General features: G+C 37.9%; 2 protein-coding genes across 2 annotated transcripts; both read left to right on the top strand.

Moving 5' to 3' along the window:
- The first annotated feature begins 5,637 nt into the window (after positions 1 to 5,637).
- Positions 5,638 to 25,843, top strand: mmp2 (matrix metallopeptidase 2). Its single transcript, XM_088333910.1, has 13 exons — positions 5,638 to 5,987; positions 6,083 to 6,309; positions 9,256 to 9,404; positions 10,378 to 10,506; positions 11,840 to 12,013; positions 13,038 to 13,211; positions 15,116 to 15,289; positions 15,375 to 15,530; positions 15,610 to 15,736; positions 18,867 to 19,003; positions 20,065 to 20,224; positions 21,511 to 21,620; positions 25,047 to 25,843. Exons 1-13 carry the CDS (start codon positions 5,853 to 5,855, stop codon positions 25,148 to 25,150), a joined length of 1,956 nt encoding a protein of 651 aa, XP_088190036.1. The 5' UTR covers positions 5,638 to 5,852; the 3' UTR covers positions 25,151 to 25,843.
- A 4,987-nt stretch (positions 25,844 to 30,830) lies between these two features.
- lpcat2 (lysophosphatidylcholine acyltransferase 2) lies at positions 30,831 to 50,790 on the top strand. The gene is made up of 14 exons (XM_088333909.1): positions 30,831 to 31,121; positions 31,349 to 31,491; positions 37,742 to 37,959; positions 39,389 to 39,501; positions 39,605 to 39,665; positions 39,848 to 39,906; positions 40,058 to 40,092; positions 40,208 to 40,262; positions 42,846 to 42,928; positions 43,344 to 43,469; positions 43,530 to 43,683; positions 44,835 to 44,933; positions 48,151 to 48,292; positions 48,923 to 50,790. The coding sequence occupies exons 1-14, from the start codon at positions 31,011 to 31,013 to the stop codon at positions 49,090 to 49,092; spliced, it is 1,569 nt and encodes a 522-aa protein (XP_088190035.1). The 5' UTR covers positions 30,831 to 31,010; the 3' UTR covers positions 49,093 to 50,790.
- The last annotated feature ends 21,299 nt before the right edge of the window (positions 50,791 to 72,089 follow it).

The raw sequence follows: 72,089 nt of genomic DNA, 5'->3' as shown, positions 1-72,089 counted from the left end.
AAAAAAAAAAAATACAATGGAGGGCTAACTTGGACCAATCAAAGAAAGTCGACCGCAGCCTTGACGGAAAAAGACCATGCATAAGGAATATTTTGAAGTATATTTGTATAATTGCAGGGAGGAAAACTGCATGTTCTGTGTCTAATTTAAAAAAAGATCTTTATTTGGAAGACTTCACTTGGTAAAATTGATCTTTGACGTCTAAGGCAATCAGTGGCATGTGTTGATAAAACAGGCTGAGCTTTTTTATGAAGATACAAAGTTGGAATCAGATGTACCAAGTGGCAAAATTGAGGATTACACTGCCTCATAAGATACCGTTAAAAGTAATATTAATAAAAATAACATGGTATTATTATAGGGAACACTTTCTGTTGTCCTGTCTCTGGTAGGTCTTTGATGCCATATGCTCATTAAGGGTCATCCAGCACATCAGCAACTCAAGTCATTAATAATGAGAAAGGAGTGTCCTGTTCCAGGAACGCCACCACGGTCTCCTCATCTCGTGGCCACTCAACTCACCAGACTCTGGCTGGCTGGATATCTTTGGGTCTTCCTCTTTGACCCAAGGCCAGCTGAACAGACCTCAGGCCTGGATGTCAGATCCCATCCTCCTAGCTTGGCTCACTGCAGTCCTTTGGCTACTGCGAGAACTGGGACTGATTCTTTGATGGGTTCATCAAACCTGTTCTGATCATTCCATATGGCGGAGTGACCGATATGGGGGAAATGTCAGCGTTGATGATTAGGCATGAAAATAAAGCAGTTGTCAAACTTTTGTGACTGAGGTCCACCCTTAAAGCATGTATTTGGAATACATAACTCAATAAAATAGTAATTCATTTTTAATTGTCTTGTAGATGTCACTGAATCTCATTTAGAATACACATACCTGTCAACCTATACGTATTCCCTGTATTTGATACGTGTAGTGTCATAAACAACTTAAGAAGGACCGTGACGATTGATATTGAAGCTTTTTTTTTTCTTCTCGGGATAGTGAATTTTGCAACAATAAAATACTATGCATTGAGACCACGTGCCAATATGTCTGCAAAAATAAAGTGAATAAAGTTTATATTTGTCCAAGCTATTAAAAGATATGGTTGTTTACACATCATACAAATAATCTTAGAATCTCCCAACATTGTATTGTTAATTCTTTAACATGGATGGAGATTAATTGGAAATGCAACTGCCATGTAAGCCGTTATGTGAGTTGTTGCGTACTTCGAGCGCGCAAAATCGGAAGCGATGCAGGGATTCTGTTGTTATTATTTTCTTTTAACCTAAAGCTCCGAAAAACATGGAATAGGACACTTGTTCATATACTTTTACCTTTTTAGCATAGTGCTATATTTTGAACACAGCTATTTTTTTAAATTAAAGAATAGCAATTGCTTTATAGACATCACACATTTTTTTTTGATCATTTCAAATTGTGTATGCACCAGATGATTAAAAAAATAACAACAACATGTGCGTGTTTTAACTGGGAGTGGCAAACTTTTACAAAAACGCAAATCTAATGGGATGGTCAAGCTTTTTATTCACCCACAAACTTAGTCTTCCTTCACAATAAAGCAGCTATAGAATAAACACTAGTCTTAAGTCAAGATTTTGTTGTTTGAATTTAAAAAAAGGAAAATTTCAAAAATAAAATAAAAAAAAATCTACAGATGTTTTTAGAGGAGAAAAGCCCTAAGTGTGACATTGTTACGCTACTCTAGCAAATATTTTCCATTAAGCATTTACACTGTATTTGGTTTAGAAAAATAAACTTCTTCAAACAACTGTCTCGTCCAGAACAAAGGGGAGACCAAATCGCGTAACGTTTCTCACAAGTTTATAGAGATAGAGAGAGGAAGGGCTGCGCCCGCGATCCGGTGCCTGCTAGACGTGGGAAGCAAGTTGTTCTCGCAATCGGATTGTGACCCGAATACGGAAGTGGATCTTCCGTAGCGGGCAATGACGCTGTCCGGGATGGAAAAATGGGTCGATAGCCGGGACAGGAGAGCAAAAACCTGGTCGGATCAAAAACAGGTCGTAAGCCGGGACGGGAGAGCAGACGTGGTTGGGATCATATAGCTGGAGACAAACAGGGAGATCAGGGACGGACAGGTGGAAAAAAAGGGTGCAAAAACGGGACAGGCAGGAATCAGGGTCAAAAAAGCTTGCTTTGAAACAACAGAGGTTCGCAGACGGACTGACAAAGGAGAATGACAGGCCTGGGCTTGAAAAGGGACAGGGAGGCATTCAGAGCAGGCGCCAAACAAGCGGGCACAGGTGGAATAACGAGTAATCATGACAACAACTTATCTTTATTTTTTATTCTAAATATGCTTTTTTGCTGTCAGTAAATAGGTGCTGCTTAAAAAGAGAAATTGCAATCAATAAAGCAAGCAATTGGCTGAGGTTGTGACAAACATATGCTCATTTTAATATTGTATACCAATTGTATAGGAGAAAACATAGGATGCCAGTTCCTTATTTTGGCTATCATTGCCCACTGTTTTTTTGTTGTTTCGACTCTTAGATCGTCGCTATTGGCCGAATCATATTGCTGTTATTTAATTACCACACCCTTGGGGTTGATCTGTTTCTGTAACATTGAAGATTTAATTAAAAGAGGTGGCTCAGGAGAGGACTTTAGGACAAGATGGAATTCTCTTAGTTGAAAGCTCCTCTGTCAGTTCTCTTTGCAAGTTAAAAATGCAGTTACGGTGTCTATTTTGTTCAGTAGAGAATCTCAGTTAACTGAGGTTTGTTTCACTTATCTGCCTTTAGTGCATAAATAAAAAGAATATCATATAAAGGTAAATGTAAAACCAAATATTGACCAGATATCTCAATTCTGTATTTTTTGTCATTTATGTTGTCATTTTGTCTTGTATTTTTTTTATTTATTTCGGTATTTATTTATATTGAATTTTGTTGTGCATTTTGTCAAGTATCTCGGTGTCCTGTGTCATTTATTTTGTCATTTTGTCGTGTATCGTTTTCGTGGATGAGTTAACGGGAGAGACGCACAATTTCAGTGGCCTGAATTTGTAAGGGGCAATGCAGATTTTAGCCACTAGAGGACAGTAAGTCGCGCCAGAAAATGTTTCTCTCTGAGAGGATACAGTACTTTTAACGTTTTAATTTTCATTACATCCGGCAATAATTATAGTTTTTTTTTTTTACAATAGTGTACTTTGTGGGCGTGTACAACTGTTATAAAATAATGTGAATATTTATGGGGAGTGGATGTGTATGTGAATGCATTTTCTATATTGAGGATGCAAATTCCTAATAAGAAAATTCAGCAAAGACCAAGTTAAATTTCTCAATAAATAGCAATGAGCTCAATGAACAGTTCTTTTACTAAAAAATGAGGAGTAAATCATGATTTTAGCGGTGTATTTGTTTTTTGTTTTTTAGTCAGCAGTGGTAAAGTAAAGGCTAATGCACACATATTATTACTACTGCTTCTACTACAGTTTACAATAACAATAGTAGGAAAAGAGCAAAATATGTAAATCACGGGGACGAGTTTACACGTATGCTTCTCACTCTCTTGGCCACGAGAGGTCCCCATTTGAACATTTAACACAGTTGCATGTTTATACCGCTAGATGTCAGCGTTGCTTAGATAGCGGGTGTCGCTTGTTTGGGGGACTACAGATTTGATGCAGCTCAGTTTGGATGAATAAATATTTACATCGGGAATACTTGATGTTAAAAATCTCTTTGTTTTTCTACAGTTGAAAGGACATTAACTACGCTCGTGCACATAAGCTTCAATATTCGTTAAATGGTAAGGATTTTTTCATGAATGCTGTTTACATTTAAAGTTTTATTATGAAATTGAACAGGGAAATGTTATCAAAAGGAAAATACAATATATGAATGCAGTGTTAAAAAAAACTCATCAATATTACATGGTATAAACCTTATCTAATGTGCATAGTTGGGAGTCCAGAGCGGAAGTCTCCAAAATTTTTGAGTAGCATTAGTTTGAAAAAAAATGCAGAGGGGCTGGGTTGGAGATGTATTCATTGTTTTTATATAAGGATGGTCTTAAATCGGATACCTCAGCCACATAACACATAACATAAGCCAATCCCTTTTTTTCATGTCTGCATTTACCTGCACAAGTTATGTTTCATGGTATATTTGTTTATGAAGGGACCACACACAAATTATACAGATAAATATATTCATTTATAAATGAAAACTTTAATTAAGAGTGATAGAAAAGTATAGCTCCCTTTTAAGCAGTAAATTTGATCATTTGCATTGGAAAACTCAATGCAATAGGGCTACTTAAGAAGTGTTTTATTGGATGATATTTAATATATTGATCAATAAAATTAAGGTGAAAATATTTACAGAAAAATGTAGCTAACATTTTGAATATTGTCCGTGGGCACGGTGCAAAATATAGTTTTTCTGGGGGCACAGAAAGATACAGGCTAAGAAATCCAGGTGAGTGCAGTTGAATTCCCTTTTAAACAAAGACTTTTATTTTAAATCAGATAACATCTGGGTGTTTGTACAAATGTCTCTGTGTGGTGCGATTCATATTTGTCACGGTTGCCATGGCACCCAATTGGCCCCGCCCGTGTGGCGCCCTTGCGGCTCTTTGACAGATTGGCTTTCTGTCTATTTAAGCTCAGGGCTCTCACTCTTCTTTTGTCAGTCCGTCAACAAACCTGTGCCCTGCAAGATGTGGGCTTTGACTCGGTCCTGTTTCCTGTTGGTATTTCCTGTCCGGTAATGTTCCCGTTTATTTTGTCCATTTTAATATCGGTCTCCAGTTTCGTTCCCGTCTTGTTTGTCCTGTTTAATTTTGATATCCTGTTTTGATATCAATCATCTCTGTCCCGTTGTTTAATATCAGTTTCCAGTTTCGTTCCCATCGAGTTAGTCCTTTTTATTTTCAATATCCTGTTTCTATGTCAATCCTGTCTGTCCCGTCCTGTCTGGTATCGACCCCATCTGTCTGATATCTGCTCGGGCAATTGGTATTGATCTCGTCAGCCTCTGGCTTCCTATCATTCCACGCCAGACTGCTGCCTAACGTGCATGACCCCCGATTTCCCGTAAAATAAAAGGCTTGTGTGAGTAACGCCACGCATTTGGGTCCTGATCCTGTTCCGGTTCATGACAATATGATACAGTGTGATAATCTAACTTCTGGAACAAAACAGTTTATCCCCAGTGATTTAGGACACCACTGCCCGTCAATGCCGAGGTCCGGCTCTGAAAAACAGGATTACGCTGTCGTGATAACGAAAAACAACGGCAATCAGATGATGAAGGTGACCCTGGCAGTTAAGAGATCCGTGAGCTGAGAGTCAGCATATAAAGGTACAATGGGTTGAGGGGCGACATCCAGCTCTTATATCAAAAACTGCAGCGGCTTGTATTTTTTTCTCATGCTTCCCTCAGCATCATCTTGCGAACCTGATTAAATCCGATGGTGGACCTGAAAGAGCTTGTGAGCCGTAGTTTGGTGACCCCTGGTCACATCCATTTGTATCAAATTGTTAACCGAATTCCAAGGAAAAAATGTTCAGTAGGATTTGTCAGACTCATTGTGATCTAAATGGGAAGGTTCAAAAAACACCCTGGACTGTATGTGGCACATTTATTCAACCCCTGAGCCTCCCACTTTCCACTCTGCTTTCGTCACCGCAAAAGAAAGAAGAGAAAAAAAGTGCTTGTGTCAGCAAAAACTGGGAAAGTTGTGGGAGCTTGAGGTGAAAGGAAAAAGAAAGAAAAGCTGCAGAAGGGCAGAAGCAGAACACAGAGGAGGAGCGCTGCGAGGCTTAAGCAACATTTAAGAAAGCACTAAGGCTTGCAAAATGGGATTTTTGTCCATTTTTGTGAGTGTGTTTTTGCTCCACTTCCTCTACTTCAAAACAACAACTTCTGCCCCTTCTCCTATCATCAAATTTCCTGGAGATGACACTCCCAGGACAGACAAAGAAGTCGCACTGGTAAGTTTTTTCAATCTTCTTTTTCAATAACAAGTCAATTTACTTTCACTAATTTGCAATTGTTTCACGCATAATTTTCCCACTTTTCTGTTCAGCGCTACTTGAACACATTCTATGGGTGTCCGCAAGACAGATGCAACCTGATGGTGCTCAAAGACACCTTGAAGAAAATGCAAAAGTTCTTCTCCCTGCAAGAGACCGGGGAGATTGACGCTAAGACTGTGGAAATCATGAAGAAACCCCGCTGTGGTGTGCCAGATGTGGCCAACTACAACTTCTTCCACAGGAAACCCTTGTGGCAGAAGAAAGATATCACATACAGGTCAGACCATGGCCTTTTTAGTGACTTATGAGATCTAAACTTGAATGTAACACTGACAAATTTCTCATTCCTAAATTCTGTATTGGTATTCAAAAAAACTGCACATTTTTTAATGTGATCAGCTTTGTTTGTTCACCATGTTGGAGATGTAGTTGAGGAGAACGGCTTAAAAAGTGACTAAATAATGTGGATATTTGTCACGGACCAGGAACGGAAACGGGACCCAATTGCGTTCGTTTTGCTCAGCTTTATTTAGAAGGAGGAAAAGGCTTGCACCCACAATCCGGTGATCGGCGGTCACGGGTAGCAGATCGCTGGGATCGTGGAAGTGGCACTTCCGTGTCGAGCGAAGGAAATGTCGAGAGCGAGGAAAAAAAACAGTACAATGGCCGGGACGGAGGAGCAAAACGTAAACGGGAATCAGACGGAAAACGGGGCAGGATAGAGTCAGGAGTCAGAAGAGCTTGCCTTGCGTGTAGCTAAGGCTCACAGATGATCTGACAAATGTTGACAGGAAGGCGGGGGTTTAAAAAGAGTACAACAGCCAATCGGGGTCCGCGGATGTTAGCGCCAAGGGAGCAGACTCAGGTGCCCCGCATCATTAATCATGACATATTTTGTCCATTTTTCATTTTATATTTTTTCATTTTCTTTGTTTTGCTCAATACGCTAAGATCGAGTAAAAGGCTAACGAGGTGATAGAATTACTAATTTTGCAGGTATGAAACAGAAAAAGCTATTGTCATATGAAAAAAATATGACCAATAAGCAAATCAAACAACTCTTCCTAACACATTTAGAGCAAAGACAAAATTGAAAATTAAACTCCCATTTGGTTTGTTGTTGGAGTGAAAGAATTCTTCAAACCTTTGGATTACAGTGGAACCTCGGTTCTCGACCATAATCCGTTCCAGAACCCTGTTCGAAAACCGATTTGTTCAATCACCGAAATCATTTTTCCCATTAAAAATAATGTAGATCGTTTTAATCCGTTCCAACACCCTGAATGTTTACCTTGAATGTTTAACGTAAACATGAAGCTAACCCGGGCTAATCGTACGTTCGCGTTATCGTAATCTTCCGTACGAAAGATTACGCTAACATGAACGTGTAAAAATAAAAAAATCAGGTCGTTTACAAGTCATTTAGCACCCGGGTCTCCACAACAAGTGGTGAGCGGTTCATTGGAAACGGGGCTCCGTTCCAACACCCTGAATGTAGGGCTCCGTTCCAACACTCTGAATGTTTAACATAAACATGAAGCTAACCCAGGCTAATCGTACGTTCGCGTTATCGTAATCTTCCGTACGAAAGATTACGCTAACATGAATGTGTAAAAATAAAAAAAGGATAAAGAAAAGAATTATGAAAAGCACGTCCGCACGCGATAACAGTTGGTCACAAAAAGAGCAATCTACACCCATACGCCGCTGAGCATCGCATCCTAGCGTACGCACTCATGCATTACCGGCGTTCGATCTCCGATTTTTTGACCGAACAGCGAAGCAACAATTTCTCAAAATTTTTGTTTGGACTCCGATTTGTTCGAATTGAGAGGCGTTCGAAAACCGAGGTTCCACTGTATATGTTTTCAATAACATAATAGTATACACTTACTTCATATTTTATTTAATAGTAGACCAAAATGTTTATTTGGGAAACGATAAAGTCCAAAAATTCAGTGTGAATAATTTTATTTTTGTTTGTTTGTTTGTTTGTTTTTCTACCAAGTGCTTAGGGGACATTGTGTTTTATTTGGAGCCTCCTAGTGGTAAAAAAAAAATCATTCAAAAAGAACAAAACAATACAGATTTGAATAATAAGCAAAAATAAATGGGCTATCATGTAAATGTGCAGTTATAAAACAATCTTAGTTCAAGAAAGGTGTATCAATATTACATAACATGAGCCTTACCTAGAGGGACCTGATGCTATTGTTCGCCATCTTGCTGCCAAGGAAACCGCCAAAAGACAAAAAGCTTTTTAAAGGCTGGGCAAAACAAAAATGAGAAAAAAAAACGGGGTTTGGTCACTTTTGAGTCTCTGTAGGTTTTATTCTTCCTTATGTTTGTAGCACTCGTTTTCGGGTTGCACTACACAAAAGACATACATCTAAGGGTCGGATGTTGCACTGTGTTCCTTTAAAGCTTACCTTCGATTATGTTTTAAGACCAAAAACAGATTGGCTGTGTTTGTTACAAGAAAAAATGTATTTGACATCATTTTGTTCGTTTGTTTTCTCTGGTTTGTTTCACAAATACAATTGGAAAAATCTCCCTTAAATTAAGCAAAATAATTCCATATATTTATGGTAGATCATATTGCTCATTTTAAGAAAAATAGATCGTACCAAGATTAGAAAGAACTAATTAAAATGAGCACAACGAATTATCATCAGCTGGATATTTTACTAAGACGTTTTCTTATTTTACAAGTTCAAATGTTTTAACAATGTAAAACTGAATCTTGAAAACATCAACCAGCCATTTTTTCTTCCCCAGTCTGGCTCCTATGCAATTTTTTTCATGCCACCGCGGACCACAACTTAAAAACTTTGCCCAACACTGATTTAAATCCTTGCATGTGAGACTCAAAAAAATTGCCATTCCTGACGTTGTTCACAAACTCAAGCAAACCTTTTCTTGGCCTTGGTTCAGCTTCAACCCCCACTCACCCTTTAACAGCACCTCCCTTAGCATTCCCAAACGCATACACACACTCCACTTAGTTTTTCTTACTAAAACCAGAATTTTTGAGCAATATTGTAGGAAATTGTTAACACTACATAAAACGTTTCTCCAGATCTGTGCGTCAACTGCATGTCCCGGTTTGTCCTTAAATGCTGACTGCTGGCCGAGTTTTTGGATAGCACCCATTTGCAAACAACATTTTTAATATGAATTGCATTCATGTTCCTAAAACCTTAACTGCATTGTCCCTTTGCAGAATCCTGGGTTACTCTCCAGATCTGGACGAGGAAGTCATCAACGACGCTTTCTTCAGGGCCTTCAAAGTGTGGAGTGACGTCACGCCACTCTCATTCACTCGTCTTATGGACGGAGAGGCGGACATTATGATCAATTTTGGCCGCAACGGTATGCCCATTTGCTGGATCACAATAACATTCACAGTTGTACTTGTTACCATGAAGAAATTAATATTACTGGTACTACTAGTACGACAAACACAGCAGCTGGAATATATATTTGCTCATTTTAAGTATATTTTCCTAATTTGACTAAAAGTACAGTAATTTCCTAATTAACCTCAAATTAATAGAAATACTATTTAAAATTCGCACAATAATATATGTGAAGCGCAATACAATTTACTCAAAAACACATTTACTTTACTCATTGTACAACGTTTTATAACGTGTTTTATTCAATTTTCTCACTGGACACAGCAGCGCAGCATTTTTTAAGCTGGAGTTTATATTCAATCATTAATCATTCAATAAATTAAATTCAATTTTATTGTGAATTTTAAAAAAAAACGATTTTAAAATAAATCTAAAAAAATAAGAAAACCATATTAAAAGATATAATATACAGTACAGTAAAACAGAAATTCTTACCCCATTAACAGAAAACTGATTTTCAGTTTAATTTTTCTTATTTTCAGACGTTTCATTGTATTTTTCTAGTAGAATAAGAGCATGTATAATTTAAATAGGCAACATTTTCTATCGTTATGCTCATTTTAATATGCAGTTTTAATTAGCGTTGATTTTCAAGTGAAATATGAATTAATTAATATAAGGAGAGTTGTTTAAAACGGTTTATCGTTTTGTTCATTATAAGTAATATTTAGTGAAATCTTATTGGGATACTTAATTGCACCTGCTGGATCGGATAGGTTTTTTTTGTCGTTTGGAGAAAGATTTTTCTTATTTTTAAAGAAAAACAAGATATAAAAACAGTTAAAGAAGAAAATCAAACCTAAATGGAGCTTTATTTTTTATAAAAGCAGTAAGAATATATTTTTCTGTAGTGTAATGCTCATGATCAGCAATATAGCAACATCTAATTCTGAAGTATTACATTCTAAAGTGTGTGTGATCAACAGAGCATGGTGATGGTTACCCATTTGATGGCAAAGACGGCCTCTTGGCTCACGCGTTTGCCCCTGGCCCGGGAATTGGTGGCGACTCTCACTTTGATGATGACGAGCAGTGGACTCTGGGAGAAGGCCAAGGTAAAACTTATGACACCACCCATTAAACACCAATAAACATTTCTTAGTTTCCAGACTATACGGCGCACCCGAAAACCCCAAATTGACCAGAAATTTAAACGTGTGACCTATGCGTTAGTATTTATTAGTTATCGCTTACCACAATTGTGGCAACTGGTAATGGATAGTAATGGTAAAAGAGCATCCAATTCTACCCACCAGGCCGCTAGGGACATGATTTGTGTTTCACAATGGCATAACAAGGATACAGATGTTCGATGATAAGGTCTTAGGTCTAAACTCAATATAACTCTATTTTTAGTCATGATAGACATGTTACATTAGAGAGAATGTTGTTTCACTTTTTCCCAGCTCGAAGTAAGCATTGTAAGTAACAAATATGTTGAATACCTGAGGCAATGCATTTAATTATGTTTCAGAATAATTGAATGACTTCCCACAATGACTTTCTCGCAATTCAGTTCAGAATCTCCCTTTGCAAGTCCGCTGTACCAAAGACTGATCAAATGTTTGACAAATTTCTTGCAGCCCGGTCCAATGGTAACATCAACAATTTGGTACTATGACTTAGAATTGTGTGATGACGAGACAAGACCTAATGCCTTTTTTAACGTGTCGTCTGTATCCCTAGTGGACGGAATCTGGTGCACTCACGATGCGATCTGGGTTTGATACCTATTACGCAATTGTAATCGGTGATATATAAATATAGGGGCAGCACGGCGGCGCAGTGGTTAGCGCATGTGCGGCACAGTTCATGTCTTGGGAACCTCCTGCGTGGGTTCAAATCCAGCTCCAGACTTCCTGTGCGGAGTTTGTATGTTCTCCCAGTGCTTGCGTTGGTGTCCTCCGGGCACTCCGGTTTCCTCCCACATTCCAAAAACATGCATTTCAGGTGAATTGGCCGGTCCAAATTGTCCCTAGGTGTGAATGAGCGAGTGAGTTGTCTGTCCCCTTGTGCCCTGCGATTGGCTGGCAACCAGTTCAGGGTGTCCCCTGCCCACTGCCCAATGATTGCTGGGATGGGCTCCAGCACCCCAGCGACCCTACTGAGGATAAGCGGTGCAGCTAATGAGATGAGATGAGGAGATATATAAATATAGCACATTTTTACATTTCGCGCTACCCTAGCCTTTACAGTGGTTTAAGGTCCATGCGCCCTTTAGTCCGATGTGCCTTGTATATGAAAAAAATAACACAAAGGGAGTGCGCTTTATTGTGCAGAACATCATTTGCAGATCCATCACCAGAAGACATTGCAAGAATTCCGTCCAGTAAAGTTAAAAAAGATGAGCGTCAACCTTTTGAAACTTCTCGCTTCTCTGTCTTAAAGTGGTCAAGGTGAAATTTGGCAACGCGGACGGAGAGTTCTGCAAATTCCCCTTCCTGTTCCAGGGAACCGAATACAACAGCTGCACTTCCCAGGGTCGCGATGATGGCTTCCTCTGGTGCTCCACCACGTATCACTTTGACGATGACGGCAAATACGGCTTCTGTCCTCACGAATGTAAGTGTGGCAACGGAAAGAAGGCTGAGAAATATTGCCAGGAGAATTTTTTTTTTTCCTGTCATTGTTGAAATGGAATCTTCCTCTCCAAAGTTTTTGCCCCGCTTAAGGAAATTGGACTTTGTCAATCAAGGTCACAGAAAAGAAAAGGGTTGTTACCTCATTTTCAGAAAATGCAAACTTCAGCAAAAAAATCTAGTCCAGTAATCCCTTGCTGTATCAAAGTTTGCTTATCGTGGTTTTGCTACTTAGCGAATTTTCATCGTGCATTTTTTTTTTGCATTACAGTTGGCTAGACAGTCACCCTGCCCTTTTCTGCTTGTGTCAATGAAGTTGTGGCTTGAGTTGTACACATACATAAAAACGCTTGACGAACTTATAATATGTATGCGCAAATCCTTAGCAACTTTTAATTTCTGTAAAAGTCATTAAGTCAACCTAGGCCAACAAGAGTATCAAAAAAGTTGGACTCAAACCGCTAAACTTGCCCTGGAGCCACATAATGCTCTTTGGCACTCCCCAGTTTCTCCCTGGTACTCTTTCAAAAATGTTTGATAATGGAAGAATGTAGGGTGTCTGCATAAGGGCAGACAAAACACATTCATAACTTGTTCCAATAAGAATAGATAAATACAGTATGTAATTCCTTACTTCTAGGACTTATATAAGGATTTTAATGTTTTGCGGCTCCAGACAATAGGGCTATTCGCATGTTTTGACTAACAACGGACCTTTCCGGAACAGACCTTTTCCCCAGCGAAAAACGAGAGATTACAGTAATGTAAATGTTGAAATGGTTTACCATTTGCAATTATATATCCCGATTTTCCAAGCAGTTTGCCAATGGCATTGATGGCGATCTAAGCGAACTTGTATTGAGCGTGGGCATGACAGGAAAATCTTTGAAGACAAGTCTGAGATTTCAATCGACTAGAAATAAATGAAATATGCTTGAATTTATCCGAATGGCAGGTTCAAATTCACGCTGCATTTGACTCTTGTTGTTTCAATATCTTCATTGTAGTGCTCTTTACTCTGGGTGGAAACGCGGAGGGAGCTCCCTGCAAATTCCCTTTCACCTTCCAGGGTGATAAGTATGATGGCTGCACCACCACAGGCAGAGACGACGGCTATCGTTGGTGCGCCACAACCGAGAACTACGACCAGGACAAAACCTATGGCTTTTGCCCCGAAACCGGTCAGTTATCTCTCCTTTTGGGTTTTATCGATTGTGTTTACAGAACTTTGAAATGTCGCCCGCCCTCAAGGGTGTCCTTCTCCTCAAAGGAAGTTTAGTTTGGGGTTTTCCGGTCATGGGTAATGATCTGTCCAGGGCATGTGAAAGTATTTTAATGTTCTTGTTTCCCGCTCAGTCGAGTATGTTTTCGAGTTGGAAGAAATAAAGGTAATGGGCAGTAAAGCATGCCCAGAGATGTTTCTATGCAGTTAGCACTTTTAAATTGTGGCAAAAAGCTTTTGGAAAACTTGCTTAAACTATGAATAAGATTTCCGCAAAGTAAATTCGATTGGGTTCAGTTATTAGTTTCAACTGGGGGAAACACTTATTCAAAGGTGAGAAGTACTTCTTGGCTACCAGTTCAACATTAAAATCTCGAATAAAAAAGCTGCTCAAATCATCTTTAGTTATATGCAACCCCAGTTCACAACCTTACTCAGTACAGTAATACTCAACCTTTCATTGTATTGGTGTGTCCTCAGTTTTGAATGTATTTAAAAATGTGTTTTTCAATTTGCAACATTTAAACAGGTTGTTGTGGTAAAATCAAACTGTATTTTTATTAATTTACAAAAAATACAGTTGTATCCCTTATTTAAGTGTTTTCTAATAAAAGACTTTAAATGTTGAAGGAAAATAGTTAATAGTAAATGGACTGCATTTTATTTAGAACCTGCAACCTCTTACAAAATGTAAATTTTCCCTCATTTATTATTTTTATCAAATGTTTTAGCATTACTGTCTTTGTGTGTGTATTCTAACTGAAGAGCAAAAAACACGAATTTTATGCCTTTTTTCCAAATTTTAATGTTTTAAAAACTGTTTATCTACTATTTCAGTGTTTTCTTGTTTTTCATTTTTATCTTCAAACAAAGCAATTATTTTCAGTAATATTTACTACGTGTTGTGATTGCTCATTCTTTGAGCAGATTTGCTCATGTAAAGTCGAGTCAAGTCTTGACTTAAATATGACATTTGCTCATGAAAATAGTTTTGTGGTGAAAAAGGTCAAGTCTAGTCATGTTTATTTGTAAAGCCCTGCACAGACCACAGATTATTATTACACCATCCTCTGATCTAAAACCTACATGAGGGCAAGAAAAAAACTCTAAAACTCAGCATGAGGAAAATGAAGGAACCTTGAGAAGGTACCAAACTTGACGTAATCCCACTTCCAGGATGACCAGGCAGCAGTGGATGTTGCAAGGGCGTTAACAAACAGTACACAGACATTGTCAACATCTAACATAGATCATTCATAAGCTATAGCGGGGGTGGCTAACCCGGTCCTGGAGAGCCGCATGTCCTGCATGTTTTGGAGGTTTCTCTGCTCCAATACAGGTGATTCTAATCACCTGGATCATTATCAAGCTCTCACAAAGCTTGCTAACAAGCTGAAAATTGGCATCACCTGTGTTGGAGCAGAGAAAACTTCAAAACATGCAGGACGTGCGGCTCTCCAGGACTGGGTTAGCCGCCCCTGAGCTATAGAATATAATTGTGTTTAAAACCTAGATTCAGAGATTTAGAGTAAAGGTCCTAAGCAGAATGATAGGGGTAAAATAAATCAGAAAGATATGAGGGGTTAAGTCCATGCAAAATTCTGTATAATACCAACAGAACCTTAAAATCACATCTTAAACTGACAGGGAGCCAATGCAACAAATTTCATAAATATGCAGTAGTTTGGGGAAACTATCTCTTGAAAAAAGCATTTGTTTAGGTGACAGTTTGTTTTTGAAATATTTTTTCCAGATACATATTTAAATTCCTGAACCGCCTTTCAGCATACCCAGTGATACATGTACGGCCATTTAAAAATCACTGGTCTAATCAGTGGTTCTCATTCAAGTTTTCTCTTTTAGCCATGTCAACCGTGGGAGGAAACGGTGAAGGCGGGCCTTGTGTCTTTCCTTTTACTTTCCTGGGAGACACCTACGACTCCTGCACCACGTCTGGCCGTAGCGATGGCAAGAAGTGGTGTGGTACTACCAAGAGTTACGATGACGACCGCAAGTGGGGTTTCTGCCCAGATCAAGGTAGAAAGGAAATTTTTTGGTTGCCATCACTCAAACCTTTATGCAAAGGGCGTACCACTAAAGTCATCCCATTGATGGCTTTCAGGCTACAGTTTATTTCTTGTGGCTGCTCACGAATTTGGCCATGCCCTTGGCTTGGAGCACTCAGATGATCCTGGCGCACTGATGGCCCCTATTTACACCTTTACCAAGGACTTCAGACTCGGAAGCGATGATATCAAGGGCATCCAGGAGCTCTACGGTGGGAAGGATAAAACGAACCATCATATTTGAGCTTTCTGACAGGCTTGGAGACTGAAGACGGGATTTCGGTTTTTCAGGTGTTCCCACTGACAAACCCCTACCTCCAACCGAGGGACCTGTTACCCCCATGGACCTCTGTAAGGAGCCTGTTCATTTTGACGCTGTTGCCCAAATTAGAGGAGAGACCTTCTTCTTTAAGGACAGGTAAAATAACCCAATGTCTAATCAGACTGGTTTAATCCACAATGCATTCGTACCCAGGTGGCAGGATATTTAGCTCAGTTTTAGTGTATTTTTCAGTTTTAAGTTATTCTCACTTCTTTATATACTTAAAATGAGCAATGGTATCTGATCCAGCACATGGTAGATCGTTTTGGTTCTGCTAAGCAGAGGTAGATGGCCAGCACAATAGAAGATTGAATTGGGCTCAGTGGAGTGGTGGGTTGTTCCGATCTGCAATACCCAATTTTGCCTCCAAGGGGCGCTTGAGACCCCACAAAAGCAGACCACATGAAAGCAGACGTTTATCGATTTTGTTGGTATTTATTTGGGGTTCCATGGCACAAAACCTCACTTTGAGCGCTTCTAGAGCAAAAGACACTCGCTAAGGCCTAAAATACAAGTGTGCACATTTTCACGAAAAGTAGTTCAGCCATTTGAGATCCTATAAGTTACGTATAATCACACACGAGCACAAACAAATCAGGATTTATAATGTATTTCAGATAGATAGATTTGTTTATATTTCGTGCTGGTAAATACTGTTTATCTCATAATAGTAAAAATGATCAACCATGTGTGGCATACATAATTTTGCATATTTTTGGGAGTTTTTTTTAATCATATTCAAGAGACAAACGTAAAACTTTTTAAAATAAGAAATATTTTCCTAAAATTGAGCAAACTTTTCTGTCAATTTGCTGTATATATATTATTTTCTAGTGCAGTGACAACACATGCCAGGGAATTTGTTCTTTTACATGTCATTGGACCGTTTTTTAGTATTTATTAGATTTTAATTGTACATTTGTATTTATTTTAGAAGCACGGCGGCGCAGTGGTTAGCACGTGTGTGGGACATTTCTGGGGTCATGAGATTGAACCTCCTGTGTGGAGTTTGTATGTTCTCCCCGTGTTTGCGTGGGTTTCTTTCGGCACTCCGGTTTCCTCCACATTCCAGAAACATGCATGTCAATTGGCCGGTCCAAATTGTTTCTAGGTGTGAATGAGCGAGTGAGTTGTCTGTCTTTGTGTGCCCTGTGACTGGCTGGCAACCAGTTCAAGGTTCAACAATGACAGGAAAAATGCACGATGAAAATTCGCTAAGTAGCAAAACCACGATGGATTGTATTTATTTTTATAATATACTGTTTGTGGTAGGATGGATGGATGGATGGCTGTATGGATGATTGCTTACTGCTAAACAGCTCTTTGTTTCTTGTAATGTAGAGACGATTACTGTTCTACAAGAGGATATGACCTGCATGGATGAATCAACACCTTGTTTTTTTTTTCAATGGCTTACTAGAACTGGATTGTGCAACCACTTAAAACCATGAAAACCAACCCCCAACACAAATAACTACTAGCTGTAAGCGCTGTGTACATTGCTTCACACTCACTGATGCCGTCGCAATTATTCATGGAGCAGTTAAATGCTTCGTTTGTACATCAGCCTAGCAAGCGGCCGCACATTTCGCTGACTAAGATTTATGTTTAGTACGCAAAAGTACACACGCTTTGCTACTTCAATCAACCAAATTAAATAGGACTGCCTAAACAAGGAATGATACATTTCTCCGGGACAAGTTCGAGTTTAAATCAAACTAAAATCTAACTCGCAAAATATGTTTGTTTTTCACTAGATTTCCTGGAATCCGATTCAACGTAGACCTCAAATACTTTGGCTCATAGTTTGGAAATCTTGCTGTGCTGCAACTTGACTCCCTATGACTCCGAATATGACTTGAGTTGTCAGTTGAAGCCGATATTTAAAGTTAACTGGTTTGATAGTCGAACCGCATTTCTGCTCTTAAGTGCACATATTATGTGTTAGTATTTTAACTCAGAGAAATCCACAGTGGCAGTAGACATATTAATATTTTAACTATTGACAATCATCCTTGAGAGTGGAGCTAACTGACTTTACTTGGCAACTTAACCCATATTTACACATTCTGTGGTGTAACTTTACCTCTAGTTTTATGATTGTTCCTTGTTATTTGTGAAATGATTTATATTTCCTGCATGTTCCTAGATGTATTTATAATATTTACTTTGTTTTCTTTTGGGGTTTTAAAGTTATGTGAAGACAAATTATACTATAATAAGAAAATCACCACCACTAGAATGAAATATGAATATTAAAAAAAATCACAACACACCAATGAATAATATTGGTAAAAATAAATTTAATTTTACTCTGAGTTTATACACCATTGGTGGAACTGTTATTATTTTATTTTAACTATGATCTTTCTTATTTTAAAATCTTTATGTAATAAAATAAGAAAACATATTCTTAATCCTGCAAATTTATCTTATAATTCATATCATTTTGTTCTTTTCAAGAAATTTTTTTCACCAAGTTCAGGGAAGAATGCTATCCCATAATGATCTAAGATCTACGAGTTTTAATTGCTTCAAATTGGACTGTACCATACCTAGATAAGTTTCAATCGGGTTTGTTTTTTGTTGGAGGGATGTGTCCTAGAAGGTTAAAATATATTTCAGATGATTACAAAAAAAGTAACTCTGTCCTAGGCTTGCAAATGAGTTGGGCAGTATTAAACTATGATTTCGCTGAGTCCAATGGAATCGTTCCCCTTTGCAATCGAATCGACTTAAATTGCTTCAAGCCCGAAGTATCATAAACTTTATTGAATAAATTCTCAAGATTTACAACTTTAACTGAAAGCTGTCTAAATAAATAATGAATTTGCGTTATGCAACTCTCTGTAAATCCAACTGAGATCATCAGAAACTAGCATTGAGAAACCAACAAAAGTAGACCAGCTCAGAAGCAAAACAAAAACGGTTGAGTTCCTCAATGTAATTATACACTGGCCCAGCATCTTTTTTCTCTTGAAAACTGGGTCAGTGGAAAAGAATTTGGGAAGCTATTCGTCGTCGTGACCACATAGCTGTTTTGCCAATCCGAGCAAGATGGTTCATGTTCCACTGGCGTGGCCTCAGGTCCAAACGAGAAGCAGATGCTTGTGAATCATGCCTTTGTTGGCCGGCTTGGCCAGCTGATGAGTAAAACAGGCCTCCGGCCCCGCCTCCTCTTGAACTCCAACCTCCAAAATGTGCCTCTCTTCTGTCTCTGTGCCAGGTTCTTGTTCAGGTCAGTAAACTTCAGGAGCAAGCCTAAAGGACCCATGCTGGTGGCTACGTACTGGCCAGACCTGCCCAGCAAGATAGACGCCGTCTATGAAAACCCATTAGAAGAGAAAACAGTCTTCTTTGCAGGTTTGATGAATAATTGTGCCAACTGTTTGGGTATTTATTTCCTTTCAAAAATGTTTTTTGTCATTCAACCAGTGTTAACGAGGTTACTGAAAAAAGCGATTAGTTGCAATTACAAGTTACTTTTTTTAAAAAGTAATTGTGTTACCTTCCAGATTACTGGCACCCAAAAGTGGTTCATTATATTGAAGCCAACCCCCATATATTGCTTAAAACAGCCACATAATAAAAGGAATAGAAGAAAATGTGTACACCAACCTTTGGAAACAGTGAAGCCTCCATGGCTTGTGCAATCATGAGAGCTTGCAAACTGACAGAGCCAAGGATCTCCATTTGAAAATCGAATTCTCAATTTTGACGTTTTATATTTTTATCCATGCATGGTGTATTGCAAAAATAATTATACAAATAATACGAACAAAATTCAGCGCTCTTTAGATGAAAATCACTTGCTCATGTTTGCTAGATTGATCTCATTGTTCCTTTATAATGATGCTTTATGAGTAAAGGAGAAATCCTCAAAGAACAGGAGATGATGAAACTGATGATTTGCATTTAAAATGTAGCAGGCTAACACATCATGTTCTGGCGACAAATTTGTTACAAAAATATATTAAAAACACATTACTGTACTCGTTGCAGAGAAAAGTAATTGTGTTCCAGGAATGCGTTCCTTTTTAACATGTTACTCCCAACATTGGAATTACCACTTCCTTTTAATGGTCAGCCATTGGAATTTTCTGGAACTGGTTGTAGGGGTTATTCCAAATTCCGAAACACACATATTAGTGGTTCTTCAAACATTTTTTAAGCTTTACTAAAAATAAAAGGATGACGTTCCTGGACCAAGATTCTCAAATAGTCATCAGCTTAAAAAAAAAAAGCCTAGTTTGGTCACGGCAATCAACCTAATGCTTATTTTTAGTACATGCAATCTCAATAAGAAAGGTCTTTGAGAAGCTACTTTTGTCAGGGATATAACTTTCTAACTACTCTTTGCGTGTTAGTTGATCTGGAAAAATGCCTTCTGGCGTTATAATTCTGTCTATCCATAATGTTTTCAGGCAAAGAGATGTGGGTGTATAAAGCCGACGAGTTGGAGAGTGGTTACCCCAAGAGGCTCGACAGCCTCGGACTGCCGAGCGACCTGGAACAAATCGACGCCGCTTTCAGCTTTAGGAAGAACAGGAAGACCTACCTCTTTGCCGGGGAGCAATTCTGGAGGCAGGGAACACATTTTTATATCTTTCACGTTACCTTGATCTTGTATATTCTGTATAAATAAAGGCTGCCCGGCGGCGCAGTGGTTAGCGCGTGTGCAGCACAATTCTGAAGTCACGAGATCGAACCCTACTGTGTGGAGTTTGCATGTTTTCCCCGTGATTGCATGGAATTCCTCCTACTTTCCCAAAACATGCATGTTAGATTAATGGGCCGGTCCAAATTGTCCCTAGTTGTGAATGAGCGAGCAAATTGTCTGTCCCTGTGTGCCTTGTGATTGGCTGGCAACCAGTTAAGGGTGTCCCCCGCCCACTGCCCGAGGATGGCTGGGATGGACTCCAGCACCCCTGTGACCCTACTGAGGATAAGTAATGCAGATGATGGATGGATGGATGTATAAATACACTATCGTTCAAAAGTTTGCGGTCGCTCGGAAATGTCCTTATTTTTAAGGGAAAAACATTATTTTTTTTCAACGAAGAAAACATGAAACCAATCAGAAATGCCCCTCTACATTGTTAACATGGTAAATTACTATTTTAGCTGCAGATGTCTTGTTTTTATTGCCGTATCTACATAGGTGTACCATGTACAGAGGCCCATTTGCAGCAACGGCACTCCAGTGTTCTAATAGTACATTGTGTTTGCTAAATGTGTTAAAGGGCTAGTGGATGAATAAAAAGAACCTGTGCATTGATGTTAGCTGAAAACAGTTTAGCCGGTTAAAGAAGCTATAAAACTGACCTTCCTTGGAGCTAGTTGAGTATCTTGAGTGTCACATTTGTTGGTGTGATTAAACTGTCAGAGTGGCCCAAAAAAGAGAACACGTATGTAAAACTCGACAGTCCATCATTGAATTAAGAAATTAAGGCAAATCCATGCAATAAATTGCCAAAATCCCCGTCAATGGTGTGTATTAATTCCTACAGAGAGCAGCACATACATAATCTAACCAGAGTCAAAAGGGAAGTGGCAAGATGATACGTACATTCGAGTCTTTAGTTTAAGTCCTTTACTAGCAGCTTGGTTAAAACATAAGTGTCAACATTTATAGTGAAGAGGCAACTCCGAGATATTGGCTTTCAAGGCTGAGTGGCAAAGCAAAAGCCATATCTGAGACAGGCCAACAATGGGAGCGATTGATATGGGCAAAAGAACATAGAAATTGTACTCATTTGCTCTAATATAGGTGGACTTTTTCATGGAAAACACAAAATTGTTTGGGTGAAACTAACCATTTAAACAATGATTTTTTTATGCTAAATTACTTTTCCATTTTTGATTGACAGATATGATGAAACTACAAAAGCAATGGACAGTGGTTTCCCCAAACTCACCGCCGAAGCCTGGAATGGAATCCCGGATGATGTTGACGCTGCCTTCAGTCTCAGCGGCATTGGTAACTCTGCATTTTGTTACACATTAAGTAACTGGTACATTTGATCAACACAAAAGATGTATCACATAGGGACATGGCTGAGAAGTTAGCTCTGGTGAACTGAAGTCCAGTGAAGACAAATGGAGATCGAAATGTATTGCATTGATCTTTCTGACAGGTCTTGTAAACATGTTTCCAGTTTCTCAATTGCTAAGATAGTTAATTATAGTGACTAAATAATCACATTGACATACTACATTACTTGTGAGAATGTCATCATGCTAACCACTTCAACCAAGGACAACATACAAATCATCTCACTACATCTAACGTTAATTTTGCTGAGGCCACAATGAAAAATGAAGACAGGCAGTAAGATTTTTATGAAACGCAGTACAGGCCTCTCTCTGAAGAATGTGAATATTTTCCCAACGGCATGTGCTCAAGGTGCTTTTCCATCTCTGCTCAGCAAACATGCATCTCATCATCTCTGAGTTGTCGTCTTTAAACAAAGTAAGCTTGTGCAGATAGACAGACCAGCCCCTGTTTGGAGCGAGAGATTTGGGAAGAATGTTGCAACAGAGGCGTTTGCACTAAATTCTATTTTATATACATCGCAACAGGGTTTCTCAACCTTTTTTATTCAATGAACATATATAAGTCACACTGACTGTCGAGAATGTATTTTGTAAAAGAAAGTAATTCTTGACCCTGGGCAATAATGTAACATAAGTTGACAATTTCCATTTCTTCTAATCATTTATCTTCCATAGCATTTGGTTTTGTTGCGGCTTTAGCTCAGGAGATAGGATGAGGAAATAATTTTATTTTTGTTATAATTTTTAACTTAATTTCCTTTTTTTTAGTTTTATCATATTTTCGACTTTGTTGGATCTGGTTGAATAAGAAAAAATTATATACAAAAATGAGAACTATTTTCTGCCAGTGGGACTGTTTTAGAACATATTTTTAGTGTTTTACACCCTAAAGAAAATGGTAATGAAAAAAATACTTTAAACAGGACAAAGTTCGGGAAGTGATGTAAACTCAGACATCATCTGCAAACAATAAGTTTCCAAAACACCCACCACCTCCTCATCAGATTATTATAAAAACAGTGCCGGTAATCGGCTACTGTCTGCTAGGTCAGCAAACAAGTTGCTTTGGAGCCACATGTGGCCCTTTATTGCTTCCTAGCTGCTCCCTGGCCCTTTTTCAAAAATGTTTGTTCATGCAAAATGTTTTGGTTTCTGTAGGGGGACAAACATGACCTAAACATTTTTAAAGTTTTCCAATAAATTTGGATATACACACTACTGATTAAGCTTGAATAAAGCTTTTAATTTTTTCTCAGCTACACTTTTTTTGTTTTTTTTGAGGGGGTCCAACGTGGCTCGTCCAACATTTTGGGTTGGCAATCCCTGTACTAGATACGGAAAAATATTGGAAAAATATTGGCCTTCTAATGACCGGAGGACCAGTGTCTTTTTGGCAAAACAGTCGACCCCTGGGATATAACGTTAATTCATTCCCGGGTAGGGATTAAAGAGTGAAATTGCCATATTGCCGGGAATAGAAACCTATAGTTATGTGTAGTTATTGCGTTCCAAACTCCCGGTACACCAGATAAAAACATTAAAAAGGGTTGTACGGTGCTTATGTGTAATCTATGTGTATTTTAATAAATAGCATTATAAATAAATATAAAAATAAACAATTATGCTTTTTTACCTTTGTTTGGACGTGTCTTAAGTTGGTAGAGTGGAACTGATGAAATCCATGGATGAAGAGATGGGCAGAAAACAGTGGATAACAGATTCAATTTTAAAGCTTCCACTTGTGAGGATTGTTATGCTCTTAGAAATGTTTCGTCCTTTGAGGGCCTTCTTATTTTTAATATTTTGGCTAGTTACATCCATGCAACTACCAAGGGTATCGATTAGTGTGCCAAAATATCCGAACTTCGTTTCCATGCTTATCATGGTTTTTGCTTTCCCCTTAGTTTCACCTCGAGCCTTCAGACCCATGAGTGGGTGAGTGGTTGGTTCCTTTAACCACTAGGGTTGTAGTGATATTATTTCCTGTGGTGTGTCTTGGTACAGCCTCGTGGCGCCCGTCCCTCTCCAGGCCAACATAAGTTTCCATACCGGATAAAGAACACTGTATTGTTTTGCGATGTTATGTTGATGCGATGCAAATCGAAAGAACAACAGCCTCTTATATGATGTCGACCAGTAGAAGACAGGCACCTTAGAGACATAACTTTACATACGCACAAACACCACGCTGTTTGAATATTTACACTCTTGGGAACACCGAATAACTTCTTGATGTTGTATGTTGGGCAAAATTCTGTAAAGAGGGAGGGGGGTTAAGGTTTATTGTTCTATCTTCTTTATTCATTATTCATTATCCGTTATCGGTCAGTTCATAATACGCTACAAAGCCTAGGAGCAGGGACTCTTACTCTCAGCCAAAAGGCCAAGCTATGGTCCTAGGGGCCAAAAAAACATATTTTTCCAGATTGTGAAGTAGAAACGACATAAGGCGGTCTACAGTAATTATGAATCTCTCACTAAAAAGTTGGTTCACGGATCCCTTAACCAACAGAGTCATAGGGGCATTACTTCCTGGTTTGTGTCTTGGGCTGTTAATTTGAGTAGGGTGTACTGGTGTCTATGGTTACCAGTAGCAGAATAAGGCTCATAATCTGACTCAGAATCAGCACCATCATCATCTGGTCACCTTTGTTTTTTGTGTAAAGTATGGTCCAGCTCTTCAGAGATCATTGACAAGCAGCGGCATGTGCGTGACAATACTGACACCAGATCCTAAATCACTGAAGAAAAACTATTTTGTTCCAGAATTTAGAGTAGTCTGTTTTCACACTGTACAATACGCAGTGTACCACTTGTGGCTTTCTTATTTGTCTTGAATAACAAACCTTGTGGCGAGGACATTATGTCCTTTGCTTAAGTTTAGTGGCATATAAAAGGCTCCAAGGCTCTTTTTCCGGAAAAAGACTTTGCGTTTAAAATATTTTTCTATCTGAATTCAAATGATAACATATTCAATACATAATTTTAACCATGGCTGGACGTATTCAACAACAGTTTTCACTTACAATACTTAGTTTGAGCTGAGAATTTTTTTTTTTTTTTTTTTTTTTTACCAATTTATAAACAAAGAATAGGGTTGAGTGTTATACACGATTCCGTGTTACACACGACTAAATACAGTAATTAGAAAGTAATTTAAAGTGTTATTGTCTTTTTAACAAAGACATGTTTGTGACACCAAGATAAACAACAAACCAAGTTTAAGTGTTTTAACTAGCAAGTGCCAGATTATAAAAACTGTGAACAGAACGAAAGTTACAAGCATGCAGGGCTATTACTAAGAGGACAATTTTCAAATTAACTAAAAATTGTTCCTTTTCTTTCACAGACTACAGCTACTTCTTGAAAGGCAATCACTATTTCAAACTGGAGGACAGCAGCTTGAAGATTGTCAAGCTGGGCGAAATCACCAAGGACTGGCTTGGCTGTTGAGCCCTTGTGGCAAACGCTATCATTTATGTCTGTGTTTGAACCTCCCTAGGACTTCTTACACAACTTTGTGATGTTTTGTATGTCACACCTATGCACATGTTCTATATTGTGTAGTGTTTTATTTTGTATTGTTCCCTGGTTTTTCTCTAGTTTCTATCAAAGACATCAGGTATGTCCACAATGCATTAGATGCAGTGCTTTAAATCTGTAAAATACATTTATACAAAAATCTGTTTAGTTGTTTTGCTCATGGTTGTACAATACATTTGAAAAAAATGACTTTTGCACAATCTCTATGACCGAATATGGTGCTTCAGAAACTTTCTCAAGAAAATGCACACAATGGAGTGTCAAACTAAAAGGGTGGCTTTTGTAACCTTTTAACTGGACACTCATTTGTACATATAAGCATTTTTATACTCTGAGTAAAAATTAAGTGGGACGGGGTGTATCTTCCTCCTTTGCACTTTGTAGGAGCTTTTGTTTTTATTTTCTTCTGCAAGGCTGGGCGGAGGGAATAAAACGAGTTTGAAGGCACAGGTTGCCTCTTTTGGTCTGCATGATAGAAGTATGACAAGAGTACTGCAGTTGTATGGCTAGAAAAGATACTCTTTTTTAACCTTGATGGAATTCCTGTTTTTTTTCTACTTGTGCACTTTGTTATTGTCACCAATAAAGATGGTCATCATAAGACATATGAGACAAGTGTGATGTATGTATAAAAAGAGCACAAAAGTAGGTAACAGTTGTGAGAATTGAAGGCCAATATTATACCAGTGCACTAAGCTAGTTCAAGATTAAGCATTTTCAATTGTGACAAGGTACAGTACACTAGTTTCAAAATGGACCACGCCTCTCGCCCACTACCAGGTTGTAGGTAATAAGTGTGTGACTGATAGGAAGATACATACTGTAGATCGCGTGGTTGGAACACCTTTACCACTGCCACATGGAACGTCTGCACCTTGAACCAACAAGGAAAGTTGAAAGAATTTATCCATTATATGGAAAAATACTGTTGGGAAATTTTGGGTCTATGTGAGACCAGATGGAAAAACTTCACAGAAATGACAACTGATGAAGGCCATGTTTTCTACTATAGTAGGGAAGCTAACAGGCACATGCATGGTGTGGGATTCTTGGTGCACAAAATGATCATGGCCTCTGTATTAGGATGTTGCCCAATCCCAATTACAATACGCCTCAGTGCCTCGCGTTTACCATCACGGTCATCCAGGCATATGCACCAACTTTAGCACACAGTGACGAATAAACTGAGGACTTTTATGACCAGGTTTGGGACATCATTGACAAAGCGCCAAAGATAGATGTCGTCATCCTGCAAGGCGACTGGAACGCCCAAATTGGTGTGAATGCTAATAGAGACGGTAAGAAAACATCTGGAACAAGCCATAACCTACCAACCAATTAAAGAGGACAACAGCTTCTTGAACTAGCTAGCTACAATAACTTGCTGGCAAACACTCTTGGCAACCACAAGAACTCCAGAAAATGGACATGCCACCATCCGGATGAAATCCATCACATTCAGGTTGACTACATTACTACTATAATTCCAGAACTTTTCAAAAGTGAATCCAGACAGCAAGGATGCGCACATATTCAGGAGCCGATGTGGGAACCGATCAGGACCTGGTCGTGGTGAACTTCAGCATTCTTCTTCAAAAGGTCAAAAAGTTAGGGAAGCCACCGGTCAAGTTTGACCACGAGCAACTGAAAGAAATACAGGCGGTTAAGAGCTTCTAGACCTTTATTAATGGGACCTTTGCTTCTTTGCTCGCCTTGGAGAAAGATATCAAAACCCTGACTAACAAGTTTTCAGCAATGATGACTGAAGCAGCAAAATAAATTGTAAGAAAACACCGGAAGATGATGAAGCCATAGGTTACAAACGAAATTCTCCAAAAGTGCGACACGAGGCAAGAACCAAACAACAAAAGAAACAGCCATAGAGGGGCAGCCAAGTAAAAAGCAGACAACAGAAACAACGGAAAAATAAAAAAAGGTTAAGAAAAGCAAACGGGAAATGGATCGAGAACCAATGCTCAGAGTTAGAAGAGTGCCTCAACAAAAACAATTTAAATAAAGGTTTGCAAATTGTAAAAAAAAAACTCACAAAAACAAAATGAGCATACGCCAGCAGCATTCAGGAGAAAGCTAACTGAAGAAATAGAGGTCATGAATAAATAGGCAGAATACTGCTCCAAACTTTACAATCACCCAACAGCTAAACGCTGAGGTCCCTAAGAATTCCGGCCCAGGGGAAATTGACGACTTCCCGATCTTCAGAGAAGAAGTATAGGCAGCAATTAACTCACTGAAGACTGGAAAGTCTCCAGGAATCAACAACCTACAATCAGAACTCATATAAAATGGTGGTAAGCAAATGATAAACATATTGACAAAGATTTGCAGAAAGACATGACTGTGTGCATGGACAAAATCGCTAGTAGTTATGCTATCAAAGAAAGGAATCCTTCAACTATGTATCAACCACAGAACTATCAGTCTCATTAGCCGTGCAAGTAAAGTTATGCTGAAGGTCCTACTGAACTGACTAAAACCAAAGGCTGAAAACATCCTAAACAAAGAACAGACAGATTTTTAATCTGCTCATTCCATGTAAGAAGTTTTAACAACCCCAGAGAGACCTCCATTATGTTTTTGTTGATTTCAAATAAGCGCTTGACAGGGTATGGCAAACTGCTTTGAGGGATACCATGCGGAAGTACAACATGGTCGAAACAACTAGTTCAGACCATTAAACAATTGTATGCCAATGCCAACAGTGCGGTGCCATTTGAGCGTGGTTTTGAAAGTCAGTGTGAGACAAGACTGCATTCTTTCTCCAACGTTATTCAACATCTTCCTAGAGAGTATTATGTCCGAAGCTCTGGAGCAATATGAACATACAGTTAGTATTGGGGGACACAATCTCTGTTTTGCTGATGATATTGCCGGATTGGCGGGAGAAAAACAGGAACTCAGAGATCTGGTAAATCACTAGGAAAAAGCATCAAGCCAGTATGGGATAGCAATCAGGACAGAAAAAAACAAAAGTAATGACCCGAGACCCCCAATGTCTTCCCACAAACGTCACCAGCGAGCTAAAACATATCCCCAAATATAAATATCTTGGAGCTGTCATATCAAAAAAGGAGTCAGAACCAGAAAGCATGGCCGGAATGGCTTAAACCACAGCCTCACTTGCCAGACTTAAACCCATTTGGTGAGAAAAGAACATAACAGTGAAATCAAAGATCAGACAAATGCAAGCGCCGGTTCGTTCTATCTTCCTCTACTCTTGCGAGACATGGACTCGCACAGCAAAACTGCTAAAGAAAGTCCAGGCCAAGAAGATGCGATGCTACAGGAAACTTTTAAGCATCAACCTCTTGGCCCATGTGACAAACGAAACGATGGGCAACACCATCAGAGGACACATTGGACCCTACGAAAAAGTGTTGTCAACTGTGCGCAAATAGAAACATCAGTAGTATGGTCACGTCACAAGATCATCAGGACTGACCAAGATAATTCTACTGGAGCAAAGGGGGAGGAGGACCGGAAAAAAAAACTGGGCCGACAACATTAGGTAATGATTGGTGCCTACTTTGCCCCTAGCCTAGAACAGACCAGGGACCTTCAACAGTGGAGAAGGCTGTCCAGAGATGCTTCCATATTGGTGCCCTGATGATCCATGTGGTTAAGTCAAGTCAAGTCATGTTTATTTGTACAGCCTTTAATCACAAAGAGTCTCAAAGGGCTGCACAGACCACAGATTATTGCAAACCACAGACTATAATTACACCATCCCCTGATCTAAAACCTACATGAGGGCAAGGAAAAACTCAAAAAACTCAACATGAGGAAAATAAAGAAACCTTGAGAAGGGACCGCACGTGAGGTAATCCCCCTTCCAGGATGACCAGGCTGCAATGGATGTTGCAATAAGAAATAATACACAGATATTGTCAACATGAAATATAGTTTATTCATGTGCTATAGAATAGAAGTGTGTTTTAAGCCTAGATTTAAACAGTACCACTGAGGTTGCAGATCGAATCTCAGGGAGGAGAGCATTCCACATCACTGGGGCACGAATTGAAAACGCTCTCGAACCTGCGGATCTCTTCTTGGCCCTGGGATCACTAGTACACCAGCATTTTCAGAGCGAAAGCTCCGGACCGGAACATAGGGCAAATTTAAATCCGAAAGATATGAGAGAGCAAGTCCATGCATGATTTTGCATACTAACAATCTAAAAATAAGGAATCAATGAACCGAGGTGGTCTTTACTGGCATTGATATAAACGTTGGGAAACATTGTATGGAAATAGATTAGACTTAGTCCTCCAGGGTAAACATATAATACGAGTTTTAAAGAGAAAAGTAGACTGTCAGGATATATAGGCAAGACAATATTCACAGCGTAGTGCTTAGAGACTGGCCTAAGTTACAATGTAACATCAGTGCAAAATAAAAAGAATTGCAGGAACATTTAGCAGCAACAAAAGTCCCCAAATAAGTCGTAAAGTATATATTTTGTCTATGACTGAATAAGGTGCTTTGGAAACTTTATCAAGAAAATGCTCACAATGGAGTGTCAAACTAAAAAGGAGGCTTACGTAAACATTCACAGTTTTGTACAGTAACATTTAGCGGCAACGAATAAACAATAAAATCACAAGCTATGTTTTCACAGTTTTGTGTGCTCATTTAGGGTGGTGATGGCCATGGAAGAAATTGTCTCTTAGCCTGTTTGTCCTTGTTTAAAGAGACCTGTAGAGCCTACCAGGGGGCAACAGGTCAAAGAGGTGGTGGCCAGGTTGGAAAAGTCCTTTATAATGTTGATGGCTCTGCTGCGAAATCGCAAGCCAGCAATGTCCTCGAGACTGCGTAGAGAGCAGCCATTAATCTTCTGGGCTGTGTTGATTTCCCTCCGTATATTTTTCCCATTTGCTGTCGTCTTGGAAAGCAACGGTATTGTGATCTGTTTTGTTTATAGTTTTGCGCCAGCCTGAACATTTTAATTCATTATTCCATCAACTCAAAATGTAACTTTCATACTATTAATTACAATATTTTCGTTTTCTTACGCCTTCTAGCAGGCCTTGGTGTTGTCAACTCGAAATTTGAATGACCAACCAAATGATTAACCAACAGCTCTATCCATCAGAGAAGGGCTTGCAGGCCCCGATGGCCCACCACTGTAATTATGCTATTTTGAACTTTCTTTTAAGTCCAAAATATCAAAATAAACGTCAATATTAGGCTATCACATTACAGGAGCCCTGCGTTTTTCTTTTTCTTGCAATCTTTATTTGGAAACTTGTCAATTTTAAAATGTAAAGTTTTTAAAAGGTATATACTGTTTCTTCTTTGTTACTTTGGCAAATTTATATTTTTAAATATTAACCTTTGTGAGAAAAAAGAAAATAATGAATTGTTCGTTTGTTATGCCAAGAAATCCATTAAAAATATGCACACAAAGTTGATAGCAGTGTGTTTATTTCCAAATAGACGGCCTAAATATTGAGGAAAAAAATGAGAGCACATAAACTTATTTTACTAATAAAAAAGAACGTTTCTTTCCCGCAATGTATGAAAACGTCAAGCATTTCTTAACCCATGCAAACGGTGAAGCAAAGTGGGCGGAGCTTGAGGTGGGCCACTTCCGGGATGGCTCCCGCAGTCTGTTTTGCTAGCATGAGCATTGAGGTTTTACCGTGAGAAATAAAGAAAAGGAGAAGAGAAGACAAAAAGGGCTTCTGGCGAGGAAGTGAAATGATAACATGACGCCGCTCCTCTAAACGCTGTGTCGTTTTCTCGCTTGACAATGCCGTCCCAACGCGTCTTCGCCCTCCCGAGGCAGCAATCGCTGCTCCTGCCTGCAGTCATCAATCCGTTTGTGCAGGACACAAAACTCTCCAAAGCCACCATTATCAAAGTGAGTGACCATGACACGTTTAGGTTAATTACAGAAATGGAAACAAATCAATTTCATGCGTGCAAAGAGGTGCATGTCGCCTGGGCCTCTGTGCATTTAATCAGCTTTGCAATTGTGGTGTGTGCTGCAGGAACAATAGGAGCCTTCATTTGCTTCTGCCTACTGATTTGGATTTCACACGTGGAATGTAAACAAGGATTGTGTGTTTCTTGACTGTGTTTGTTCAGTGTTTCCTGCAGGGAATCATTTTGGTTCCTCTTCGAGCCATCCTTATCTCATTGGTCCTCATGGTGACCTGGCCAGTGGCTGTCATCATCACCTTCAAGCATCCTCTGAAGGGAGCCGTCGCACCAATGACAGGGTGGAGAAGGTAAACTTCACATGCATTTTGCAAACAATAAATTTAAAAAAATAAAATGTTGGTTCAAATGACCAAACCTAAACAATGTAGACCTTCTTTTTGACATTTTAAACATTATAGTATATCTGACAATAAATATATATAATAGCTTTTATACTCATTTTGCCGGCTGTGGTTTTTGAACTGTGTACTTTATGTTAAGTTAAAATCGCGGGACTCAAAGTAGGGTTTGGGTTAATTTTGTGATTGTATTACAGTTTTAATGTGGGCGCATGCGGCTTATATACAGGTGCGGCTTGTGTAAGTACAAAGGCGGTTATCCCCTTAAAATGTGGTGGGTGCGGCTTATAATCAGGTGCGCTCTATAGTCCGGAATTTACGGTTGTTTTGTTTCAATACGGTTTCTGTTGGAGGACTACCATGTCACAAACACTTGTAATGTTTTCAAATGTTGTAATAATACGTAAAATAAATATTACATTTCAACACGGGTTGCAAATATGAACTGGTGTAGCGCAGTTGTCCTTTGCTTGTTTTTCTCTCCTGTGTCCCCTGTGTGAGAGCAAACTGTGCAGCCCAAGCTTCGGCCCTTATAAAGGGTCCAGATCCTGTGTGTGATCCGCCATCGGCCTCAAAGATAAAAAGAGAAAAATAACTGCGCAGAAATGAAACCTAAACTGTATTAATGTAATTTTATTTTCATAAATACATGCTGCGTTTAATTGCACTCTCTGTTACCCAGATAAGGGGCTCATTGTGCAATTTGCTATTTTTTTCAAATCCCCAAAAGAAAAATCACATCAAAAATTGGATTTCCTCATTGCATTTTTTGAATTTTATCAAAATGATTAAAAATACCTTAATTCATTTTTATAGTAACATATTCAAAACTACAGGCAGTATCCTACAAGAGAGTAGTCACGTGGTGCCTCATTCTCCACAGGATGTTCTGCATCTAACTTTCATTTTGCTAGTTAATATAGATACATATGCGTTCATTATAAGGCTTATATAAGGCTTTTGATCTTTTTTGGCCCCTGACAATTTTTTGGCGGGTCTCATGTAGCTATTTCAGTTTGGGTTGTTAACCGCTGCCCTATGATTATAAAGATGATTATTAAATAATATAACTTCAGTTATATCAATTGATTACATTTCATTAAATTATTACTTTTATAAATTGTTCTTCCATTAACCAATATTATGAGATGTATTTTTAAGAAATATTTTGACTTGATAAAAATTGTATTGGATTATTAAGGTTATAACTACTATTCTTTTATTTAAAAATATATTTTAAGTGAGTAAAATGTAAGAAAAATAGCAACAATTTAGTCATTACTGATACAAATGATCTTGTTTTAAGATTTATTTTAAGTCAAATAAGAAAAAATGAAACAAGTAATCCGTTAATTCATTTTTTAGTCGTGCCCTGGCACATTTTACCTTTCATTTCTAGTAAAATTAGAATATATCCTCAAAATGGGCACATATATCTATCTCTGCTATATAACATATTTCAATTCAATAAAACGTTCTCTATTTTTGGATCCATGTTGTATATGTGTATTTTCATATTTTACTGGAAAACCACGCTTAATGTTATTCAAATAGATTTTAAGGATTATTTTCTTACCATCCTTGAAAAGCATCGTAAAAATTTAGTAAAACAGGTAAAGTAATTAGAGAGTGCAGAAAATACATTATTGGTCAATTGGTGGATTTGGATGCTTGTAAGTAGTCTTATCTTACTAGACAAGCAAGTATTTGTTTAATACAATAAAATAAGAGGAATACTATTTACATCGAGCAAAATACTTTGTGAAACCTTTTTGTTTTTCATTTTTTCTGCTTTTTGGGGAGTCTACCTTTCAAAGTGAAAGCAATACCTTATATGAATTAGATACTTCGGAAAATTGGAAGTGTGTTGTCGTCTGACTTGTCCACATTTCATTATTATTATTTTTGTTTCTTGTAGTATTGTCTAACAGGCAAAGGACGGTGCTGATTGTTATCAGCACTAAGCTATTATTGGTGTATCAGTCAAAACAAAGTTATGGATATTATTGTTAACTTGAATCATGTTGTCTTTGTAGTTGTATTGAACTTGAATAGTTAAATCAACTTCATGCTAAATTTAAAAACAATAATAATAATGATCCGATTATTTGACTAATTGTTTCAATAGTCTGGGACTAGTCAACTATTCAGGAGTTGAAAAGGATTTGTAAATCATTGTACATTCATTTGTTCCATTTAATTTATATTTCCACCAATGTTTGGACTTCCTTGGGGTGTTTTCAATAGTTTCTGTGTTTTTGATTAAGTGTTTGGCCTGGTGCGTTAAAGCTTCAGTTTTTTCATTACAATTATTGTGGTCCTTCTCTTTTCATTGATCTTGACAGTATTGCCGGAGGTTCTGGAGCGTATCCCCTAGTAATAAATAGTGCCTAAGTGTACATTTATCATTGTGTAAAAGTAATTAGAGAAGGGAATTCACATTATGCTGTAAGACATGGTTAATAACAAGACAAACTCAAGTACTAATTTCCTATACTGCTCATTCTGTTAGGGTTATGGGGAAGTCAGAGCTCCTCCCAGTTGACTTTGAGAAAAAACAGACTAACCCACATGGGTCTTATTGCCAGTCACATTTACAGAAGGGCTGCAACTAACGACTATTTGAATAGTTGACTAGTCCCAGACTATTGAAACGATTAGTCATATAATCGGATCATTATTATTATTGTTTTTAAATTTAGCATGAAGTTGATTTAATTTTGTTGCAAATGATAACACACACAGGTAAATGGGTACAATGAAAAATGCATATTTTATTGAACACACTCCGATTTTGTACAACTAAATACAAATACACTATATAATAGAAGGATGAGCGCCGCCAGGCTGTACTTGCCCAAGACACACCACAGGAAATGGTACCCCTAAGACCCTAGTGGTCAGGGGATCTAACCAACCAGCACTATATACATTCAATTAGGGATTGAGCTCGCTCAGTGGAGAATTAAAACCATAGTCCATTTTAGGAGACAGGCAAATAAATATTAAATTACAATCAAGTAAACCTTATTTTAATGCCATAAACCAAGAAGAGGCCCATTACCAGCAGTTGAACAGTCAACAAAACAAATATGACGTCCATTTTGTGAAGTACATTTAATGGTCCATCGCAGAGTCTGTAAAATAAGGTACTTAATAATTCTCAACAGTTTGAAATCAAACGTTTTTATTAACTGACTTATGCTCATCAGACTGCATGCATTTAATTTAAAATTTGTTTTTCAGGCAGAGTCTTTTATAACGCTTAAACTCTCTTTTACAGGGAAATATATGCGTATAAAATGCAAAATGCCCTGTCATCAGTTTATAGGCTTGAACGTTACTTGAATCCTACCGAGGCAAGCCAAACTCTGTTTCGTTCAAAAGTCTGACATGCTCTTTAAATGTTCGTGCGTCACTGATCCACCGCCATGATACACAAGGTCTGCTTTGCAAACTTTACATGTAGTCTTTTAAGGGGCTGTATCCAGGCTAAAATGTTCCAAAACTTTAGAAGTTTTTGTAGGCATTCTTGGTGTTGACGCCGTCATTTCTATGTTTATATTCCTGCTCCAGACAGAGACACAATTGCTATTGCACATACGCCACTCTCAGCATGTATTATATTCATGTAGAGATGCCTGTCTGTTGGAAAAAGGTGTCTGGCACATTAGTCGACAATGAATTTAATTTTCGACTATATTAGAGATTTTTCCTGACAACATCGACTAATCATTGCTGCCCTAATTTACTGAGGAGACAGACTTTTTGCTCACATTCACTGATTAGGAAGTGACTATATCTGTACTTTGATTGCATGCATATCAAAGGATTCAACAATTACACCATATGTGACAAATTGGTTAAAAACGAAGTTCTGGTGTATTTTTTCCCAAGTTTATATGTTTCTGCTAAATAAGATCACTCTTTTTAAAGGGGACCTGTTTTTTATTATTTTTATTATTACTTTTAAATTAGAACTTCGGTTTTGTGGAAAAAAGGTCTACCACGAGATACACGCTCCTCTGCGGGGGTTTGCAAAAATATGGGTATGAAAACCCAGAAAGAGCAACGTCGGGTAACAAGCCATCCTGAAATTGGCCTGTTTAGGGTTTATTTTGCTGTGCTAATTTTCAAAAAAATGTGATTTATGTATTACTGTTAAATAGAATATTACAATAGTATCGCGTCTTTAGCCGCTTTAATTCCATTTTAGTCACTTGTGAGGTTAGTTATAGCACGTATTCAACTTTATGCTCGTAATTAATACTTGTGTTAATATTTATTTGTCTAATTTTATACATGCAGAACTTTGACGATCTGTAAAACTTTGGCTGAGCAACCATTATGGTTACCTTGGACTGGTATTATCAGGCATAGTTAGAATAATGTTCTCATAAAGCATTTTATATAATATATATATATATAATTATTTACATATTGTTTACATATTTTCTTCAATATCCGGGTCTCAAAGGGTTAAATAATGGAAGAAAATAGAAAAAAAAGTACAATTTTGTTTGGATATAAAAGTTTCAATTGATTCTAGTCCAGTCCTCATTTAGTGATTGATATGTTTATAGTTTAGCAGACACTCAAAATAGGGAGTAAACACATCAATGTATTTTGAGCTTCCAAAGAGAACAAAAACAGACCCTACAAAACCCTCAAGTCGTACAAAATCATCATGTTCTTGAGATCCTCCCCTAAACCCTTTCATTCTTATCAAAATCCCATAGTTTTCAAAAAGATCAACCTCTAAGGGTGTGGAATTCAAAATTGGCAAATAGTGCCAATGATGCACACGGTGTTCAAAGCTAAAACAACCTCTATTACAAGGATCCTAATCCCAAGCGCTCAATAATGGTCAAAATAAACCAGCCATTGCAATATAAGCATTATTTTTGCAGGGGTTTCTTTAAATTAAACTAAAATAAATGTAACACACTAATTTTTTTCAATGTATAATAAACTATAAATGTTGTCATTGAACGACACACGTTTTCATTTTGAGTTTATTGACATTGATTTCAGTTCTTGTTACATTTGTCTAGTTTAGTTATTTTCAGATATAAAATATCTATTGACAAGAATAATTTTGTTTATTTTTTGTTATTAGTAACAATTAAATCGAATATTGCGAATAACAATACATTGCCATAATTGTATAAGTGTGTAATTTGTGTCCTGGGTGTGGAGCTCTGTTGAAAGATGTTCTCGGTTTGGGTTCCGGATCAAAAATGCCCGTCAGCTAACGCAGTGTTTTGTCAAAACAAATTTGTATTGACAGTGACACTGCTTTTTTGTTTTAGACTGTATCTCCACCAGTAGCTTTATGTTTTCACAGAGCAAAGGCAATAGGCAATGTCATAATTGTGTTTTTTCTTTCCATTTAAGGTAATTCTGATCTAATCCCTCCGTTATCTAGTGTTATGATTGCCACTTCAGAATAGCTGAATGTCTGCTGTCTACATAGTTATGGAAGTGATTGGGTTATGAGCTATGAGGAAGTAAGTGGCGGAAGTTGAAAGCAGTTGCAGCCTAAAGTTCAAGTCCAATTTTGCAATTCTTGTTGCGACAATTTACTGTCTAAGAGCTTGAACGAGTGATCTGATTAGGGAGTGTAAATTCAAGAAATCCAGTTTGAAGATTTACTCGAGGCAAAAGTAGCCTTTGTAACAAGAAAGTGCTTTTTTCTGTCCGTCCGTCCGTCTGTCTCTCTCTCTCTCTCTCTGCATCTCTCCCTCTTTGGGTCTTTTTATGTCAGCCTCGTTCTCTCTTTACTGTTTCTCTCTTTTTTGTTCACACTTTTTGTCTTGCTGTACTGTTCTGTCTGTCTTGATTATCTGTCTGTCTGTGTCTTTGTTTTTCTGTCCCTCCCTCATTCTCTCTTTCTGTTTGACTCTGAGTCTGTCTGTCTTTGCCTGTCTGTCCCTCCCTCTTCCACAGTCTGCCCCACTGTCTCTCTCCTTCTGTCTCTATTTCTTGTTGCCTAGTATATGTGTATAAACATGTTGGACTATAAAACGCCTTTTAGGAAACTAGTGTGCCTTGCATGTTTGACATTTTCTCTACATTTCAAAATTCTTAAACTGCCATTAATATTCATTTTAAACATAAAGCAGTGACAAAATCCACTTGTTGAGCTTACGCTTTGTATGGTCTTCAAATTGACCCCTTGCACAATAACTTTCTGCAGACTCATGTGCCAGAGTGTGATGGCCGCCCTGGGGAGAGCATATTACTTCTGCATGGGGTTCCGGGTGGTGGTCAAGGGCAAGCAGGTGGGAAGTAGCGAGGCGCCCATCCTGGCAGTTGCCCCCCACTCAACCTTCTTTGACGGAATCGTGTGCATCATGGCCGGCCTGCCCTCCACCGTCTCCCGTGTGGAAAACCTGGCTACGCCAATATTTGGCAGTAAGTCACATTTCCACCCTTTTTCTATATTTCCATTGCCCCATCACAGTATATTGAATGTTTTTTTTTGTTTAAAATGTGTTAATAATTCATTATATGGCCATTTTTTTCAAATTAAATACAAGATAAGGCTCGTTTGCTGTGTTTTTCTTTGAGCAACCCACAAGCCAAATCGATTAAGGCAGAGTAATGTGTATGAACCGTTGCGTCACACACTTTATCTCTTTAATCTACTTAGTATCATTGAGCTGCACAATTTCACAACCTCTATATTGAGTATCCGTGTATAGATGTTATCTTCAGGGTTTACAGGAATTCATTTTATGATTTAATTAACACTAAATGATGTGAAAGAGACTGAATTACAACATTATTGTTACGATGCTGATACTTTGATGCTACTATTACTGTATACAAAGCTTGGGGTGAGACAAAGCCTGATATTTTTGTTCTCACTTCTGAAAAGTGGTGTATAATATTGCAAACACGTTTTAATTTCAATTTTTCTGTTTGTTTTCCATCAAATTTCAGCACTGAAGGTTACCTTTGCCGCTGCTAGCATTAGCTGCTGGCCTTGGGAGAGTTTTGCTTTAGCAGCGAGCGCTTACTGAATAGTCGACATATAGCCTTCGTATTCAAAGAATTGCCTACCTAATAGAATGCAAAACATTGTTTTATAAATGTTATTTATTTTGAACTTTGAAAAACGATCTTATGGATTTCTAAGTAGCAAAATAATAAATAGCTCCTGTTCTTCGAGAGGAAGGATCTCATATAATACATGTCATCTGCATTATAAAAATAACTGTTAAAAACGTTCTTTAAATTTTGTACCACACTGCAAAAAACATAAATAAATACATAAAATATTGATTTGACCCTGTTGGATGTTTATTTGAGAAACAACATACAAATCCTATAATAGGAAACATTATACTTGGGGTATGAATTTATATTTACTGTATTTCAGTAGAAATTTTGGTTAATCAATTTAAAATATTTCCACACTCCTGCTCGCGGTTTTCTTTTATTCTAGGACCAAAATGGTGAAAGTAAGTAATGGACTGTTTCAAGTACAATCTAAATGCCTACCCAAACCCCCAAAAAGATGAAAAGAGAAGAGATAATTCAAGCGAATCTAAGAAAGTTGCGGACTTGCACACGCAACAAAAGGAGCTTAACACAGGCTGCAATGATTATTTCAGCCAGAAGATGGCGTCAGCAAATAGAATATTTTAAAGTTACAGGCACCACTATTTAAGTCAGTGGGAAAAAATATAAAAATTAAATATTTTTTCTTGGCAAAATCACATAGCAGTATTTTACAGGGTCTTATATTATAGATATAGATTGAACAGATAGGCGATCTCTGATGCTTTGTTACATTGTTTATTCTAATATTTATGGTTTTTCTTTTCTGTTGTATCAGGGTTTGTACGTTGCCTCCAGCCGGTGTTGGTTTCCAGAAAAGACCCTGACTCAAGGAAGAACACTATCCAAGAGATTGTTGGCAGAGCCAAGTCAGGTGGGCGATGGCCACAGGTAAGCAAAGGAAAAGGAGCTTGTTACCAGAGACAGTTTGGCTTCGAGGGCAAGTTGGACTACAGAACTCAATTTTTTTCCTCTTTTTTTTTTGCTATTCAAGGTTTTGATATTTCCTGAAGGGACATGTACAAACCGCTCATGTCTCATCACTTTCAAACAAGGTAAAGTAATGTATATCAGTCATCTTTCTAGTCTTGTAATTATGTCATATTTCAATGAAATTAAACAAGTGTTATTGGACTTTGCTCGGAAGCTTAATACATGAAGAAAAACTTTTCAAAGTAAAAGCAAGAAAAAACATTGCCAAAAAAATAAACTCTTTTTCTTCTATTCTGTTCTTTAGGTGCCTTTATTCCAGGCGTACCCGTACAGCCTATAATTATGAGATATCCGAATAAAATTGTAAGTTTTTGTATTAATAATCACCACACCTGAGAAATACTGTATTTTTTACTACCACAACTTTATTTAAATAATATTGATGTGTCTGTTTGATGTGACCGATTTTCCATGGCCGTTCTATTTTTTTATTGCGTTATTTTCTTTCTTCCAGGACACAGTAACATGGACTTGGCAGGGTTTCAGTTCGTAAGTGTACTCTTTATAAGCACATGTCTTTTCTTCACGGATAATAACCTTATTTTGATGCAAAACACGCTGCTGTTTTATAGCATGTCATGTGAGTAATTCAATAATCTTTTAGGAGGACCTTGCTACTTCTAACGCTGTGTCAGCTCTACACCACAGTGGAGATCGAGGTAACCTTGCAGTGTTATCCACAGTTTGAAAGGTTCCAGAAATTAAGTGTCAAGATGATACATAGCTTATTTCAAAATTTTAGCTAGTGCTCACTTCTCCAGAGAATCGGGTCTGTTTTACTGGCCGGAAATTGTAAATTGGCTGTGTCAGAAAGTGTTATTTTATCAAATTTGAATGGGAACATGAGATGCTTTGGTTTGAAATTATTTATAAGAGATTTTTGGAAAAATATTGTATGTATAAAGATGACTACGCTGCCAAAAAAAATCTATCACTGGCAGATAATCTTATTCATGTTAAGTATTATTTTTCTTATTGTAGACAAACCCTAGGTAAAGGTATAGTCACTGCTAAAACTCAATTGTTAGATATTTTTTCTTTGTAAACATTATCTTTATCCCCAAAAATAAAAAAAATGACAAAAATGGAAATACATCATTTCAGAATAACCGTTACTAATTTATTTTAGTCTGTACTTATGATGTAATGTGTTTAATTATATTTCTAAACATATTTTGTTTACACAAAAACAAATAAAAACAAAATACATTAAATTTATTTAAAGAAAATGATCTAATGTTTTAGACTATTTTGATGATTTTATAAAGGAAATTACAACACTGTTTTTTTCTTTGCCCGGGCCCACAGGAGAAATAAACTATTTAACAGTCGCGTTTATCGATGCCATAAGTAGACGTATAAATTAAATTTCCCCCCCAAAAAATGATACAAGAAGGAGGATATAGCAAATTTTCCTTAAACCTAAAATAATTTAATACTTCTAATTTGTTCATCGAAAATATTTTATATAATTGAATAAACTGATTTCATTACTTTTTTCAGCCCAATGGCCAATACTGGTATTGATAGCAGTTTTCAGTACAGGTTGCTCGATGCATAGTTTGTTAAAAATATTGTGGTTATTATTTTACTATATTTCAGTTTAAATCAGGGGCAGCACTGCAGCACAGTGGTTAGCGCATGTGTGGCACAGTTGTGAGGTCATGAGATCGAACCTTCCTGTGTGGAGTTTGCATGTTCTCCCCGTACTTGTGTGGGTTTCCTCCCAAATTCCAAAAACATGCATGTCAGGTTGATTGGCCGGTCTAAATTGTCCCTAGGTTTGAATGAACGAGTGAGTTGTCTGTCTCTGTGTGCCCTGCGACTGGCTTGCAACCAGTTCAGGGTGTCCCCTGCCCACTGCCCGAAGATAGCTGGGATGGGCTCCATCACCTCCGCAACCCTACTGAGGATAAGCGGTGCAGATAATGGATGGGTTACATAAATCAAGCACAATTTTAGGCTTATTTTTTCCATTTTGATATATTTTTCTAATTGCAGTACAAAATAACAAAAATAAATTCATACAAAGTTTGAGTCACCCAGACAATGGTGTGTTTTCTATTAAAAGTCGCACTTTTTTATTAAACAAACTAGGATTGTTGTGTCTGTTTGGGGGTTTCCTTGATACCAAACCTAGCAAAAAAAAATTCCAAGGGCCTAAAGTACATCTGTTTAAGTTTTTACGAGCCTATAAGCCACATTCGAACACACACGCGAATCAGGATGTATAAATAGTTTTAGATTTAGATTTAGGTTAGATAGATTTAGGTTACATTAAATTAGATTTAGTTTAGATTTGAATGAGTTGCAATCAATTGAGTCGCAAAATAAATAAAAAGTATAGTTGAGAAGGTTAGAAATAATGACTTTTATTAAACATGTTGGTTTTTTTTTCAAACTTTGCTCTGGTCAAAGAACGAAAATCTTTAATTAACATCAAACCTGAACGATAGGGTACGTAATACTGTAAATACCACAATAATAGTATCAGTTAAAAATGAATTAAAAAATAAAATTTCAAATTCTTTCGAACATTTTATGGACTAACTTTTTGATGAGATGAGCACTATTATCTTTCAATGGAGAAGATAATGTCGTTTTTCCTGTGGTACCGCTACTAGGAATCTGCGTTGAATCTGCTCAAGAATCAGGTTTCGTATGAGACCTTGAAATCCTTGAAAGTGCTTAAATTTTAATATTGTGTTTTTATGGTTTGAAAAGTCCTTGAATTTTGGATGAAGTGCATGCAAATGCTTGAAATTAATGCCATGTTTTTCTGCAGTTTCACTCGATAGACCATGCGTTAAATGAAGAAATATAAAGTACGTCTGCTTAAAAATGGTGCCGACACTGCTCTCTGGGGGCTTTGCTTTGCGCAAGTAAAAGGTAATTAGTAAAATATGAAAATAGTGGCTCAGATGACCAGTTCATAATTACAGTAGCTTAGTTCAAATGCAATTTAGAGGAATTGACTTTCCTTGGCTTGCAACCCCTAAATACGTTGTTAATGTTTTAATCATAAAGATAATGACAATTATTTTGTAATTATCATTAACAATAACATAATGTATTATTTCTTCTTTGAATGGTACTGGAGAAATTACAGAATTGTTGTTGAAAGTCCTTAAAAGTGCTTAAATTTGGCCATTAAAAGGTGTACAAACCCCAAAGAACCCACAACTCGCACCTGTATGAGAAAAAAGCCCCTCATGTGAAGTTGTTTGTATTGTATTATCCAGTTTCTGCCACCTCACATCCCCACAGAAGAGGAGAAGAAAAGTCCTGCTTTGCTTGCCAGCAGAGTGCGAGACATCATGGCAAAGTAAGGAAAAACATCAAAGCATCAAACCGGCCTATTATGAAACGACTACTGTACTTGTAGCTTGAGCTACTTACCTTTGAGAAGGCGACAAGCTTGGATTTGTGATTAAAGCAGCATGATAAAACTCGACTCAGGAGTTTTAGTTGATGTGTGATTAAAGCAGCATGATAAGACTTGGCTCAGGAGTTTTAGTAATACAGATAAATTATATAACATTGCTACAGTCCAAGGTAGTTACAATATCTTGTAAATTTACACCAAAAATAGACAAGTAAAAATATAATCAACAGAGACATCAACTATTAAAAGGAGATCTCAAATTTGATTTGAATTTTATAATCTGTTACCATGAGAAATATTTTGTTAGTTCCTCTAAGTAAACTTTAAGAACTACAAAGAAAAACTAATCTTGCAGGGCTCTTGGCGTCCCCGTTACGGACCACACGTATGAGGACTGCCGTCTGATGATCTCTGCCGGAGAGATGACGCTGCCGATGGAAGCCGGCCTGGTTGAATTCACGAAAATCAGTCGCAAGCTCAAGTAGGATGCGTAATTTCGATACCTTGCTGGCGTGGTATTTACCCGATGTCTCGTCTTAAGTATCAAATGGGACAACGTGAGGAAGGAACTGGACAGTTTCGCCGCTATTGCCCGATCCTGTAAAGGCGGTCGCATCACCATTCAGGAGTTTGCAGGGTTCCTCAAGCTTCCTGTCAACCCTGCTTTGGAGGAACTCTTTGCGCTCTTTGACCGGGTAAATAACTCATTGTTACTTCTTTTAGGAACAATACCAATACCAATACCAGGTACAATACCTCCTGTTCTCCCCCTAAGGTCCTGTGATAGCCAAATCCCGCAAAGTTGGGGTGGGCTTGGCTGAAAAATAATAAATTTGTCATTTTGGAAATTAACAATTTAAAAGAATTCATGAAATTGAGGAAAGAAATGTAAGCGTTTAAACGGAATCATTCAAAATTTGCAAAATCATTAATCAATCAGGACTAACTTGTAAAGCTAGGTCATTTTGGTGAGTCAAAGGGACAATATGTATTATTGACCTTAAGATGTATCTTAAAAAAAATAAATGTTATATAGAAATGTATGCTGGATGGGGCTTACTGATTGTTGGACTTCATATAGTCAAGTCCCATTTATTTGTGTAGCCTTTAATCACAAAATATCTCAAAGGACTGCATAGGTTACAAGTACATCATCTCCTGATCATGTCACATTTTTTATTTAAAATGCCAACATAAAATTTACAAAGTATTTATTTAATGTCCTTCCAAGTCCGAATCATCATCAGATACACCAGAATTGTTTCCCTTTTCATGCTTTTTTGCGTTTATTTATATCTTTCAGGACGACTTTCTGTTTTCACTGTTCTCTAACTTTCCGTGAATAAAAATTGTGTGACAATGAGATAAAATCAAATGCCTTTCCGTTAGTCTTCTATATCACCAGTGCTTAGGATTCGGCGCTCTCACCGCCGCAACCCGGGTTAGATTCCCGTTGCACCCAATGTTTTGCGATAGTGGTCAGTGATATTTTTCGACTGATCGATCATTGCCCTAATACGGTAAAACCTGTGTATATCGTGCCCCCAGACTTTGAGTCTTTTTTAGGTTAAAAAAAAAGTGCGTTATACACAGATAAATAACGTAATTCTCCCAATTGGCAATGATGGCAGCGTAAGAAATGCTTAGCTGTTGAATTTTTCAGGGTAGTGCACCCTCAATTATTAATAGGAGTTATATGTTAATTTATAGGCGGGAAATTCACTTTGAAGGTGGTGATAAGTCAATATTCAGAACCGCTCACTCACCAAAAAAACTCGCAGATCCGATGGTTGTTGTTTATTACCTAATCAGAAAGTTTACTTTAATATTTATGGTTTCTTCCCAGAACGGCGACGGTACCATCGACTTCAGAGAATATGTCATCGGCGTGACCATCTTGTGTCGACCGGCCAACACCGAAGAAGTGCTGCGTATGGCTTTTCGGGTATGTTAAATTGCAATTTTAAATGATGAATTGATTTCGTCTAACGGGTGTAAGAGGACCACAAGATAAGGTTTACCAAACCACTTTTCATCCTTGGCTTGTCAAAGCAAGGCTGAAACCGGAGTGTGTGTCTCTGCTGTGAAATGGAAGCAGACAGCCGAGTTTACAGACATATGGATCATGTCACGGTAATAATCTTTGTCTGCTGCCGAGCGCCTTGGGAGTCCTGGACTCAATCCCGGAATCAGTTCTTCCGCCCAGGACAACAAATGTGGTTTGAAACGGGGACGGAAAGGAACAAAAGATTTAAAAAAATAATCATATTAAAAGTTTCAGTTTTTGGCCAAATCCTCTCAGATGAAACCGTAAGTTTATATGCAAACCCAAAACTGCCCAGAACATCATTGGCTGCTCTCTGGCCAGTCTTGCATTTCTGGCTTGCGATACCGCAGGAAAGCCAACAACATCATACAGGACTCCTCTCACCCCGGCCACCTCCTATTTTACCTGCTTCCCTCTGGTAAAACAACAACTAATAGGCTCAGAGACAATTTCCTCCCCAGGACCATCGCGACCCGAAACGATAATTAAAAAAAATGTATATAGTGCATGTGTCTAAAAATGGGTATTCCTATCTTGTATATCACATTTATTTTGCTGCTTCATGTTATTGCAATATTTTACTATTGCTCTGATGCACTTAAAACTTAGGCCAGTCTCTAAGCACTACCTTGTAAATATTTAGCCCATTTATCCTGCCATCCTTTTTATCTTATTTTCCTCTCGAGTCCCTTTAGTCCTATCTTGTTCTAAAAATGTTCGCTACTTTGTTATCAATGACAACAAAATACTATTTTAATAGTCGAATAGTCACCGACTATTGAAACAATTAGTCAAATAAATGGTTAATAATTATTCAATAAAACAAATATTAAGGCCATTTTGGGAGGTAGATTCAGTGATCAATTGCAAAGTCTGTAACTAAAGTGCATAACAATTCTCAACAGTTTAAAATCAAACGATTTTAACAACTGACATTTGATGTTTAAGGCTTTTGTTTTTTGGACTGGATGCATCAAAACCTTATTGGGTTGTATGTTACTTGAATATCACCAAGGCGAGTCAAGCTCGTTTTTATTCAACCGTCCAACATGATTTGTCTAAATGTTCGTGCATCACCAAGGTACTGCAGTGATAACTCACGCTAGAGGTATAGTCGGCTTAAAATTCCAACTTGACCCACGCCAGCAGTATTAAATCCCCAACCAGGCCGAGCTCGACAAACTTACTTGGGGGCCAAGCCCAAAGAGTCTGTTGTGAGGACTTGGGAAGAGAAAGGTTGATTTTGGACGACTTTTTTTCAAATATTTTTGTTTATATTCTCTCATTACTGGTGGTACAGAAATTTGAAGGAGACAATTAACATAGGGGTCTCCATTAAAAAACAATTTGTAAGTATGACCCTTGCCCACCTATACAACACAGGCGGCCATACAAAAACCAGGGAAAATAAAAAAAAATATGTATACATACATACACACTATATATAGGCATCCATCCATTATCTGCACCGCTTATCCTCAGTAGGATCGCGGGGGTGCTGGAGCCATTCCCAGTCATCTTTGCGCAGTGGGCAGGGGACACCCTGAAATGGTTGCCAGCCAGTCCCAGGGCACACAGAGACAGACAACTTGCTCACTCACTCCTAGGGACAATTTGGACCTGAAATGCATGTTTTGGAATGTGGGAGGAAACTGGAGTGCCCGGACAAAACTCATTCGAGCACTGGGAGAACATGCGAACTTCACACAGGAAGATTTTATCTCATGACCTCAGGACTGTGCCACACACGCGCTAACCACTCCGCTGCCGTGCTGCCCCACTAATATATATGTTGGGGTTGTCCATCGATTCGATGATGACCATCTTCTTTTATTTGTGAGTCTGCTGATGTTTGAACAGTCCGATCCTGGATTGTGGTCGGAGACTCAGGTAATAGAGGATACCTGCGCAATGATGGTTTTTAAAGTGGCTTAAGGGGGGCGCTTTCCCCAACGCCACTATCTTGATTGTAAAGAAGATGGTTCCAGTGGCAAGGGAGACCCTAGACGACCGGCGGCTAACGGGATCCAGGTCTGTAAGAAACCGCCTCAAAGCGTGCCGCCACCAGCTTTTGGGATCACTCTTAGTCTGGACTCTACCCTTCGACCTGTTCGGCTTGGGTAACCCTACCAGGAGTACGAGACTCCCGCCGACATAGCTCTAGGGGTCATGGAGACGCGCAAAGTGCCCCACCACGATAAGGTGGTGATCCGTCGGGACACACTAATATATATATACACACACACACACACTGCACCTATATTTCATTAATAAAATAAGAAAGACCAACAAGGGGGACTTGGGCAGCTCAGAGATAGTGACTATATATGTCAAACTGCATAGTATCTATGTATGATAGAAAGGGTTGCCAGATCTCTTGGAAGGCCTGTAGGGATTTTTTAATAGAGAATAAGATTTTGTCAAGCTTCTGGTTTTGCAGTATTTCAATAATCAATTTGTTGTGTGTTAGAAGGGATGTATGCGTCCATTTAAGGAGGATGAGTCGCAAGTAGGCGTGGAAAAGGAAATGACAGTTTGTGCTGGTTTGGATTGACACGTTGATGGCGGAGCTCCAAAGGGGGAATTAAGTGGGTCCAGGCATATTATATAGCTGAGGACTTTACTCAATGTATAAAAAATGGAAAACCAAAAGTCAAAGAGTTTGGGACAAGAGCAAAACATATGTATGTGAACTGCTTGTGATTGTTTTCATCTGGCCTGCCCAGTAAAATGTTTGTCAGTTTTGCATTGGTGAGATAGTGTAGGGGATCTTACATTAAAGGAGTGGAAGTCTTGCGCAAATAGATGAAGAATACACACTGTTGAGTATTTTGTCCCATTGCTTATCAGAAATTGTGATTTCGAGATCTTGGTCCCAGACAGGCCTTTATGAATTCAACGATGTTGGATTGAGTTCAAAAATAGAGATATAAAGTGATAGACATTTTAAGGTTTTACCTCTTCCTCACACTGTTGGAAAACCATGTCTGGCAACAATAGTCGAGCATGGTATTCGTTGTCCACTATATCTATTATTGATTTTTGTCGACAAATTGTTGTAGCCCTAATGACAGTAAAGACAATTCAAATACTGTAATATTTGTTCTTGTTTTAGCTGTTCGACACCGACGAGGACGAGAAAATCACCCGGGAGGAGTTTTCGGTGCTCCTGCGTTCCGCTTTGGGCGTCTCGGATCTCAACATGGTCAAACTGTTCAAGGAAATTGACGCCGACGGCTCGGGTTTTATCACTTTCAGTGAGTATAAAAATTGTATTGAATAATATTTTCTCTTTTTTTTATCTGCCTAAAAAATAGAACACAGTCCTTGATCCTTGATTTCATTTCACGTCTCTAAACAATCTCAAATCACCAGTCAATTATCCATAATTGGAAATGTTGCGCTGCCCGAATCTTCCATGAAAAAAAGGAAACACAGAACTAATGACGAGTGGATAGTTAAAAAAGGAAAAAAAAAACAGACAAATTTACTTGATTAGAGGGACAGAGCCCGAAGCAAACACGATTTTTTTTCTCTATGAAGAAAGAAAGAAAGGGTGATTTTGATCGTCTCCGACCCCTTCATCTCTGTGTCTGACGCGCACACTTATAATTAAAAAAAAAAAAAAAAAAAAAAAATTGGCTAAAGAGAGGCCCGAACCTGGACTAATGATTGACTTTTAAGGCCCGACCCGAATTTCGGGCCCGAGTCTAAGATCTTACCTCTAATACATAGATCCCGAACGAAAACATGATAACTTCATCCCTTTGCTCGCGGTGATAAACAATGGATGGCATTGAATGAGTGTCCACCAAATAGCAAATGGTGAAAACTCGATTTTCAATATGGATTACTGTCCTCGTAACAAGTCCACTTATATCCCTCAGGTGAGTTTCAAGCCTTTGCCATGACGCACCCGGAGTACGCTAAGCTCTTCACCACTTACTTGGAGCTTCAAAGGTACCAGGCCATCCAGGAGGCCATGCCGGGAGATTTAGAGCTCAGCGGATCGTCGGACAACCACGAAGACTGCGCGTCAGACAAAAAGGACGACTAACCCCATCCCTTATCCACTCCCTTCGCTCACAAGAACCACATCTTGGGTCAGGTTGCTTGCTGTCTGGACATTTTTATACTTTTACAGTCTTAGTTGTGCCTTACTCATTATTTAAACATCTTTTGGAGCACTGCTCAAAAGTTGTTAGTTTGGTCACAACTAAGGCTGCAACAACAAATCTTTGAATTTGAAAGGCGTGGCAAAGAAACAAATTTAATTACCGATTCGTTGTGTTGTGTTAGCACGTTAATTCTTTGCAAGTGAGAGTGCACTGAATTTCGTCGTGATGTTGTAGTGGATTTGGGAAGTTGAGGGGGTCGTAATTGTAGCACCACTTTGACCCAGCAGAGGACGACTCAAGACAACATTTTGTTGAGAGACATTCTCTTCATTCGGCGACAAACTTGTAGTCGTACTTAAGACCAGCAGAGGGCGCCCTGAGACCTTCTTTTGATACACAAGGTACACTTGGTTTGACTAAGCACTCGCATTCTCCTTCGATGTTGCCCACCTTTTTTTATACGCGCATATATACATATTTGCGGGTTCATCGCACACATTTGTATTGATTTTGTTAAGCTATTTGACAAACAATTGGTATTTTTTATTGTTTTATATTATAGAATAATCTTGTTTTGTGCACTATGTTTCAATCTGCCCAAACTTCATTATTTGAATGAAGTGGAGTAAATTATTAGTTTTTAAAATTTCCAATGAAACAAACAATTTAGAGATTATTAAAATAATCTTTATTTATTTATTTTTTTTATCTTTTATTGAAATAAGACACAAACAGTCCTTTTGATGGGTACTTTATAGTGATCAGTATTATGAACTACAGTAGCTATATCTACCCTTCTAAGTAGACAAACCTGGGCAAAATCTTGGATAGACACATGGGGTTAGTTATTTTTGTTCCTTTGTTTTTTTAAAACCACTAGTTATATGAAATCATTTTCATATAACCAATTCTGTGCAGCTTTTGTTATGACATTTCCTTTGATTTTCGCAGTTAATCTATTTCATAATTACCTGATTTAAGTGAATATATATATATATATATATATATATATATATATATTAAAGGTACAGTATGTATTATGTAGTGCCTCCGAGTAGTAAAAAACAAAACAAATCAGGCATTAAAAAAATATTGATTTAAATAATGAGCAAAAAAACATGAACACATACAAACGTGCATTTTTTAAAATACTTGCAGATCAAGAAATGTGCATTTATTTACATAACGTGAACTTTAACGAGAGGAAGCTAAAAGATTTGTCGTCCGTCTTGCTTCTACAGGCACCCAAAAACCTCAAAAAGGCCGGGCAAAATAACCGAAAAGAATAATGGTGCGGTTTGGTCACTTTTCAGTCTCCGTTGTTTGAATTCGTGTGCTGTTTTCAGTTGCCTGACACAATACAGTGTCATCTAGAGGTCAAATAATACATACTTTAATATTGCTATAAAGCTACTGATACACACACACACATCTTGATGAGCTTAACATAATGAAACTATTTACATGAGAGCACATGCGCACAGTTCTCCCAGGATATTCTTATGCCGCAAAGCACCCTGGGACTTGGAGTACAGAAACAAATTATGTGTGAAAATTCCCGCTAACTCACAAAAAATACTCATTCGAATTGGTTGTCTTCTCCAGGAACGTATATATATATATATATATATATATATATATATATATATACAGGTATATATATACAGGTATATATATATATATATATATATATACAGGTATATATATTGTTTTTTTCCAACTCTAGGGCGAAAATGCCACAGTTGTATCCATCCATGTATTGTGCAAGTCCACTTTCCGGCTTGCCAGGTATGAGTAGAACTGATAAACAGATGGGACTTTGGAATGGATCATACTTTTAGAACAATTTTCAAACAAACACAGTTCTTGAAGTACATGTTTGTACAAGAAACCTACTAATAGAAAATAAATCCACGATGTACCGCAAAAGTGAATGTTGAACTGCGAAACCGATTTTTGTGAAAATGAACGCAGTTGTACTTTAGGCCTCTGAGAGCGTCTTAAGCTTATCATATTAAGGCACCCCCAATAAATACCAACTAAATTGATAAACATCTGCTTTTGTGGGATCTCTAACGCGATCTGGCAAATACTTTTGGTAATGCAACCCCCAGCTACTCCAAGCAGCACAATCCTATCTCCCATTGGTCATTTTGCTTGTAGAGATACAAAATCCTTGCCACTGTAGTCTATTTTACCACAAAACAGTTTGTATTTGATGTTTTTAATGATCAATTATTGTGCTACTGCTTGCTGTGTGTTTCATTCCTCTCGTGCTTTCCACCTTGTGTGACTTTCTGTGAGTTTACTACAAAACCACTCTCCTTTGTTTTCACACAGTGAAATTAATGTATACAGCAGAATTCCAAGCAAGTAAGCAAGATGTTGTGTACTCAGGGACGGGGACATTTTAAGACAGCTGTATAATTAGTCAGAGCTTTTTGCTTTTGCTGTTTTATCTATTTGCATCCTCACTCTACATGCTGAGAAGGCACAAAAAGCGACTCTGGTGAAAATAAAATGGGGCAATTTGTGAGCTAAAAGACAAGCAATGTATTCCACAGGGCACTCACACGAACAAGCAGTTGTGTTTTGTTTGTTGTTTTATCAACCCTGCGAATTTTTGAAAGTGAAGCAAGAATCTGCGGTTAATTAATGTTGTTTTGCATTGGACTAAAAACGTGTTTTCATAATGAGGGCTTCAACGTTTAAAGCTGTCATTCACCGAGCAGCCAGCTGGGGGCAGCAGTCATCTTTTGCCAAGCGTGTTTACTTACTGAACTGCTCTCCATGAATCTTATTTTATTAATGTTTTTGCAAATGTTTTTACGGTGAAAGCAACAAAATGTGCAACTGTGACACTTCATTGTGATTTGAATTAAAAATAAAAACAGCTACTTCAATCATGGGGGCTTTTTTATGCGGGAAAATACTAGCCTTGACACATTTTGTGATTAGGGGCTATGCAAATAAACATGACTAAAATGATTAAATAAATACGTAACTAAATACATAAATTAATTAAAAATCAAAATAAATACGTACATGAATAAAATATTACAAAAGACAATTAATAATTAAAAACATTATTCAAATAGATGGATTAATAAAACATAATAATTAGATTATGAAATATTTAACACATTCACAATTCCATTGTTGGATAAATAATTGAGTTAAAAATAAACTAATTTAGAAAATTAAAAATAAAATATTAAAAAATGCAATTATTTAAATAAAACAAAAAAGAAATAAATACATAAATAAATGACACATTAAAGTGATAAATAAATGGACAAATAATGACTCATTTGATTTGATTTTTAGTTTATATTATGCCTTAATTATCCATCCCTTATCTGCACGGCTTATCCTCAGTAGGGTCGCGGGGGTGCTGGAGCCCATCCCAGCTATCCTCAGGCAGTGGGCAGGGGACATTCTGAGCTGGTTACCAGCCAGTCGCAGGGCAACTTTAAGTATTTATATTTTGTTTTTAATTTTATTGTTTGTTAATGTTACATCTGTTGCAGCCTGGTCATCCTGGAAGGGGGATTACCTCATGTGTGGTCTCAAGGTTTCTTCATTTTCCTCATGCTGAGGTTTTTGAGTTTTTCCTTTCCCTCATGTAGGTTTTAGATCAGGAGATGTAATAAAAGGTGTAATAATAGTCTGTGGTTTGCAATAATCTGTGATCTGTGCAGCCTTTTGAGACTCCTTGTTATAATGGGCTATACAAATAAAAATGACTTTGCTTGACTTGACCTGGTATCATGCGCCATAATAAGTGATTGAATTGTATTAAATTGTCATCATGACAATAGTTTTGAGGTACCGCAAGTGAGCAATGTCCTCTAGACTGGGCAGCGAGCATCTTCTTGAATGTGTTGATACCACACTGTGATGCCGTACGCCAGAATGCTCGTCACAAAAGATATACTGTACAAACGTTTTGATACATTCATAATTGTGAATAATAATAAAAAAATGTATTTTTACATTTTTATAAAAGAATATACCGTAATTGTTATATATTGGGTTACTTTCAAACTATGACCTGGGAGGCATTTTTTTTTATTCGCCAATTTCAAGTCACCTGTTTGGTACCAATGAAAAAAAAAAAAATCAATGCAATCTTGATTTTGTTTGTTACCTTGTTCATTGCATCTCCATTGCCCTGCCAGGTATTTTTCTTATTGTCTTGTTTGGAAATTTTGTAAGTAGTTTAATACCCTGTTGTCAGTTTGTTACTTTGACCGCTGCAATTTCCATTTCCGGTTTCGGTGTTTGTTTCTGGTTTGGACTTAATCAGGTTTTATTTTGTTTGGACACATCATTTGTTTTGCCGCCCCTTGATGGTTTGCTACTTTGTTCCTGGTTTTGATAGATTCCATCCTATTTGTGAGCACCCCTGCCCCAGTTTCTGTTTTGCCCCCTAATAGGTCCACACCCGCAAAAACAGACATTTATTTTCCCCATTATGGAGGGTTACCTATGTATTGATGCTTTTTTTTTTCATAAGAGCAGCACATATACTTTGTTTATGTTAAAGTCAGACATTAAAACTTTTTTTTTTGTGCTACAGTGTTTACATTGCTTAATTGCTCCGGCAAACAAAAGATGTAGGTTCATTGTTTTGTAACTCTTACTGTGCCTCACCAGACATGAACCCTGTGGTAGTTTCCAGCAGCAGAGCTGTACCTTATCTGGGGACATTTTGAATAGAGTGATCCTTTTCTGTATCACGGTTTACTTATCGCCGTTTTGCTACCTTGCAGATTTTTGTCATGCTTTGTGTTCTGCACTCTGATTAGCTAAAGAGGAAAATGCTTTTTATCCCCAACAAAAATGGACCTCTACACCAGTTAAACCTGCTCTGGAGCCTCATGCAGGTTTTTGTTGCTCTCTAGTGGCTCCCTGGTGCTTTTTAAAAAATGTCAGAACATGAAAATCTATACTGTTACTGTAGGACATAACCATAAGCTGAATGCAGTTTTCCATAACATCTACATGATAGCGGCAAAGTATCTTGTGAAGTAAAGCAGATTGGGTCCTTAATCCATACAGTTGTATATAATACAGCAAGATCATTTTCAAAATTTTAATTTTACAGTTTGTAAGGTAAACATTTATAAAGTAAAGTACTTTTTTATGTTAAATACTTGAGCCTCTAAATTGCTTTTTTTCTCGTGATAAGGCAATAATTAAATAAATGAATGAAGGTATTGACTGTCAGGGGTTGTTCTTGGAACACAGACGCTTTGAAAAACGAGGGATTACTCTAGTGGAAATTAGGTGTTACCCTACAGAGAGCAACGGTCTGCAACCAGAAATATAAACATAGTGCTGTTTCTGAACAAAAATCTGTAAATCGTTTGTCACTATTGCAACAGCACCAATGAGAAAGAAGTGACACTGTAATTGCATTACAAGGTTATTTTTTTAATTATTGTGCAATGGAAGGTATTTCAGTTCTGGAGTTGACATTGTTGCACAGTATTTGTATTTTCATTACTTTACTGCTTTTTGGTTTGACTCTCTTAGCTATTGTTCAGAAACAGTTGCAATTGAAATATTTCTTTTTTTTTTTAAGTTTGTGATTTATTTACATAATTTAAAAAATGATAAATGTTCAGTTCCTAGAATAATTGCGCTTCATATATCGTAATTATAAACTAATTTGAGGAGGAGAATTCAATTATTCATGATCATGACATTTCCACACAAAAAGTATCTGTACTGGATCTGTATTGATCGATACAAACGTGTGTACTTGGATCGGATCAATACCAAAATCCAGTTCCTCCTTATAGTAATTATAATTTAATAAACAGTACTTTTTATGCATTTTGAAGTCATTTCAGACTGTACTTTATATATTCAAGCTTCCCCCAATGTTATGTGCTAACTCATGCCCTCTGCACGTGCACGCCGAGCGAAGTCATGATAAATGATTTTTGGGCCGGCAGCTTTATTAAAAGCCCCATCGTTAAAATAAAATTGTGATTTCCACCCTCCAATTGGATTTAACCTTTTCCAAGCGTCTCTTTTCATTTGGATCCGAGATAATGGGATCAACAGAGGCACGTCCCTATTGTCCCTTTTAAGGACTTTTCACGTTTGCCCCCCTCCGACCACCACCGCTCTAAAACATGTACACGCACAACTGTATCCGTCTCCCTCTCTTGCATTGTATATTGCTGTATCCATTTCAGCAGCGCCCGAGGCCTGATCCTGTCGCAGTAGATTGTGGTAGATATGCACCCGCTAATGTGATTTTGGTGGCAGGACCTGGCCGAGTCAGCGTGCAGCCAAAGTAGTGCTCGGGCATTAACTGCTCGGCTGGAAGGAGGGGTTAGAAGCAGAAGGGGTGGGGCTTGTTGTGGATATTCTACTCAGTGCATGTATAACATACGGCTCGCGGGCCGTATCTGCTGTAAATTTCTGAATGTGTGTTGTGTGCAGGACCGGCCCAAGCCCTTATGGGGCCCTAAGCAAATATAGATTTAGGGCCCCCTTTTACTTGATGATTTGCACACTTACTAGAACGCATTCCATGTTCTACTTCAGTGGTGGGCAACTATTTGAGGTCGAGGGCCGCATGTGACATGTTATACTTCTTTTAAAAACAGATTAATTTAATCAAATTGGTTTTGAAATGACCACGATTAGAGAAAAATAGTATCTTGGGTGCCTGTTTTAAGCACTTCATTTGTTATTTAGTTTTGAAGTATTATTGTAGTTTTTTTTTAGCATTTCTAAAGTCAGATTTTTTATTGAAGTTCTGTCGTTTTTTTGTAGTGTTACTATAGTTTTATTTTTGTACTATTTTGTCATAATTCCGAAGTATTTTTAACATAGTATTTCCATAGTAGTATTTTTTAGTATTTCTCCGCAAACGCCTTCAGGGTCAGGAGAGTAGGTTTCCCAAGCCAAAGGAACTTTGTCCCTACAGCCTGGAGGCCGCTGGTGGGCTCTCTATCTGTTATCAAACAGGTGCAGGGATCTTCTTTCGGCTAACCCATACAACCCAAGGACAGGAGCAAAAGTTTCCCAAGCCAAAAAAACTTTCTTTACAATCTGGAGGTCACTGATAATTTTCCCAATACTCCTATCTTTGTGCAAACAATGAACTGCTGTGATGTATCATTTATTATACTCTACGCCATCTAGCAACCAACATTATACACTGCATTTGAATATGTGATTCCTGCCTAAACCATTCAGAATGTTACGTGCACATGTTTTATTCTATCCTCCAATCAGAAATCTTTGAAACGGTATAAGAAAGAGGGTCACGCTTCAGTGAGTGGGATTATTTCATAGCAATCCAAGAACACAATTTTGCCTTGCTTCAATGTGCCTGCTTTTCTTTAATAAACGAGTTTGATTGTAACTCAAAAATCTCTTATTTCATCTGGACATCGTTTTGAACCTGACAATTAGTAGTGTTATTTTTTTTTTTAGTATTTTTGTACTATCTCTGCTGTATTTTGTAGTATTACCATATAAGAATGTGTGTTGTATATCTGTAGTATTTCTGTAGTATTTTTTTTGTAGACTGTTACTGTAGTTTTATTTTTGTAGTATTTTTGTGATATTTCCATTGGAAATCTTGCTCATAATTTTTGTAGTATCGCTATAGGTATAATTTGTGGTATTTCTATTGTATACCTCTTATAGTAGTATTTTTGTGGTAATATTTCTCTAGTATTTTTTTATATCATAGTATCATGTATTTATATATGTTTAATATTTCAGTAGGAGTATAATCAATGTATTTCCAAAGCAGTGTTTTAGTAGTATTTTTGTAGTATTACTTTAGTTGTCTTTTTGTAGTATTTTCTGAGTAAATAATTCTGTAGCAGTATTTTGTAATACAGTATAACTGTAGTAGTATTTTTGTAGTAATTCTAAACTATTATTTTATTTTCAGAATGAAAGCAAAATAATATATGAGGTCCCTGTTTTAAGCACTATATTTGATATTTAGTTTTGTATTTACTGTGTAGTATTTTTGTTGTATTTACGTAGAAGTATTTTTGAGTGGACAAACAAAGTTGCCATGGGGACAATGTTGTATTTGGCTCAATTATATAAAAACAATAAGATATTGTTTTAATAAATCCAAACCAAATACTTCTTCCTGCCACTAGTGGGCCGTAACGGTGTAAAAGAGCTGACGTTTAGTCTGGTTTCATGTTAAAGACAATATTGTTCATTTTAGCTTTAGTAGGCCGAGGCTAGTAGTTTGATATGATGTTATTGCCCATTTACTGCTTTTCCCCCAGCCCAAAACCCGGAACACCAAATACACGGACACACAATATAGAAGTATTTAAAAAATAAATAAATAAATAAATAATACATACATAAAGTGATGGCAAGGTACAGACTAACCATGTTATGAAAAGAACTAGAGAGAAGTTGAAGTTCAGAAATTTTGAGACGAACGATATAATAAAAGAGCAGGACAAACATGATAATGATGAATACACTCCCAAAAATAAATTAATACTCTCACTTTATTTTGGTATGTTTCCCTCTTTTTTGTTTATTTTTTGTTTTTCAACATTTCAAGGCCAAACTTAAAAAACACCTTTAATATTTGTTCTTAAGATCGACAAAAAAAAAAAGGTCTACTACAAATACATGTTGATAATCTAGTAAACTAAAGCAATACACTGTATATATATAAAATAAAAACTAATCATTCTGCCAAAGGGGTAAAGAATAGTTAGTATATATAACTGGTTAGGGATATCGTTATTGGTCCAAGGAAGCTCAATATTAACGTTATCAGTAAGGGTAAAAACAGTTCTCATGCATCCCTATCAAAAATCAGGATCCTGAAATGAAAACACTGCATTCCGCCAGGGTGGGAATATTCTAAAAACATTTCAGAAGAGGAACAAACTGTTATTATTTGTGCCGTATGTTTCTGTGATGGATCGTTCCTGTTTATGACAAGAGGATGAAGTCTCAAACATGCATGCGAAGGTACGCCCACACTCTAGCGTGCATAAAATGGTGTGAGTACATCCATTTGAAAAAAGATCTTACCATGTTATGTATATATTAGAAGAGGAACATTTTTTGGGTTGGTGTTATGCAAGCCATCTGGGCATGTTTATTTAGTCAGGGGTTAAGAATCTCCACTATTTATGTCTTCTAAAAGCCGAAGTTAATTGCATTTTTGATCAAAATTGCCCTCTTGGTCCAACCAATGTGCATAATTTGACCAAATTTTGCTGCGTAACATTTTCTTTAGATCAAGATTACTTGAAATCAAGTCATGTTTATTTGTATAGCCCTTTTTCAGAAGGAGTCTCAAAGGGCTGCAGAGATCACAGGTTATTGCAAACTGCAGACTACACCATCCCCTAATCTAAAACCTACATGAGGACAAGGAAAAACTCAAAACCTCAACATGAGCTAAATAAAGAAACCTTGAGAAGGGACCGCACATGAGGTAATTCCCCTACCAGCATGCCCAGGTTGCAACGGATATTGAAATAACAAATACCACACAGATATTGTCAACGTGAAATAAAGGTCATTCATAAACTATATAAAACAAGTGTGTTTTAAGCCTAGATTTAAGCAGTTCCACTGAGGTTGCAGATCGAATTTCAGTGGGCAGAGCATTCCACACGCCCGAATGGAGAAGGCTCCTCTTGGCTCTTGGGATCATTAGTAGACCAGAATTTTCAGAGCGAAGGCTCCAGACCGGAACATTAAGTCAGTAAGATATGAGGGAGCAAGTTCACGCATGATTTTGTACACAACCAATAAGACGTTAAGAAGTTTTCAAAACTGATTACTGTCCTATCTGTGGTTGTGTTCATAAACACTATTCAAAATAAGAGTTTTGGGGATTCCTTGGGTAAAAAGTCTAGCCAAATGTGCGAAGAAAATTAGGGATTCTATTTCAAGTCAAGTCAAGTCATCTTTATTTGTATAGCCCTAAATCACGAAGAGTCTCAAAGGGCTTCACAGATTATTACACTATATTACACAGACTATTTTTCAGCCGACGAGAAGAGTAGGTTATTCATATGCTATGGAGTAGAAGTGAGTTTTAAGTTTAGATTTAAACATTTCCACTGAGGTTGCAGATCAGATCTCAGGGGGAAGAGCATTCCACAGCACCGGTGCCCGGATGGAGAACGCTCTCGAACCAGCAGAACACTTCTTTGCTCATGGGATCACCAGAAGACCGGCACTCTCAGATCGTAGGCTTCGGACCGGGACATAGGGGCAAATCAGATCTGAAAGATAAGAGGGAGCAAGTCCATGTATGATTTTGTACAGCGGGGAGTTGTACCGCCGGCTTCACCTTTCATCTGTATCAATTCTTTTTTCTGGTTCCTTCTTTGCTTTGGAATGTGACACACTCTGTATAGCTTATTTAGTTGTGAACCGAAGATACTGATTGGCTTCCCTCCTGTTTAAACTCAGTGCTCTTATTCACTCCTTGTCAGTCGGTCAACGAACCTCTGCACTTGCAGAAGACTTGTATTTTGACTCTGTCCGGTAGTATCCTGCTTGTCTATCCAGTATCCGGTATCTATCCCACCTGTCTCGTCCTGTCCGGTATCTTGCTCCTAGTCTCCAACATCCGGTATTCATCCCGCCTGTCTTGTCCTGTACAGTGTCTTGCTCCAGTCTCCAGTATCCGGTATTGATCCCTTCGGTCTCGTCCTGTCCGGTATCTTGCTCTAGTCTCCAGTATCCGGTATCGATCCCGCCCGTCTCCTCCTGTCCGGTATCGATCCCGCCTGTCTCGTCTTGTCCGGTATATTGCCTCACTCTCCAATACCCGGTATCGATCCCGTCTGTCTCCTCCTGTCCGGTGTCTTGCTCCAGACTCGTTATCGATCCCATCTGTCCTGCCCTGTCCAGTATATTGCTCGTGTATCCGGTACCGATCCTGTCAATCCTGTCCGGTATTTTGCTCCTGTCTACGGTATCAATCCCGTCCGTCCTTCCCTGTCCAGTATCTTGCTCGTATATCCGGTATCGACCTTGTCTGTCCCGTCCTGTCCGGTATCTAGCTCGTATATCGAGTATCCGGTATAGATCCCGTCTGTCTTGTCCTGTCCGGTATCCTGCTCGTGTAACCATTATCCTGTATTGTGTGAAAACTTTACGCGTCTGGGTCTACTGTCTGTTGGGGTTCTGACAGAAGATGCTTTTCTTTCTTTGTAACTTCATTTTTGTTCTACTAGTTTTCTCTTTTTTTAACACACAACAAAGAATGAAATAAAGGGGTGGGGTGTAAAAACTAAACAAAAAACTAAACAAAAACAAATACAACTAAAATAACATTGAAATTTTGGGGAATATCTTTCATGATCAAGTCATTCTGCCAAGTCCAGGCTTCATTGTTCGTAAGTGGTGTCCTTATTTTCCCTATAGTCTTTCCAATTTTTCCAATTTGTCCATTAATTGTGTCCCCTGTATTCTTATACCAAATGTGGCTCTCCCCATTACAAATACTTCCTCCACAGTGGAGACCCACTGCTCCATCTATTTCTTCTGTAAGATAGTCTAAATAGAGCACCTCGAATGCTTTAGGTTTTCCATATACCAATATTTTCTTTGTAGCAAACAGTATTTTTTTCCCAATAATGTTAAATTCTTGGCCAAAGCCAAAATATATGCATGTGGTCAACATTTACTTCTCCACATAATCTCCATCATGGTTGTTAAACCTGGGTAAAAACCTCTTCTAATTTAAGGGGTAATAAAAAATCTGACGACATTCTTCCATTTGAATTCCCTCATTCATCCATATTGGAAATTACTTTAAAAGTGTTACCGTTATAGGCGCTTTCAATAATGATTATGACCTTATGTCAGTCCCCAGTTTAATTTCTATGTGATAGAAGTCTTTTATTTAAAGGTAATGAAAATAATCAGTTCCCTGTAACCGGAATTTTTTTTTCAATTATGCAAAACTCTGTATCTTGCCATTTTCAACCATAATAATACCTTTGTATGCTCATTGTTGGAGCCCTTTAACATTCTGTCCCAGAATAAATCAAATTTGATTTCCTAACTATCTTATTCAATTTTTCAAACTGTTATTAGTTATTTCTCCCAGCTAGTTAACCCCATTTTTTAACATTTTTGTATATGCTATTAGATTTCGTACCTCCGTGTTTACCGTCCCTAATTCTATAGTTTTCCATTTTGCAACATAAGCATCGTTGAACAAATAAATCAGTGGTCTAGTTTGTGCCGCGTACAGGTTATCCTCTAGGTTTGGCAAAGCCAGCCCCCCCCTATCTTCTGGAAGCTGCAGTTTAGTATAAAATTCTTGGGTTTTTCCCAGCCTAAACAAACCTGGATATCCACTTATCCCATTTAATGAATTGTGATCTGGGAACCAACACTGGGAGGGACTGGAATTAGTACAAGAGCTTTGGCAAGACACTGATCTTAACAACCGCGATTCTTCAACTCATATCTATAAATATATTTTTCAAGATCCCCCCTAATTACTTTGTTGAATTTTGTATGTTGACATCAAATAACTTGTCCAATCTTTTTACGAGTTTTACCCCTAAATATTCAATTGATTTGCTCTTATAATTACTACTGTAGCTCTCTTTTACTCCCTGGGATGGAACATAATTTATTGGAAGAACATTTGTTTTCATGACATGGATTTTACCGCCAAAGTATTTACCATACATTTCTAGGAGTTCCATCAATCTAGAAAGGTTTTGTCGGGTTGAGTCAAATAATCGATATGTCATTGCAAATAACGCTATTTTATGTTCTTCTCTTTCTATGACGGCTCCTTTCATACCTTCATCTTGTCAAATCAAGTAACGGTTCAATGAATAGTGCTAAAAGGCTTGGAGATAGACCATACCCTTGCCTTGAACCCCCTTTCCAAATGTATTTGTCCAGTTAGACTACCATTTATTTTAATCCTTGCATGTCGGTCCTGGTACAGAGATTTAATGCATCTCACTACTTCATCACTGAAACCAAATTTCCTTAGTGTCTTATAGAGGAATGCCCAGTTCACACAATCAAAAGCCTTGTCTGCTTCTATACTGACCAAAATTGCACTCGTACTTTTGTTATGTATTCTGTCAATAATAAGCAAAGTGCGTCGTCTTATGTTGTCTTCCTTTGATGAAGCCGCATTATTGTCTACAACCTCTTGGCTATAATGGAGGTATAAAGCTTGTAGTCTACATTTAAAAATGAATCTGGTCTTTATTTACTGCAATGTTATTTGTCTTTCCTTCCTTTGGGATAATACTTATCATAGTTTGTTATCATAGTAGTATCATAGTGGAATCTTACAGAATCTGATAGTGTAGTTAAATAAATTCCTCAGCAATTGCATTAGTAGACTTGTGAATGTTTAGTAAAATTATGCTCCAAAGCCATTCATTCCTGGAGATTTTGTTCATTTTTTTTGCTTGATAGCTTCCTGTATTTCTCCTATAGAGATACCTGCTGTCATTGCTGCGTTCTATTGGAGACCAATGCTTGGCAGGTCTAGGCTTTCTAAAGATATTGTAATACTTTCTTCGTCTTCATAGGGTGGTTGTAAGTATAAATCTCTTTAATACTTCTGGAACACTCTCTCAATTTCCAGAGGCTGGAAATAAATTGCCCGGTTTGCCAGGTCTTTTATTTTGTGTATAGTAGTTAGCTCCTGTTGTCTCCTTATACGTCTTACTTATGCTTTGGTAGGTCTAGAACCCCCTTAGTAGTATGTTTGTTTTATAAATCTTGTATTTTTCCACTTTTTCTAGAAGAAAGCCTGTGATGTTTTTTTCTAACTTCCTGGATTTTTGTAAGTGTTCTGGAGGCCTGGGAATGTTTGTGCTGCTGTCCCAAATCTCTCATTTCCAAAACTTGTTTCTGGTAAGTTTCTTGTTTTATTTTATTTGCAACTGTAGTGTATGAAATCAATTTGCCTATAATCACTGCCTTGAGTGCATAAAACTGATGCTTTTAGATGTAATTGCTAGATATTTTGGAGCATTTCAAACTCATTGGATAACAGGATGTTCGCTCTTTTGTATAGCTAAGGTTCAACTGTCAAATTCGGTGCTAATAATTCAAGCTCATGTCTTTTGATTTGAGATTTTCAGTCAGTTTTTAGCTTGTTACCGGTAGCAGATAGAAAGTACTGTATTTTACAATGAAGACGAGACTCTGTACAGCTTTCTCCACTGTTGACAGTTCCTGGCCTGTTTTTGGGTCGGCACAGTTCTTTTTCGGTCTTCCTCTCCTCCTGCCCTCTTGGGCTGTGCCCTGAAGAATTATCTGTCCTGATGGTCGTGTGACATGCCCATACCACCATGCACAGTTAACAGGTTCTCTGTGGGGTCTAATGGGCTCTCTGATGGAGTTGCGCGCTGTTTCATTTGTCACATGGGCTAAGTAGCTGATGCCTATAAGTTTCCCGTAGCATCGCATTTCGATACCCGTTTTTTTTTTTTTTTTTTTTTTTCTTCAGTTTTTCTGTAATAGTCCATGAGTCCCAAGCATAGAAGAAGATTTAAGTAACAATGCTTGCATGAGTCTGATCTTAAATTCCACTGTTTCTGGTTTATGCTATTCTGGCCATGCTTTGTGGTTCTGACCACTCTTTTGATCTAACAGCTCCAAGATATTTAAATATTGTGACAGGTTCAAGCTTTTGGTGGTTGATTGTTGATGTTTGTGGTGATACCTTGGGCATTGTTGATCATTACTCTTGTTTTTTTCTGTGCTGAATTCCATCACATACTAGGTTGATGCTTTATCAAATGATTGACTGGATCTCTGACTACCTGTTCTTCTCTTGCCAATCTGGCAATATTATTTACAAGCAAAGGTTAAGGTTGTTGTATCCCGAATGCTGACTTCATGTAGCTTCAGAAATTCGTACATAATACTATTTAGGAAGGTGTTGAATAAAGTTGGAGAGAGAATGCAGCCTTGTCTCGCACCAAAGGTTGTATGAAAGCCCACTCCAGTGGTACCATACTTACAAACACATGATCTTACTGGGAGGAAACTCCTAGACAAAGCATTAAGACATACAGTAAGTATATCAACCAAAAGAACAAACTACAACTAAAATAATATTGAAACTAGTTAACTTTTGAACTGTTCTTTAGTGTGAAACTTTCAAGTTTCATTGGCGATCTGTGTTGCTACACACAAATTGGTATGCTGTATCTGATATTTCACAGACAGACTGATATCCTGCGATGGTAATTAAACTTCCTTCGTCATTTAATTTTTCCAACAATTAAATGTTCTTTGAGCTCAGTTAATTTTACTTCTCCCAACCCGCCTACCAAAAAACAGCTTATGGAATCTAAGCTCGTTGAGTGTGTTCAGTGTTGTTTGGTCTATCAATGTCTGAGAATAATATTAAAGATAAAACACCAGGACTCGATGACAACGTGTCATTTTCCATACATGGGAGTCAATGGTAACCCTCAACCTTTTCCTTGTATCTAATGTTTGAAACCCCGCCTGACTATATAAAGTATGGTATCGTCTTGTATTTTCACTTGTAACCCAATATGGCAGCCACTCAAAAAGTAACGTAACCCTCTGAAGCCTCTATACCACAGAGCTTTTTGTTATTGAGTCTCCATAGAGGTGAGTTAGCTCATAATTAGCTTAATCACTCATTGTTAGCTTAAATTTGCTTACCAGCTTGCAAGTCGATGAGAATGTACTTTTGTCAAGAAACATTTAATGATACAAAGTAATACACCTGTACAGAATAGATTTCCTCGACTTCAATGGTTCTTCTCTCACGGGATTTAGAGAAAAGGCAGATATTTATGTTTTATTCTTTTATCAATATGTGTGTGTCCGATAAAGAGCACAAGTGTGTGTAAAATTCCCCAGACTCCTCAGGTCAGGCTCATGAGGGAGTTCCTCTTGACCTCATTGTTGAGCTTCCTTATCGTGCCAGATGACACCTTGTTGATTCTCCTCCTACGTTCTTCTCATTGGAGTGATTGTTCTCCATTTCCTGTGTGATGGCTTGTCCAAACAGGAGAGGTCCCGGTGAGGGCAGATCCCCATTTGACGTCAGTGGTATGATGGCGTTCTGCACAACAGGTTTATTTTCTCAGCCCTGTGATTTGGGCGGACCACCATAATCTGATTGACAAGTACTCTTCAGTCCATTTTTTTACTGTCTATTCCCACATTAAAAGCAATGATATGATAATAAAATAATCCCAAAACAAAGTTAACACTAGTTGAAGTTAATAAATACAAATACAAATAAAATACATTTGTCGTTCCCACTAGTAGTCCACGAATGATACTGTATCTGAGTAGCATGAATGTATGCTCAATTCTTCCAAAATTATTTTCAAAGTGACAGTATGTGTTATCTGACCCCCAGATGTCAAAGTATTGTGTAGTGCAGTGGTTCCCAACCTTTTCTGGACAACAGATCTGTTTAATGTATGACTATATTTTCATGGCCTGACCCAATTTTACTAATATTAATAATAATAATAACAACAATGATAAAAATAATAAGCTCAAATCCACTGCATAATCACTACACTCACTGGCCACATTATTCAATACAAAATGCTATTAACGGGTTGGACCCCATTTTGCCTTTAGAACTGCTTCAATTATTTGTGACATGGATTTAACAAGTTGCTCGAAGCATTCCCTGAGAGAGTTTCGTCCATATTGACAAAATGGCATCACACATTTGGCACAGACTTTTCAGATGAACATTCTATGTTGCCGAACTTCAGTTCCTCCAGATCCCAAAGATGCTCTATTGGATTGAGATTATGGTCACGGACAAGGCTGTTTGAGTACAGTTAACTCATGTCCATGTTTAAGAAACCCGTCTGGGAAAATTCCAGCTGGCGCATTATCCTGTTGAAAGTAGCTGTCAGAAGTTGGGGACATTGTGGTCATAAAGGGATGGACATGGTCAGCAACAATACTCAGGTAGGTTGTGGCATTACAACAATGCTCAATTGGTACGATGGGGCCCAAAGAGTGCCAAGAAAGTATTCCCCACTCTAATAAATGAAATGAAATGATCTGCATTTAAATAGCCCTTTTCAAGTCAATGACTTCCCAAAGCGCTTTATCTCCTTTTTATCTCCAACGGTTCAGGCTGCTTTACCAGCAGCCTGAACCGTTGATACAAGGCAGGATGGATCCATGCGTTATTGTTATTGACGCCAAATTCTGACCCTACCATCTGAATGTCGCAGCATAAATCGAGACTCATCAGACCAGGCAACATTTTTCCAATTTTAGATGGTCCAATTTCAATGAGCATGTGCACATTGTAGCCTCAGTTTACCGTTCTCAGCTGAAAGGAGTGGCACCCGGCGTGGTCTTCTGCTGCTGTAGCCCGTCTGCCTCAGAGTTTGATGTACTGTGCATTCAGAGATGCTGTCCTGCCTACGCTAGTTGTAATGGATGGTTACTTGAGTCACTGTTGCCTTTTTATCAGCTCGAACCAGTCTGGCCATTCTCCTCTGACCTCTGGCATAATAGAATAGAATAGAATAGAATAGAATATACCTTTATTGTCATTGTTACAAAATGGGTTAACATATTGTGACAACGAAATTGGGCATGACACTCCAGTTTTACACATTCACAGTGAGGTATGAGCCAAGAAGATAAAGGAACAGAGAAGATAAGGTTATAAAACAAGGGGGATAAGGCTATAGTTATCATTGACAACGCATTTTCGCCCACAGAACTGCCATTCACTGGATATTTTGGTCTTTTTCAGACCATACTCTGTAAACCCCAGAGGTAGTTGTGTGAATAATCCCAGTAGATCAGCAGTTACTGAGATACTCAGACCAGTACTTATGGCAACAACAACTATGCCACGTTCAAAGTCACCTGAATCACCTCTCTTCATCATACTAATGCTCGGTTTGTACTGCAGGAAAATGGTGTTCCCGTGATCCGTGTTCTATTCCCGGTTTCTCTGCTCCATTACAGGTGATTCCAATCTCCAGGATTGTTAACAAGCTCCTACTAGATTGCTAAAAAGCAGATCATTTCTATCACCCGAGTTGAAGAAGAGAAACCTCCAAAATTAAGCAGGACATGGGGCCCTCGAGGACCGGAGTTTGTTATTTTTGAATTTCGCTTAGTAAATGATATTTCTTTACAGATCCATATTTGAACTCTAAATGATGGTCTAACTTTCGCAGACATTTCTTTGTTATTAAAGCGAAGGTACGCCGGGCTCGTGTATATTCCTTTTCCTACCAAATCTTAATTACTTACAACCCACCATTCAAACCAAGAATGCTATTGTGCTCTTCAGCAAAACATTTGAGAACCCATAGATGGATTTCTTGAGACGTTGGTTTCAAAGAGGTTTTTACACACATGCTGTGCTGAAACCACCGCTTGTTTTGCTCAATCTTGTTTTTGCTCCTTGCAGCATATGGAAGGTTGAACATTACTTCACCTTATACCATAGTCGGAGATTTTGATCTGTAATTGTGGGTTTTTAACATGTTGCAAATTATTTTGCACCATCAGGATGGCACTTTTTAATTTAAATGTGCATTTAACATTATAAAATGACCATGCATTCTATTCCATTCTATTCTATTCTATTCTATTCTATTCTATTCTATTCTATTCTATTCTATTCTATTCTATTCTATTCTATAACACCCAGGCTTTAATTTGTCATATTTTACTACATTTAAACATGAATGTTGTCATTTTCTGCAGTGGCGCTACCTAAACTCATCCTCATTCCACTGGCGGATCATTTTAGTCATTTAAATAATATTTTTCTTATTTTAACCCCATTTTATATCTTTCTATGTAAATTGAGAATGTAGTGAGAATGTACTACTTCATCCTAAGTATCATTTCTTTTTTCTTTTTTTTACTGCATTTTAACCTGGTTGTTGTTGCTTCACGTAACAGAGCAACCTCTGTTACAGTATTATGTAAAAGTATTCTATTCGATTAGTCAGCCACTCAAAGACCATTCCCAAGGCCATACTGATATCAAAAGATAAATTAGTCAACAAGGTTCTGATACTGGACGGTTGAATCCTTTCGTTGACGTCAAAGTGATGCACCCGGTAAAATCTTTTTTGTTTATTTTTTTTAATCTACGGCTTTATCCCAATGCTCATGTTGAAGTACCTAAAAGTCCAATTGGTAGGCTTTAGCTGAACTTTTGTGAACTGCTGTGACAAAGACCACAGGGCATTACTCAAATAAATATCTGAATCTTCTCAAAGTGCTCGGAGATTAACCTAAAAAATAATTAAAAAAATAACTCCAGCAATGTGCGTAACCAGCTCGTGCTCAAGCACTCAAACTCTCTTTTCCTTAAAGAAGGACAGGATAGGCTTTAAATAAGATAAAAACACTAGATTAAAAATAATAAAAGTAAAACAAAGCTAGAATGTGAACAATGCAGCATCCACTGCCTTGAAATGGTTCAGTCCATTTGATTCCTAGCACTGCTTTCGCCCCCTTTCTTCTCCTCTTTGGCTCGGCTAGTGTCACTTGCAGCATGGGTGCTCCTGTGTATTACAGTTGGAGTATGGAATACAGTGGTTATGTTAAACTATTTTACCACCCAAATGCCATGAGTTCGTTGTCATCAACAGATTATTCTTTATTTTAACTGATTGAATAGAAAACAAGAATGATCAGGCTAGCTTAATAGTTGTGTGGGTAATGAATGAGGAACAACTCGACATGTAGTCGTGTTTCTGTTGGCCACAAAGTGTATTGTGATCTTAACAAATGGGATACCTCTGAACAGTGTAGAATGATCCTAAAGCACTTTAAGTAAAACGGCAAAATATATTTTTATCCAGCTCAACACCAGCTTAGCACCCCCAAAGCTCTGAAACTAAAGTCGCCCCCTGATCCTAGCATAGGCTTGATTCCAGATTTTTTTCCGAGAGTTTTGGAGAGAGAGGGGAATGAACAGAAAATATCTGTGAATGAGTAAGGTTGACATTCTTTGCTGTGTATGATTCTGTCATAATTGCCAATTGGGAACACCTGCGCCGGCTTGATTGGCACCAACAGCCCAGACAAGCTGATTGTTGGCCACACCCTTCTTAAGCCCCCGGCTTCAGTTCAGACTTTGTCAGATCGTTGCGAGCTGTTGTGTTTCACTCAGTGAGCGTTTCCGTCCGACTCCGTCCCTGTTAAAACCTGTCCCCTGCCTGATCTCCGTTTTGACCCGTTTCTGGACCTAATTACGCCTGTTCTGCCTGCCCCTGTTACCTGACCCGTTTTGCTTCGTTTCCTGCCTGCCTCCTGACAACGACCCCGATTACGAACTTGACATCGCCTCTGATCTCCAGCCCCGGCCAAACGACTAACCGTTCCCGACTGTCTTCGTCCGACACGGAAGTGTCACTCCCGCCTCGCTAGCTCCCGTTTTCCGTCAGTCCTCGGATTAAGCAAGCAAGCCTTACACTCCCTCTCTTTTCAATAAAAACTGAGAAACGTATGCAATTGAGTCCTGTGTCTGTTCTGGTCTGTGACAGATTCATTTCAAACTGTAACCAGTTCATGCTAAAAGATGTATTGAAATGAATGAATGAATCCTAAAATGAAAAGCTTAACATTAAAAATTTCCCTAAAAGCATGGAGAAACCTGGACTGAATCTGATTACAGCTTTTTATGCTTTCTTATCTGTTTGTACTTCATGTGTTATAAATCCAGGAATGGGCTGAAACCCACTACCAGGCATTGGTATCGGTGCAAATAATAGTATCTCCTGGTATTGCCAATAATAGTATCACCTGCCTTAATGGCCCATTAACAATCAGAAACCTCAAGTTAAAACACTGCTTCTCAATTACTTTCTGTCACGCTTCCACTTGGAAGAAGAAATCCTCCCCCACCCCCAAACTCCCAGCCTACTTGTCTATGTTGTTTTTAATAACAATTGCATTAAGTACACCTCTGCATTACACTGTGTCTTTATTAATATATGATAGACTACAAAAAGAAAAATGTATACCAACCTACAACAAAGAATAGCTCTATTAAAAATAAAATCCTTAAATTTTTGATCTACCATTTCAAACATTTTACAACTATATATAATAATGCATTCAAACTGACAACCAAAATTAACTCAAGAGTACACTAACAACAATCCTACAAAAGAAAAATATATGAAATAAATAGTGCTGATTATTTTTAAATCAAAGATGATATGAATTAATCAGAACATTTCGCAATAAACAGCTTTTAGAAGGAGGACAAACCAACTTTCCACTCCTGCTAAATTACTATACATCATACCAACAAGGCTCGCTGGTTTACTGGCATAGGAGTCAATCATCACCAAGGACTTAGGTTTGGACTTGGCATTCGTGAGGACCAAATCAAAACGAAACCTAAGTCTCACGCGAAATAGGTGAAAGGCGCCACCAAAACATTTGTCCCATGCGTCAGTGCTTGGAGAGAACAGAACTTGACACTTTTTGCACTGCTTTGATTGAAATATGTTTTTTTCTTAATTTTAAGTGATCACAAAACATTGGGTTGGTAGTAACACTTATCCTACGTCCATTTATAATCTCCACCTTTCGGGAACGTTTTTGATTAGAAAAAAAAAAGTCAACTGGGGTGTAATGTCTTGAAGTGAAAGCTTAATTCATTTGGCTTCATGCTGACCACTGCCAACATTTCTAACATAGCAATCACACTGGTCTTTGCTTGTCTTTACCCTTGTGGCCGGAATGAAACCCTACGTAAACCTTTTTCTTTACCCCGTCTGACCATGTAAAATATTTTTTTCATAGAGTCATTCCAACATCTGCCCCAATTCGTATCTACCCCTAATGATGCATGCTTTTACTCTGTGCTCGTGTATATAAACTGCATCGAGGCTAAGTGAAAAAAAACTGCCAATGAGAGCACTACCACTCCCTAGTGTAGTGGAGGTGCCGTTGCACTTGATTCTGGTAAAGCTAAAAAAATTTCCCTGAGGTCAATCCTGCCCGCTCCCCACCAGGGGCCCACGCCTTACTATTTGAGAACCATTGAACAAAACCAATGATTAATAAATGTATTTATATAACAGGTCTTTAAAAATCTTCAGAAAAGTGTATTTTAAAAAAAATATTTGGCTTTCAGATTATGTAGCACTGTAGGTCCATGAAAATAACCTTACAATGTTGGCATGGGTGAGGAATAACAGGTATCCGTGCCAATACCATTTAAGATATTGATACTCCAAAGTTAACTGACACTATTTTCACCGGCCTTACATTAAGGGACGGTAAATTGTCATTAAATGATTGCATATTAGGGATTTTTTTCATTTAAAAAAAATCAGTTTCATAATAAATACAGCTAATTAAACGTTAAAGGGAATATTATGATTTTTTTCATTTTTTTAAATTGTTTTTCTTTAGCGAAGATAGTTTTATGTACTAATGTTTTTGGTATTTGTTATCGGTATTGATAACTAATCAATATTTGGGCACTCACTGGAAAGGGCTATCAGTCTGATATGCATTTCTAAAATCCTAACTTGCAATGTTGTTAATAGGTTATTGATATGTTATCAACAGCTTGTAACTATTGGAATTAGGGTTCAAATTGTCAAGCATTAAAACATCTACTTTGTATAACGGTACTGAGTGATTAACGTATGCAAATTATAGGCTTATTTTTAAAAAGATTTGCAGCAAATTGACCATGTATTTAGATATACTGATTATGTCAATGATTTTTCATGCCAGTGAGAACTCAAATTGACTAGAAAATCAGAATGACTCATCACTGGTGAGTTATTTGCAGAACCCGTCCACAGGCTACTCAGGTGTTCTACCTGGTGTTGGTACCCCTGTCCTAAACCACTTCAAAGTCCACTTCATTTCTCATGACAGATCTGTTTTTCTGGGGTGGTGGGGATTGTTTGGATTT

Source organism: Urocampus carinirostris, chromosome 4, assembly GCF_059441175.1.
Source record: "Urocampus carinirostris isolate Australia breed hairy pipefish chromosome 4, RoL_Ucar_1.0, whole genome shotgun sequence".
NCBI lineage: Eukaryota > Metazoa > Chordata > Actinopteri > Syngnathiformes > Syngnathidae > Urocampus > Urocampus carinirostris.
This window is presented reverse-complemented; position numbering and strand designations above follow the sequence as displayed.

Excerpts from the sequence above, each read along its gene's own strand:
- mmp2 (XM_088333910.1), top strand. The coding sequence starts at position 5,853 with ATGGGATTTTTGTCCATTTTTGTGAGTGTGTTTTTGCTCCACTTCCTC. Across the intron at positions 5,988-6,082 it reads CAGACAAAGAAGTCGCACTG|CGCTACTTGAACACATTCTA; the intron begins GTAAGTTTTTTC and ends TTTTCTGTTCAG. Across the intron at positions 12,014-13,037 it reads CGGCTTCTGTCCTCACGAAT|TGCTCTTTACTCTGGGTGGA; the intron begins GTAAGTGTGGCA and ends TCTTCATTGTAG.
- lpcat2 (XM_088333909.1), top strand. The coding sequence starts at position 31,011 with ATGCCGTCCCAACGCGTCTTCGCCCTCCCGAGGCAGCAATCGCTGCTC. Across the intron at positions 39,502-39,604 it reads CAGGTGGGCGATGGCCACAG|GTTTTGATATTTCCTGAAGG; the intron begins GTAAGCAAAGGA and ends TTGCTATTCAAG. Across the intron at positions 43,470-43,529 it reads AAAATCAGTCGCAAGCTCAA|TATCAAATGGGACAACGTGA; the intron begins GTAGGATGCGTA and ends TCTCGTCTTAAG.